This window comes from Arvicola amphibius, chromosome 3 (assembly GCF_903992535.2).
Source record: "Arvicola amphibius chromosome 3, mArvAmp1.2, whole genome shotgun sequence".
Taxonomy (NCBI): domain Eukaryota; kingdom Metazoa; phylum Chordata; class Mammalia; order Rodentia; family Cricetidae; genus Arvicola; species Arvicola amphibius.
Genome location: NC_052049.1, coordinates 106,305,376 through 106,377,464, shown reverse-complemented (window position 1 = coordinate 106,377,464; position 72,089 = coordinate 106,305,376). Strand labels below are relative to the sequence as shown.

Sequence of the window (72,089 nt, the reverse complement as noted above, 5' to 3'; positions counted from 1 at the left end):
CTCCGGTTTTTTTAAGTGGGCACTTAGTGCTATGAATTTTCCTCTTAGCACTGCTTTCATAGTGTCCCATAAGTTGGAGTATCTTGTGTCTTTATTTTCATTAAATTCAAGGAAGACTTTAATTTCTTTCTTTATTTCTTCCTTGACCCAGGTGTGGTTCAGTAGTTGACTGTTCAGTTTCGATGAGTTTGTAGGCTTTCTGGGGGTAGCATTGTTGTTGAATTCTAATTTTAATCCATAGTGATCTGATAAGATGCAGGTGGGTATTAATATGTTTTTGTAACTGTGGAAGTTTGCTTTGTTACCGAGTATGTGGTCAATTTTCGAAAAGGTTCCATGAGCCGCAGAGAAGAAGGTATATTCTTTCCTGTTTGGGTGGAATGTTCTATAGATGTCTGTTAAGTCCATTTGGTTCATTACCTCTATTAAGTTTCTTAATTCTCTGTTAGGTTTCTGTCGGATTGACCTGTCCATTGGTGAGAGAGGAGTGTTGAAGTCTCCCACTATCAGTGTGTTTGGTTTGATTGCTGCCTTGAGTTCTAGTAATGTTTCTTTTACATAAGTGGATGCTTTTGTATTAGGGGCATAGATATTCAGGATTGAGACTTCATTCTGATAGATTTTTCCTGTAATGAGTATAAAGTGTCCCTTTCTATCTCTTCTGATTGATTTTAGTTTGAAGTCAACTTTGTTAGAAATTAGTATGGCCACACTCGCTTATTTCTTAGGTCCATTTGCTTGATAAACCTTTTCCCAACCCTTTACTCTGAGTAGATGTCTGTCTTTGTGGTTGAGGTGTGTTTCTTGTAAACAGCAGAATGTTGGATCCTGTTTTCGTATCCAATCTCTTAGCCTGTGCCTTTTTATAGGTGAATTGAGTCCATTGATATTAAGTGATATTAATGACCAGTGGATGTTAACTCTGGTTGTCATTTTTTATTTGGTAGTAGAGATTGTGTGTTTCCTTTCTTTGAGATGTGCTGGTGAAGGGTCCCTAGATGTCTGAGTTATTTTGGGCAATGCTGGACTCCTTTGTTTGTGAATTTCCTTCTATTACTTTCTGTAAGGCTGGATTTGTGGCTACGTATTGTTTAAATTTGTTTTTATCCTGGAATATTTTGATTTCTCCATTTATAGTGAATGAAAGCTTGGCTGGGTATAGTAATCTGGGCTTGCATCCATGATCTCTTAGTTTCTGCAAAACATCTATCCAGGACCTTCTGGCTTTCATGGTTTCCATAGAGAAGTCAGGTGTTAGTCTGATAGGTTAACCTTTATATGTTACTTGACCTTTTTCCTTTGCAGCTCTTAATATTCTTTCTTTATTCTGTATGTTTTGTGTTTTGATTATAATATGGCGAGGGGATGATTTTTTTTTTGATCCAGTCTATTTGGTGTTCTGTAAGCTTCTTGAACTTTAATAGGAATAACTTTCTTTAGTTTTGGGTAGTTTTCTTCTATAATTTTATTAAATATATTTTCTGGAGCGTTGAGCTGTAATTTTTCTTCTTCTTCCATGCCTATTATTCTTAGGTTTGGTCTTTTTATTGTGTCCCAGATTTCCTGAATGTTTTGTGATGAGAATTTGTTGGATTTGCTGTTTACTTTGATCAGTTCATTTATTTTCTCTATGGTATCTTCAGAATCTGAGATTCTTTCTTCTATCTCTTGTATTCTGTTGGTTATGCTTGTTTCTGTAATCTCGGTTCGTTTACATAGATTTTCCATATTCAGCTGGCCCTCAGGTTGTGTTTTCTTCCTTGCCTCCATTTCAGTTTTCAAGTCTTGCACTGTTTCCATTATCTGTTTGATTGTTTTTTCTTGGTTTCCTAGGATATCATTTACGGATTTACTCAATTCTTCAAACTTTTTGTTATTCTTCTCGTCCATTTCCTTAAGGGAGTTTTTCACCTCCTGTTTAAGGGACTCTATTACTTTCATAAAGTCAATTTTTTCTACTTCTTCTTGATTAGTGTGTTCAAGTCCTCCTGTTATAAGTTCGCTGGGTTCTGGTGCTTTCATGTTGTTTTTCAAATTGTTGAAGGAATTCTTGCATTGGCGCCTGCCCATTTCTTCCTCTGAATAATCCTCTTTGGGTCTTCTTCTGGAAGTTTAATTCACCCCAATGAATTCAATTCACTTACCCCAATGAATGATTGATCTTCTGGTAGACAGTCAGGTCTCCTTGCTGGCCAAGGGGCTAACTGACAAAGGGCCTACCTTGCTGCAGGCAGGCTATTGAAACAGGGGACCTCCCGCTGGCCTGGGTGCACTCAATTCCAAGTCCCGGGCGCCCAAACAGGCTAAGCTGTGGGATTTTGTGGCCCCAAAGATGGGAGGATGAAGCGGGGGGGGGGGGGGGGGTGGCGGCGAGGGTTCTGGGTGCAAGCTGGGAAGGGACAGGAAGAGAGTGGCAGTATCGGGGAGAATAACCCCTGCAGGAAGAGCAGGAATTGTGTGTGTGGGGGGGGGGTTGGGGAATGTCGGTGGTCCCTCTCCGGGCAGCTGCCGCGGTTCAGGCACTAACTCACCCCAATGAATGATGGATCCTCTGGCAGACAGTCAGGTCTCCTTGCAGGCCAAGCAGCTCACTGACAAAGGGCCTACCTTGCTGCAGGCAGACTAATGAAGCCTATTTTGGTTTTTTTGAACAAGGTTTCTTTGTGTATCCCTGGCTGTCCTGGAAATCAATTCATAGACCAGACTGCCCTCAAACTGCCTCACCTGTTTCACCTCCCAGACTGTTGGAATTAAAGGTCTGTGCCGCCACCACCAGATTTGTACTACATTTTAAAGCTTGACTTTTTATGATAATTTTCTTGAGTTATTTATATACAATGTGGAGCTGTTAAAAATATTTCCCATTCTGTAGCCTGATGATTATACTGAGTGAGGTAACATGGACTTCAAAATACATAATGGTGTGTATTCAGTAATATGACAGTTTTTTGTTGTCAAACCTCAATAAAAGTCTATAATCTATATGAAAATAAAGGTTATGAAACAGGATTGAACCAACTTTAGAAAGGGACATAGAATAGATAATTATGGATGGATGAGAGAGTACTGGAACAGGAGGGCCAAATGAGTAGCGGGAGTCAGAAAGGAGGAGGGGAATATGGAGGGATAAAGAAGAAGAACACTTAAAACTAATGACCATTTGGGGTGTGTGTGTGTGTGTGTGTGTGTGTGTGTGTGAGCATGAAGTTAGTCTAAACAGAATCACCATATAACAGGGAAGTAGAGCCACTATTGTACATCTCTCATCAAATACGATTCCATTTCCTGGAACGGGTTATATCTAATTGAGTTATTGGCCAATGAGGTTCTAAGGGGACTACTAAATAGGGAACAAATTCAGTCTCAGGGCTTGACAAGGTGCAAAGACTGAAGAGACCTTGAAACAGCCAGGTCTCATTCAGCGTCTCCATAAATTCTCTTCTCTTAGGCCTCAGGAAGCCCTGAAGGAAAAAAGATTTTTAAGAAAAAGAAGAAATAGGACAACATCAATGGAACAAGTTCTTCCCAATACAGTAGTAACAATGCACATATGAGCATGCAAAGGGCCTTAATGCGTTTGCATCAGCTGGGGTCTCAACACTAAGAGAAGTAGACACAAGTCCCCATTCCCAGGTCAGAATCTATCTACAATTGATGACAACTCACAAGTGAGAAATTAGGTTTTTCCAACAGAATATCACTGGATTTACGAGCATTCTTTGATTTTTGTGGAGTTTTCTTTGTTGTTTTGTTTTTATTTTATTTATTTTTTATTTTCTCTCTTAGAATGTATCCTAATCAGTTTTTCCTCTCTTCTCTCCTCCCAGTTCCCTGCCCTACACATTTCCTGTCCCCTAGATCCTATCCCCCTCCTTTCCCTTCATAAAATGGAAATCCCAAATCATCCAGCCATGGAATATCAAGTTATATTAAAACTAGGCAGATCTTCTCATATTCAGACTTAAGCTGGCAACCTGGTAAGAGGAAAAGGGTCCCCAAAGCAGTCCAGAGAGTCAGAGACAGTCCCCACTCCCACTGTTGGTAGTCCCATAGCAACACAATGCTAACACAACCATAACATATATGCAAAGGATGTATGTCAGACCCATGCAGAATTCCTAGTTGATTCAGTTTCTGTGATTCCCTATGAGTGCTCAGTAGATGATTCTGTGGGCTCTTTTCTTCAGTTGCCCTTGACTCCTTTGGCTCCTATAATCCTGCTTTTCCTTCTAACACACCCTGGAAATGAGTCAGGGAAAGAAACATCTTTATCTCTGAACCCAGGACCAAAGAAACATGCTCTGTTTCTGAAACTAGTGTCAAAGAAACACACTTTGGGGGCTGGAGAGATGGCTCAATGGTTAAGAAGACTGGCTGTTTTTCCAGAGGTCCTCAGTTCAATTCCCAGCAACCACATTGTGGCTCACTACCATCTATTTTGGGATCTGATGCCCTCTTCTGGCATACTACATAGAGTTGTACATGGAGACAGAGCACAATAAACTGGTGTAGGAGGTCCTTCTGTCTGTGTGTTGCTTTTCTTGTTTAATATATAAAGAAGCTGTCTCGGCCTGTTGATAGGGAAGAACTTAGGTAGGCAGAATAGACAGAACTGAATTCTGGGAGAAAGAAGGGCAGAGTCAGGGGACGCCATGGAGCTGCTGCCACCAGAGTTAGATGTGCTGAAACTTTGCTGGTAGGCCACAACCTCGTGGTGATACAGAGATAAATAGAGATGGGTTAAATTAAGATGTAAGAGTTAGCCAATAAGAAGCTAGAGCTAATGAGTCAAGCAGTGATTTAATTAACACAGTTTCTGTGTTATTATTTTGGTTCTGGGCTGCAAAGATGAACAAGAGGCTCCCTCCCTCCAACAATAAACTTTAAAAAAAAAGAAAAAAAAAAGGAAAAAGACACACACTTTGTCCCTAGAATCAGAGCCAGTGAATGAAATATGTATGCCCTGGTTCTAAGATTAGAGTAAAAAAGCTAAAGAGGACTGATGAAATTAACACAGTTTGGCCATAAAGTCAGAACCATATCTCCCCTGAACAACTAAACTAACCAGTTCCTGAGCAGGGGAAAAACTAACCAATCCCTCTTCTCCCTGGGAAAACTCTGTCCCTAACAAGCCCTATATAAGCCTCTCTTTCAGTTCAGATGGAGGTGGTAGTTTATTCCTCCCTGACAGAGGCAGACACTCTCTTGGACTCCTCCTTTCCAAATAAATCTCTTTCTCAAAAGAGTCTTAGGTGACTACATTCATTCATTCACTGGCACAGACTAGAAGAACCTGGCTGAGATGTACCTTAGGGGACTGAGCTGAAAAACCTTGTTGAGATGATCCCCTAGGGGGCCTGGGTAAGGCAAAGCAAAACAGAACCTTGCTAGGATGCTCATTAAGGTTGGCAGAGCAAGGCTTGGCAGTAAAAAGTAACAACTTTCCACCTGAGCTGGAGTATACTGCTACATTAATGTAAGGGCTTACCCTTAGCAGTGCATTAGCAAAAGGAGAAACATCTAGGGCCAGAGAAGAAGCAGATAGCTCTGCTAGGGTGTTCTCTTAAGGAAATAGAGCGGAACTCAGCTGTAGTGGCTCTCCAGGAGAAGAGTAGGATCACTATATCCTGCAGAGTGATCAGCCCCCACAGCTCCCCAGATTCAGGTAATCTGGCTTCCGGATAGTCAGGTTCTTTCCTTCATGACTGTGCTGTCTTATTGCAGCTCCAGCCTCCAGAGCTTCACTTTTGGGGTTCTTGGTAGCCTGGCTTCCCAATAGTCAGGACGTCTGTCCTCCAGGGCTGAGCTGTTATATTGCAGCTCCAGCCTCTAGCATCCAGAGTTGTCCTAATGCAGCTCTACAGCCCTTCAGAGCCATCCTATTGCGGTTCTAAGAATAGTCTGGCTTCCTGATAAGTCATGATATCTCTGCAACACTACAACTGCAACACATTCCCCTAAATCTTCATAGCAATTTTATTAGTAATAACTCAAAACTGGAATCAATCTCCATGTACCTCAACCAAAGAATGGATAAATAAGTTGTGGTACATTTATGTAATGGAGTATTACTCAGTTGATATAAAAAATAGCATTGTAAAATCTGTAGGACATTGAATGGAACTAGAAAAGATCATCTTGAATGAGATAGGCCAGACCCAGAAAGACAAACATGGCATGTATTCATGAGAAAGTAGATATTAGCTGTAAATAAAGGATAACCATGCTGCAATCCACAAACCATGAGAGAATAACTAAAAAGAAGGGTTCAAATTGGGCGACCAAATGGATATCCCTGGAAAGGGCAAATACAAGAGTTTCATGGTTTGACTGGGAGCAGGTGGGGTTGACATTAGAAGGTTTAGTTAGGGGGTGTAGAGGGAGAAAGTAGAAAAGAGGACAGGAATTGGGGACATTTCATGGGCTAGGTAGAAACCTAATGCAATGGAAGCTTCCATGGAACCTGCCCTGTGGGAAGTTCAAGACATTTCTCCCTACATCCAGTCCTAGGGAGCTGTGCATCCATATAGACTAGGGTCCCAAAAAGCCAAAACATGCCATAAAAACAAGTCCCAGTGCCCTTATCAATGGCTTCTCAGTCATCCCCCACTGTCAGCCACAATCAGAGAGTCCAGTTTGATAATATGCTCATTCAGACTCGGTCTAGCTGGATTTGGTGAGCTCCCATTAGAACAGACAAACTGCCTCAGTTGGTGGACCAACCCATCGCCGTCCTGACTTCTTTGCTCATCTTCTCCCTCCTTCTACCTTGCAACTGGACCTTGGGAGCTCAGTCCATTGCTCTGATGAGGGTCTCTGTCTCTACTCCATCCATTGCCGGACGAAGATTCTATGGTGATATTCGAGATAATCATCAGTGTGATAGTGGGTCAAAGACAATTTGGGCACCCTCTCCTCTGCTGTCCAATGACCTACCCCTGGGGACATCCCCGTGAACATGTGGGATCCGCTCTAGAGCCAAGTCTCTTGCCAAGCATTAAATGGATCCCTTAATGTAGGTATATTCTTCCCTGCTCCTATATCCGCCTTTCCTCCATTTCCACCCTCCCATTGCCCCAAGCTCTTGCCAGTCCTTCCCTTTTCTCTTTCCTCTCTCCCTCTTCCCTTCCGCCAACCTTATCCCCACCCCTGCTTCCACCCCCATGCTCACAGCTTTTGCCTGGCAACCTCGTTTGCTTCCAATTTCCAGAAGAATCTATATATGTTTTTCTTTGGGTTCACCTTGTTATTTGGCTTCTCTGGGCTTGTGAACTATATAGGCTTAATGACCTTGGTTTATGGCTAGAGTCCACAAATGAGTGAGTACATACCATATTCATTCACCTTTTGGGTCTGGGTTATCTCACTCAAGATAGTGTTTTCTATTAATATCCATTTGCATGCAAAATTCAAATTTTTTGTTGTTTTTTAATGCTGAGTAGTACTCTAATGCATATATATTCCACACTATTTTTATCCATTCTTCCATTGATGAGCATTTAGGTTGTTTGCAGGTTCTGGCTATTACAAATAATGCTGCTATGAACATAGTTGAGCAAATGCTTTTGTAGTATTCCTAGGAGTAGTATTGTTGGATCCTGGGGTAGGTTGATCCCAAATTTCCTGAGAAACCGCAATACTGATTTCCAAAATGGTTGCACAAATTTGCATTCCCACCAGCAATGGATGAGTGTTCCCCTTACTCTGCATCCTCTCCAGCAAAGGTTATGATTGGTCTTTTTGATTTTAGCCATTCTGAGAGGTGTAAGATGGTATTTCAAAGTTGTTTTGATTTGCATTTCCCTGATCACTAAGCAAGTTGAACATGACCTTAAGTGTCTCTTGGCCATTTGAACTTCTTTTGTTGAGAATTCTCTGTTCGGTTCAGTGCCCCATTTTTTAATTGGGTTAATTAGCATTTTAAAGTCTAGTTTTTTGAGTTCTTTATATATTTTGGAGATCAGACCTTTGTCTGTTGTGGGGTTGGTGAAGATCTTCTCCCAGTCAGTAGGTTGCCTTTTTGTCTTAGTGACAGTGTCCTTTGCTTTACAGAAGCTTCTCAGTTTCAGGAGGTCCCATTTATTCAATGTTGCCCTTATTGTCTGTGCTACTAGGATTATATGTAGGAAGTGGTCTCCTGTGCCCATGTGTTGCAGTCTACTTCCCACTTTCTCTTCTATCTGGTTCAGTGTGGTCAGATTTATATTGAGGTCTTTAATCCATTTGGACTTGAGTTTTGTGCATGGTTATAGATATGGATCTATTTTTACTCTTCTACAAGTTGAAATCCAGTTATGAGCGCACCATGTTATATAGTGAATTTACCAAATAATCAACCACTTTGGAAAACAGTTTAAAATTAAGAGCCAAAACAGAATCACATGATTTAGATATTACACTTGGACATATGCCCAAAAGACTTTAATTCCTAATCTGATAAACTTAGAAGCCTAGGTGCTTTATTGCTATATTCTCAGTAGCTAGCAAAAGTAGCTAGTATTTATGATGTCCATCAGTCAGTAACTGTATAATAAAAATAAGGTTCACATAGATAATTGAATTTTAATCAGAAATGAAGAAAAATGAAACTAATATGTAAGCAAGTAGATGGTACTCATCATATTACTGAGTGAAATAATCCTGGACCATATGATGATAATGGTAATATTATAGAGATTTTAGTGGGTACATAAGAAAAGCTGGGATGAAGAATCCCAGCTAATCAAAACCAAGAATACATGAAGAAACAACATAGAAACCTTCTACCTTATTTGTTACTTATGAAACAAAAGTTTATGAACCTTTACATGAAAAATCAAGCACAAGCGGATAAATGCCAATGCCAGAGGCACTGGTTTGTTATATAAAATTCCAATGCTGATATGAAATTCTCCCCTAGAAATTGTTGGCCAGGAAGGGTCTATAGGCCTCAAACAATAAAGATTACATCCATGGCTAAACTCCAATGGCTTAAGGCTCTGAACAGTTTTTAGAATACAGATAAACTCTCCTAGGACAGAACTGAAAGATTCTTTTTTTTTACATAAATTAATAGAAATGGTTTAATTTATTTTTTTTATTTTTTATTTTTTAGCACATAGTATTTTTTTATTAAAAATTTCTGCCTCCTCCCCGCCTCCTATTTACCTCCCCCTCATTCCTCCACTCCCCCTCCCTCTTCTGTCCAAAGAGCAGTAAGGGTTCCCTGCCCTGTGGGAAGTCCAAGTTACTCCCCCCTTCATCCAGGTCCAGGAAGGTGAGCATCCAAACAGGCTAGCCCCCCCGCCCCCCCAAGCCAGTATGCGTAGTAGGATCCAAATCCAGTGTCGTTGTCCCTGGCTTCTCAGCAGCCCTCATTGTCTGCCATGTTCAGGGAGTCCGGTTTTATCCCATGCTTTTTCAGTCCCAGTCCAGCTGGGCTTGGTAAGCTCCGAATAGATCAGCCCCACCATCTCAGTGGATGGGAGCACCCCTCACGGTCCTGACTTGCTCATGTTCTCCCTCCTTCTGCTCCTCATTTGGGCATTGGGAGCTCAGTCCGGTGCACCAATGTGTGGCTCTGTCTCTATCTCCATCCATCATCAGATGAAGGTTCCCTCACGGTCGTGACTTTCTTTCTCATGTTCTCCCTCCTTCTGCTCCTCGTCAGGACCTTGGGAGCTCAGACCGGTGCACCAATGTGGGGCTCTGTCTCTCCATCTATTGCCAGGTCAAGGTTCTATAGTGGTATGTAAGATATTCATCAGTATGGCTATAGGATCTGGCCTTTTCTGGCTCCCTCTCCTCAGCTACCCACGGAACTAGCTGGGGGCATCTCCATGGATACCTGGGAACCCCTCTAGAGTCAAGTCTCTTAACAACCCTAAGATGGCTCCCTTAATTAGGATATATGCTTCCCTGCTCCCATATCCACCCAATGCTAATTAACCCATTTAAAAAATGGGGCTCTGAACTGAACAGAGAATTCTCAACAGAAGAAGTTCAAATGGCCAAAAGACACTTAAGGTCATGCTCAACCTTCTTAGCTATCAGGGAAATGCAAATCAAAACAACTTTGAGATACCATCTTACACCTGTCAGATTGGCTAAAATCAAAAACACCAATGATAGCCTTTGCTGGAGAGGTTGTGGTTGTAAGGGGTACACTTATCCATTGCTGGTGGGAATGCACACTTGTGCAACCACTTTGGAAATCAGTGTGGCGGTTTCTCAGGAAATTTGGGATCAACCTACCCCAGGACCCAGCAATTCCACTCTTGGGAATTTACCCAAGAGATGCCCAATCACACTACAAAAGCATTTGTTCAACTATGTTCATAGCAGCATTATTTGTAATAGCCAGAACCTGGAAACAACCTAGATGCCCTTCAGTGGAAGAATGGATGAGGAAACTGTGGAATATATACATATTAGAATACTACTCAGTGATAAAAAACAATGACATCTTGAATTTTGCATGCAAATGGATGGAAATAGAAAACACTATCCTCAGTGAGGTAACCCAGACCCAAAAAGATGAACATGGGATGTACTCACTCATAATCGATTTCTAGCCATAAATAAATGACATTGAGCCTACAATTCATGATCCTTGAGAAGATAATAAGAAGGTGAACCCAAAGAAAACATATAGTTATCCTCCTGAATATTGGAAGTAGACAAGATTGCCAGGCAAAAATTGGGAACTTGGGGGTTGGGTGGGATGGGGGCAAGGGGAGATGGGGAGAGAAAAGCATGAAGGGGAGGATGGGGAGAGCTTGGGGGAATGGGAAAGATTCTTTTCTCCTGGTTAATTTTTATAGTACTGGAAATATAGGCAAATAATCTAGAAAAATTACTGTACAGGGCATAAGCATAGTGATGAACATTTGTTTGCTAAGTGGACAATTTCCAAACTTTCTCCTAAAAATTTGGGCTGCCATTGACTTTGATCAAAACTGGGGTCCCTTTACTGGGAAGGGCCAATAATTCATAGACACATGGCCTTCAAAGTGCTGAGAGCAAGTAAATTTTGGGTGCTCAAGTGATGAGAGAATATGCATGTTTACCCCCATCTCCAAGGCTCAGGAAACATAAAGGAATAGCCGGATGGTGTGTAAGAGGTAATTTAATACTATTTGTGGGACAACATGGCCATGGCACTTATGAACTAACAATGCCTGCAGATGTCTACACAGTCTTATATGACTGAGTCCTTAAACCCTCAGTTGTAGATTACAGATAGTCTCATGGGGCTCTGTTTCACCCACATGAGCTGCACAAGAAAATATCATTGTCTTCAGTATTTTAGAGACCAGTGAATTATGTATGTTCCAGTGTATAAAGTCACATTTATGCTCACATGTAACCCAGCTTTAGTAGAGTGGGTCACAAAAAAATCCAGAAGCCAAACAAAAATATATGAATATTGATGGATATTTTGCAAAAGGAAAGGAGAGGGAGACTGGGGATGTATTAAAGGATATATAGGAGGGTGGAGAAATAGTGTGATCAGAATATGTTATATACATATATAAAATTGTCAAATATAAAGTAATAAATGTACTGAACAACAAATTATATGGAGTATTCATGGTAGACACTAACCAAGGGAAAGACAAGTAGTAGAATAGAGGTTGTCATAGACTTGAGGGAAAGAACACTTGGGAGTTGAATATTTAACAGAGACAAAATTGAAAGATTGCCATATGTAGCTATGTAGTAGTATAGTGTTATTAAGATGTTCAATATCAATGAAAAATATACTAAATGGTTAAAATGATATTTTACATAAAAAGTAAATATAATTCAAATATAAGGATTTGCATCTACATTCCCAGAACTAGTGTAGGATTCCCGGTTGAGCACTGAATAAAACATTGAAATACTGGGAAAAGCTCTTCAGAATAACAAAAAAAAAATAAATAAGTGGTGAAAATTACAAAAGTACAATCAAGTTATATCCATACCATTAAAGAAATAGTTTTTTTTTTTTTTTAAAAGAACCATTCAAAACAGTAGGCCTGCTACTGGAACAGAGAATAAACAAAATGAAAAAAAAGAGGCTAAGAAATATCTCAAGAGAAAATACTCATACTTACATATAGATCTCGTTTAAAAATGGAAATAGAATAAATGACATGAATGTACAGAGAAGGGCTAGAAAGAGAGGAGGTGGCAGTTGTGGGAGAGAATTTATAGAGAAAAATAAGATAAATGAGTATTTGAGGGATGGTATGGAAGCCCAATAGAGTAGAAACTTACACACACAGACACACACACACACACACACACACACACACATATATATATATATATATATATATGCATATACATATACATACATATGTACACACACACATAATATTGAGAGGTCTCAAAAGGTGTGGATAGTGACTAAGCTATATTAGAAAAGATATGTACACTGATGTCACAGAGACATATAGACCTGATGGTTACCAGATATTAATAAACTGATAAAATGTTATATCTCTTAATCTGTATATGTTTCTGAATGTAGCTATAGATCCATCTTTCTGTATATTTATAATGAATTAAATGTCTGGGACTGCCTGTTGCCCAAATAATTCATAGGCTTTGTGATTTCAAGTTAAAGATGGTGGCATCTTGATCTGGTCAACTTAATTATCCTTTTTTCATTAAGCAAGTAAGGAACATTCAATAGCTACTGAGATTTATATGTTTTAGAAGGGAGCTCATACATTTCAAAGGGAACAGATCAATGTAAGCTAAAATTATTAACTTTTTTGCAAGGAATAACTATAAAGCTTGCAATCCTAATAGAGACTTGTGCAGGAATTTAAGTGAGAGTGAGAGGACATACCTTTGGGGCTTAGTGTGCACCATCTGAAAACAGCAGCATTCACTAGGGATCAGTTATAGTTGGATCAGAAGGGAAAACTATTGAAGATAGTACTTGTAGAACAGTAATACAGCTTTCTGCGAATATCTAAATGAACCACAAATGGTTAAGGTTTCAGTGAAAATGCTCCATTCAAATGTGTATGCCAATGGGGTCACATTTAGATACTCTTTGAATGAATGGGATCCAACCTATGTTATCCTCTCAAATTTAATCCTGTCTCAGTTGAATGAACTGCAGCCAAACAGTCCAGCCAATAACCAGGGAGCAAGCATTAGTTTAAAAAAATGAAACGACAAACTACAGAATGGAAAAAGATCTTCACTCACCTCATAGCAGACAGAGGTCTAATCTCCAAAATATAAAAAGAACTCCAGAAATTGGTCATGGAAAGAACAAATAATCCAATAAAAAATGGAGTACAGACCTAAACAGAGAATTCTCAACAGAGGAATCTAAAATGGCTGACAGATACTTAAGGAAATGTTCACCATTCTTAGTCACCAGAGAAATGCAAATCAAAACAACTCTGCGAGTCCATCTTACACCTGTAAGAATGGCCAAGGTCAAAACGCTGATGACAGCTTATGTTGGAGAGGATGTGGGGCAAAGGGAACACTCCTACATTGCTGCTTGGAATGCAAGTTTGTACAGTCCCTTTGGATGTCAGTGTGGCAATTTCTCAGAAAATTAGGAAACAACATTCCTCAAGACCCAGTAATACTACTTTTGGGTATATATCCAAAGGATGCTCAATCATGCTAAAAGGACTTATGCTCAACTATGTTAATAGCAGCATTTTTTTTTTGTCATAGACAGAACCTGGAAACAACCTATATGCCCCTCTACTTAAGAAATAAATAAGGAAAATGTGGTACATTTATACAATGGAGTACTATACATCAGAAAAAATAATGACATCTTGAATTTTGCAGGCAAAAGGAAGGAGCTAGAAAACATCATTTTGAGTGAGGTATTCCAGACCCAGAAAGACAATTATCACATGCACTTACTTGTAAGTGGTTTTTAAACATAAAGCAAAGAAAACCAGCCCAGACATCACAATCTCAGAGCACCTAGACAACGATAAAGACCCTAAGAGAGACATACATAGATCTGATCTATGTGAAAAAGACAAGCTCTCCTGAGTAAATTATGAGCATGGAGAATTTGGGAGAGGTTTGAAGGGGAGGTGAGAGGCAGGAAGGGGAGCACAAAAAAATGTAGAGCTCAATAAAAATCAATGAAATAAAGGAGAACATGAGAGAATCCTGATGAGGTATAGAATGATTGACAAAAGACAAGCCATCTGTCAATCTGTTTCATCATTGTGCATAAGTTACCTCCTGGTAGAGGACAATTTTAAGTTTCACAGTTTTATTGATTCTTCAGAAACAAAGAAAAATGTCTTTCAGCTTATAACATACAAAGTTTTGTTTGTATATCCAAATTGATATTCTTTTTTGCATATTTTGAGCTCCATAAATTTGTAAAATATCCTGTTTGTGTGTATTTTTAAGTGTAATTTTTTTTATTCTTTGTAAAATACACACACATTTTGTAATTATCTATTGTTTCAAATATTGAAAGATTTATTTTTGAATACTTAGTGATTTTATATTTGTTAAAAGCACCTTATGGTTTTCCATATGAATATTACACATAATGCCATTTAATGAATAACTTGATGCTAAGATTATTAATCTTCAAAATTGGCATGGTATATATTCATTGTAAAGAGTAAATGTGATTTAAGATGTGGTTCATATAACTCATTGATCATATTTCTTCCATACATTCTCAGTTCTCATTTTTTCATTTTTCAATTGATTTTATTGAGATATATACATTTATATGTTTTTCTCTCCTCCCCTTGCTTCCTATCTGCCCTTCAACATTCTCCCATGTTCCCCACATTCCCAATTTATAGAGATCTTGTTTTTTTCTATTTTCCATGTAGATTAGATCCATGTATATGTCTCTTAGTGTCCTCATTGTTGTCTAAGTACTCTGGAATTGTGAACTGTAGGCTGGTTTTCTTTGCTTTATGTCTAAAAACGACTTATGTGTGAGTGGGTGTCCAGAGAGATGCCCCCAGCTAGTTCCTTGGGCAGCTGAGGAGAGGGAGCTGAAAAAGGCCAGATCCTATAACCATACTGATGAATATCTTGCATATCACCATAGAACCTTCACCTGGCGATGGATGGAGATAAAGACAGAGCCCCACATTGGACCACCGGACTGAGCTCCCAAGATCCTGATGAGGAGCAGAAGGAGAGAAAACATGAGAAAGAAAGTCAGAACTGTGAGGGGTGCGTTCACCCACTGAGACGGCGGGACAGAACTAACGGGAGATCATCAGTTCTCATTTTTTAACTCTTCACCCCTGTGTTTATTAGGCTTCTTTGTTCCCCTATATTTCTATCATATGTACATATATATTTGCATGTATTCATATAAAATATAATAAGAGTAAGGAGGAAAACATGGTTCTTGTCTTACGAAAACTGGATTAATTTACATTTCTGTGCCTGTATATGTATGTGTACATATACATACATACATGTATATGTATATATATATGATATATATAATCAATAAAACAAAAGAAAAAGATATATTATTTCCAGGGACTTAGTTTGTAAGTATGGGAGTGTTTGAAGTAATGAAAGGGAACCATTAAAGTGCTGCAGTTATATTTCATTTATTTCATCAAAATTGTATAAAATATTTATTTACTTTAATATTTTATGTAATATAATCACATTATGTTTCCATTTTACCTTTCCTGTCTTCAAACTTTTCCATGGACACAACTTTGCTCTTCTAAAATTCATGGCATTTATTTCCATAGTTATTGTTGCAAATTTCACACACACACAACCTCTTCATCCAAATAATGCTACTTTTGTTTATGAGTTCATGGTTGATCACTTGATATTGGAAGGCTAATTGAAGTAGGTTTATTCTGTGAAAAGAGACTATTTGTCTGTTTGTAGATCTCCCAGCATTCTTTGTCTTCAGACTTTTATCAGCATTTGAATACCCTTCATAATTTCCCCTTCCATATTAGCATGTCTACTGTAATCATTCTGTTTTAGAAATTCATTATTTTTGCTTTTTAAGACAGGACTTTTCTGTAGCTTTGGGGCCTGTCCTGGAACTAGCTCTCATAGACCATTCTGACTTCAAACTCACAGAGATGGGCCTGCCTTTGCCTCCCAAGCGCTGGAATTAAACACATGTGCCACCACTGCCTGGTTAAAAATACATTTTTTAAAATATAATCTTTGAGGTTTCTGGTAGCGCAGCACTAGAGGTGACTACAACTTTCAGATACATAATTTAAAAAGTCAAAAGCCAGACCTCTGGGCAATTATCACTTAAATGCAGAAAGCAAGAGATTGAAAACTCCAAACTCAGATTTCCCTGCACATAATTGAGGAGGCAAAAGTCTATCTTCTTAATTATATTAGGGGAATGAAGTTTCTCTATAAATAATGGAAAGGATGATTGTAATTGTGGGTCCCTCAGGGAATTAAAATTAAGATCCAAGGTGTAATATAATTTCCTCAGCTCTGTCTTTGATTTAAGAGGAGTCTGTGCATTTTTCAGTCATGTTTATAAGCACACACACACTATGTAGTTAAAGGGTCTCTTCTCTGCTTCCAGAAAAGACACAAATCCTTGATCACAAATAATGTTCTGTAATTCAGAAATTGGTCCAAGAAAATTAAGTATTATATATACCTTCTTTGAATTGAAAGATCTGAAGCTTTGGAAACTGAAATTTATCATCCAGATAGACAGGGAAATGGGAAAATAAGACTACTCTTTAGATTGGACTGAAAATTGAGTTCTGAATCCAGGTATACTAATAGCTCTCTTTTTTTCCTCTGTCTTTCTCTTTAAATGAATATTAGTATTTTTATTTTTATTTTATTAAAGAATTTTTTTCATATATTATATTCTGATAACTATTTCCTGTTATTCAACTCTCCTGTGGTCCTGCTCTTCTCCTCCTAATATCCAAATCTACCCCTTTATGTCTCTTAATATATGATGAATTTCAGCAAGTGTCTCTCTTTTCCTGTGCAAAATGAGACTGAAGTGAAACCAGCAGTAGAAAGTATTCAAAGGGATTGGGGAGTGTTAGAAGGCATTGGACACTGGACTTGCAGTATCTCTGCTGAGGTTCTCCTAAATGGTCAGAACTCAAGCCTTTCAGATGCTCTCCATGACTCTCTCATGCTTTTATTTTTAGATTAGCTATGTGTTTTTTATTCATACCACAGCAGCCAGCACTGCACTGTCTAGTCATCTGTTTCCAATTTTAACTTCGTAGGGATGGCTCTAGTGAAAGAAGATATTAGATATTGAGATTGAAGTCTTTTTATTGTATTCTCCTTTATCTTGTGACTTTTTCAAAAATCATAATATAATTCACCACCAGTTTCTTCTGAGTTAGGATAATTTGTTTGTGACTATACCAGTGGATTCTCTATGTATAGTACAGGATGGAAAAGCATTTCCAGCATATACATAGTGAATGGAACAGACCCATGACTAGTTTGGATCATCCTCTAACACAGGTCTACTTTCTGTATCCACAGATTCTCTTACAGAAAAATGGACTCAGCCAATGTGTCCGTGGTGACTGAATTCATTCTGCTAGGATTAACAGACCGGCCTGAACTCCAAATGCCCTTGTTTTTTCTGTTCCTAGCAATGTATTTGGTCACTGTATTTGGAAATTTGTGTTTGATAGCTCTAACTGTGCTGAACTCTCACCTCCACACTCCTATGTATTTTTTTCTCTTTAACTTGTCCTTTATAGACCTCTGCTACTGTTCTGTGTTCACTCCCCAAATGTTGATGAACTTTATAGTATGGGAGAATGTCATTTCTTACATGGAATGTATGACCCAAGTCTATTTCTTTTGCTTCTTTATTATTTCTGAGTGTTATGTGCTGCCTTCAATGGCCTATGATCGCTACATGGCCATCTGTCATCCACTGATGTATAATGTTGTAATGTCTCCTAAATTATGTTTTAACCTTATGCTTGTATCCTACTTTATTGCATTTTCTAATGCTGTAGCTCACACTACATCCATGCTGAGACTGAATTTCTGTGATGCCAACACCATCAACCATTATTTCTGTGATATTCCTCCTTTGCTCCAGCTGTCCTGCACGAGCACATATGTTAATGAACTTGTCATTTTTGTTTTTGGCACCATCAACATCATTGTTTATTCTTTAACTATCTTTATCTCCTATGGGTTCATCCTTTCCAGCATCATCCACATCCGTTCCTCTGAGGGCAGGTCCAAAGCCTTCAGCACCTGCAGCTCCCACATCCTTGCTGTTTCTCTGTTCTCTGTTTCAGGTGCACTTGCATATTTCAAACCCTCGTCAGCGGTGTTTATGAATGAAGGAAAAATCTATTCGGTTTTTTATACAAATGTGGTTCCCATGATGAACCCATTAATCTACAGCCTGAGAAACAAAGATATTAAAGTTGCCCTTAAAAAAACCTTAAAAAACAGGAATTTTTGATTAAACAGGGTTGTCTTTAACCCTCTTGTTTTCTGCACAGACGTAGTTTCAATTATGTATATTAGTTCGGCAGAAGACTTTAGCTCTTTTATTTTTTCATAGAAAATATTCTACTTTTTATTTTTATTTATATATTTTTATTTGGTTTTGTTGTTGTTGATTTAGTTTTTGAACAGGAAAAATCCTTGGTGTAATTATGAATCTTCATATGTTCCACTTTTATCATAAAATGAAATATGATTCTTCTATACTTAACTTTAATATTTCCAGATTTTGTCTTCTTCATTATTGTCATTTCCACCATTTTTATTGTTTATTGTTTAAAAGTATTGCAATTGAGGTGAATTACATATTGCTCTCATTCATTATAAACAAATTTTTTCCTTTCTACATTAAAACAAATCTTCAAAACATCAAAGGAAGTGATGGTAGGATGGAAATTTCCACTGTGTGTAGTTTTTTCATTTTCAATGTGCAGTTTAAACATCTGATTCTTTTTTCTTCTGTACATCTTCCATTGGAAAGCAACATAACTCTTTTAACTTCCAATGTGATCGATATGATTTTTCAGTAGTCAATAGTTTAATGAAACAGTAGGAATACCCAATGATCACAAGTTTCAAGCATGTTATTAATCTATATACCTTTTTTATATGTGTGTTGTCATCATTTATGAAACATGAACATAAGATTATATTTCAGATTTGAATCTTTACTATGGTTTGTCAGTGGGAGAAACATTTGTCTCTAGATGCTGTAGTGGTAACTTTATTTTGCATTATTCTTTTTTATTTTTTTTTTCTGTTTCTTTGAGTTTTTTATTTGCCTCATTGTTTTGCAGTGGGAGTTTTATACATCTATAAAATTAAAAGGAGAATAAATTGAATGTTTTAAGTGCCTAGTAATTCAGGAAAAGAAGATCTAGGATAGAAAGGTTGCCAACAAGTCATTAAATGAGGAAAAAAGAAGACAGACCGTGAGTACATACATGCCTTTTTATGGAAAGCCTCACTGAGGGATTCTGAAACATACTATCATCTTAATCTTAAAACTTTCTTCTGTAGATCATTGTTAATATTTCCCTTATTTTATTAATCTCACATTATTTTAACACCCACAATGACTGTCTATTAATATTGTTTTGAATAATAAAGAATGTTTTATTGGGAACTGAAGATAGGCTACATTTATTGAGTCCAAGTAGAGTGAGGACAGCTAAGTCAAGGAATAAAGAGCAACTGGTCATTGAGACACCAGTTAGAAAGAAGGATTCAGACACTTCAGGGCAGGAAATGGAAACCTCTTTCTATAGTTTCTTTTATCTCTTCTGGAACTTCCTAGAAATATTGTGGGAACAGAAACTTCTCTGTGGATAGGTTAAATAACTTAAGCTAACTGACATTTAAAAAATTAAACCCAAAGTAAGATTAGTTGACAAATAAATCATTCCATTGTAGTTGACTTGCATATGGGATTACCACATGGAATTTCTCTGCAAGATGCACAAACTATCACCAAACTGAACTATGTTTGGCATGGTAATTTCATCAAGAACAAAGGAGTTATTAAAATATAATTCTTTAAATAACAGGCTTTTTCTCTTCTGTGAATGAACGTGACTAGGAAAGTGTTTATAGACAGGAGTCATTTTAAATTATTCAACAAAAATATTTTTAAAAGCAGTATCTATGGAAAGACTTTCAGTTATAGATAGAGGCTGCCCTACATAGTATATGGGAGGAGAGTGGTATCCTATGTATTTTTAAAAACAATTATCTCACTGATTAAGAGGAATGATTGCATTGTACATATCAATATGGTATTAGGAACAGTAGTGAAACATATCCATAGTCCAAATGCCTATGACATCAGGCATAGATGACGTTTACACTCCTACAGAATAGATATTTGCCACCATTTGTTGCAATGAGGTGTCCCAGGACAATTCAAGACAAAACAAACAGCATTCTAACAAAGACTGTGTGTTTTCTCCTTTTTCTTTGTACTCATATAGGCAATATGGAGACAAAGAGGCCTCACTTTGGTCCTAAAGCTGTAAGGAAGCCAGGAAAATATTTCAGCATAGTCAGATTACAAGTTCATAAAATAGAGTAATGATTCAAATATATGTGCATCCATACCTGATGGAGCAAGAACTCAGTAGGTCAAGGAATATATGGGAAATTGAAATGCTGAGGAAATATGTTAATGCTGAGTGCTTGCTTAATGTGCATTAATCATTGGGGTAAAACATGATTACCATAAATAGATAAATAAATAAACAAACAAATAAATTAATAAAAAGTAAATGCCCCAAGGAGGAAAAATAAGGAGCATACTAGCCATTGTTTATTTACATAAGTATGTGACCATTATAAACTGCCCATTTTATAAAAATTTTGCTGTAGGACTTACTTTACATAGCCATATATAAAATTTATACACTCATGTATATATCCTGATTTGCACCACCAAATGTTCTTAAAAAAGCATTGATAAGAGTGTTATTTATCTGCTCAGGTAACAAATTAGAGCAAACATGAAAAATAAAGGCCCAAGTGATTTTGTTTAATGGTAATAGAACAAAATGAATCTCGTGGAAGGGAACCTATAGATGTGATATAAAATTGTAGGGGAATCTAGACTTGTCTAGGGCAGAGACAGCCTGTTCACCACACCTAAATAGGAGTTTTCACTTACATTTATTAAAGGAGGGAAGGCCAGGTTCTGCCTAGTTGTATAGATTTGTGAAGTGCAATAAAGTTATTCCATATTAATAATGTAGAGGGAGAATATATAAATTCCACTTATAGAGTATCATTTTAACATATTTTGTTATCTATGTAAAGCTGCCTCTCAAATTAAATTCTTTTTTTTTTTTTTTGGTTTTTCGAGACAGGGTTTCCCTGTAGTTTCTAGAGCCTGTCCTGGAACTAGCTCTTGTAGACCAGGCTGGCCTTGAACTCAGAGATCCGCCCGCCTCTGCCTCCCGAGTGCTGGGATTAAAGGCGTGCGCCACCACTGCCCGGCTTCAAATTAAATTCTTTAAATTGTTCTTAGAAGAACTATTATGATTACAGACTGGGGTCAAACCCATCGCTTCACATTTGCTAGTGAGTACTTTACCACAGAGTTATATTCCCAGCACATTAATTTCCACTTCCACTTGCTAACAATAAAAGTTTCATATGCCACTTAATAATTCCATGAACCAAAAATGTCCCAAAGAATAAACTACTAAAGATTTACTGTTACATTCATAATTGAAGACCTGAATGACTTTTACAATGAAAATTGTATAACATTGTTAAGAGGAGTTGATGTATAAATACACAAGAACATTTTTCTCACAGATTAGCCATAACCCTCCTCCCATTCCCTCAACTTGCCCCCCCACCACCACACTTCCATCCACTCCACAGAGAGGGTAAGGCACATCGCTTTGGGGAAGGTCCAAGACCCTCCCTACTATGTATAGGCCAAAGAATATAGGTTCCCCCAAAAGTCAGTACAAGCAGTATGGATAAATCTTGTCAGTTGTTCCTCTGTCTTCCCCAGCCATGCAACTGTCAATCACATTCAAAGGGACTAGTATTGAACTAGAGTTGGTAAGTAACCATTAGCTTATGTAGACTGGTTCAGTGGGTATACCCATCATGACCTTGACAATTTGCTCATATTCTCAAACCTCCCACTCTTCAAATAGACTGGGAGCTCAGTCCAGTGCTCTGATGAGGGAATCTGCTCTGTTTTCATCAGTTTCTAGATGAAGTTTCTATGGTGATTGTTGGTGAAGGCTGCTTGTTTGCTCAGGCTGCCCAGACATGAAATAATCACACAGAAAGTATATTATTTGCAATAATGTTTGGCCAATATCTTAAGCATATTTCTAGATAGCTCTTATATCTTTGATACCATTTCTATTGTTTTATATTTTACCATGAGGCTCATGGCCTAACAGTAAGATTACAGCTGCCAGTGTATATTTATTTCCTCTGGCAGATCCATGGCTTCTCACTGACTCTGCCTTCTTTCTTTCAGCATTTAGTTAGTTTTTTCCACCTAGATCTGTTCAGCCCTGTTATAGGCACAAAGCAGTTTCTTTATTAATCATTGGTAATCACAGCATACAGAGGGGACTCACATATCCCCTCCCCTTTTCTGTTTAAATAAAAAGGAAGGTTTTAACTTTAACATAGCAAAATTACACACAACAAGATATTTATCAAACAAGAATTACAATTACATTTATATCTACTTCATCTTTTATCATAACTTAAAAACTATAATTATCTATTCTTCAACTCCATCAGAGACCGCAGAAAGGTATATTACCTCAGTAAACAGGAAATGCCTTGTAAACAACTTCCAAAACTCTAGAATTGACAGAGATATATCACTGCCTAGACAGTCACCAAAAGTTTTTCTGTATCATTGAGTATCCAGTCTTCAGCCCTCAGGCACATAATACCTGGCAGATTTTCCCATGAAGCAGGAACTATCAAAGAAAATTCTGCCTATATTGAGGTTTGTTAGTAACTTTTTTCTGTGTCCTGCAGAATGTCTGTCAGACTATTTCATGATAGAGGAACCTGAAAAGATCATCTCACCTTTAGGCAAGTTCAGCAGTCATTTTTCTGAGTCCTGCAAGTCCAGTCAAACATTTCAGGCAAAAGCAGTTTCTTGCCCCAATGGCTATCAAACTACTTAAGGAGCCTCTTCAATGCCCATCATCCTCTTGCAGTAAACTTTTGCTACCTGGAGCACAGGTGTCTCATTATCATAAAAAGTCCCAACTTATTAAAATATTTTAAATGCCATATTCTGTAGTCTTTGAAAGATCTAAAGAATAAATATCCATCTGAAACACATCTCTGTACTTCTAAAAACCTAATTAACATGACTATAAGCTTGATTGTTATAGATGACTATATATTAATCTGTATTTCTCAATTATACATTATATTTTAAAGAAACTACAAAATCATGATACCTTAATGAAGTATAGAAATATACATATAACAAGATTAACCTAAAATTTATATCAATAAGCCAAGATCCATACCAATCCATATCTCTATAGCATATCCTTCTTTAAATATAAACAAACATTTTTAAACAATATTTGGGAATTTGGGCATGGTTTTCTCCAAACTGCTTTTTGCTTTCTGTTGGGAGAAGTAATATTAGTGGGTATTCATAGCAACCTTTGCAGGGAGCTTTGTCCATCAAACTGCATTAGTCTGGAAGGATTTCACAGTTTCTCATCATCTGTGGAAGCAAGAGAATAACCTCTTTTCCAAAGCAACAAATCCTTAGACCCAAATTCTGAAATCATGATACTTTTAAAATATATATGCTGGTTTAGCTTAGCATCCATACAATGAAATGTCTCTCTATACTTAACTCATTCACAATCAAAAAAAATTAAAGAAAACACAATAATATACACAATCCAGATTCTTTGTATATATCCCATCTTTACATGGCTTACTTTTCTTTACACCATTTATTCTATGACTGTCTGTACTCTAAAATTAGGCACAAAGTGGGTCTATGTTGCCAATAAACAAGTTGTAAAAGTCTGGTAACAGACCACACTTAAATGCTCTATATCTGGATCTCCCAAAAGAACAGGAAGATGCTGGCCATTTCAAAACTTTGTGTATTTTTTTCTTCTGCTACAACTGAATTAATAAGACCTCTCTTAAATGAGCTGCAGCACACCACCAACAAACAAAGAAGAGAAGCTGTGCTAAACTCTATTTTTGGGTCTAGAAATACTTTTTAAGCTTTCTCAGATTTTATGTGGCTACAGTAGACTATGTTTGCATAGATAATAGAAATGGGTTAAATTTAAGAATAAGAGCTAGCTAGTAATACAGCTAAGTTATTGACCAAATAGTATTGCAATTAGTATAGTTTCTCTGTGATTATTTCTGTCTATTCCAGGAACTAAGGTCCAACCTCCTTCTACAAAATGGTGTACACTGTCTGGTGTATGGATCCACAAAAGACCTAAAAGTGTTACTTTTTTGAAAGAGGACTTCTAGACCCACAAAAATCAGATCCAAACACAGCTTCTTGGTTTCTGCATATTGTCAGATAGACTCTCTTTGCGGGAGGGGAGCATATGTGCGGCTCCTTTAAGAAAAAGCTTTCTGACTCAGCATTAGGAACAAATACTGTGGCTCCTTCAAGAGACAGCTTCGATGTTCATGCTGGTTGCATAAATGGCCATGGCTCTCTCAGAGCATGCTGCAAGTTGTTTGGTAGTTGCATGAACCAACTAATTCCCAGATTTGAGGTGGTGAACACGATTCCCAGAAGGAGGTCCCAAAACTGACTGTGAACTACCTTCACCATGTTAAAAGGCTGTAAGATGTAGAGCCAGCATCTAGGGCTGTCATAACCATACTGCTTACAATTTTAAGATGTTATTTGTCAGAAAAGAATTTCAGAAACACAATAAGCCCGATTCAGATATAAAAGACCTCTAAACAAGGCATAGTGTGTTTAAAAAATGTACATCAGCTTGGGAGAGAGAGGAAAAAGAATATAGACAATTATAAATAAAAGTAAATGGTTTTTTAAAAAGTAATAATGTCTTTAAAGAAACTGTAACAGTAATATAAAATAGTACAGAGAGCCATAGATTAAGGAAATAAAGACAATAAAATAAATAAAAAGTAATCAAGTAATAAAAATAAGCCACATAAAGGTAGAAAATACACAAAAATCCAGATTATGTATATTATTGTGTTTTCTTTGAATTTTGGCCTGTAAAAAGGCATTAGAGTGTGGGGGATGCTAAACTAAACCAATAAATTTATTTTAAAGATATCTTGACTTCAAAATTTGAGTCTAAGAATATGTGATTTTGAAAAAGAGGCTCTTATTTTGTTTCCACCAAAGATGAAAACCTGTGGATTTTTTTCAGGCTAATGTGACTTGATAAAACAAGAACACCCCAGAAGATATTCATGAACCCTAAAAATACCTCTCCCAAAAATAGCAGGAATCAGTTTGGAGAAAATAACATCCAAATTCCAAAAAGGATTGTTTATGAATGCATATATTCATTTAAAGTGGAATATGATATAGAGATGAATACTTTGCATTGGCATGGATCTTGGTCTATTGATACAAATTTAAGGTCATTATAGTTACATTGTAATATGTATATTTCTATCCTTGTTGAAGGTATTATATTTGTACAGCTCAAAATGTAATATATAATTAAAAATAACAGATTAATAGATAGTTATAATAATCAAACTTGTAGCCATGTTAGTTATGGATATATATATATATATATATATATATATATATTTCAGTAAGATAGAAAATATTCAATACTTCAAAGACATACATATTATAGCATTTAAAATATTTTAAGAACTTAGACTTTTCTTGGCAGTGAGACATGTCTGCTTCTGGCAGCACCAATTACTTCAAGAGGATGATGGGCATAGAAGAGGATTTATGGCATTTGCTGACCATGTGGGCAAGAAACTGCTTTTGCCTGGATGCCTATAAACTGGACATGCAGGACTCACAGAAAAATGACTGCTCTACTTTCTAAAAGACAGAATGGTCCTTCAAGGATCCTGCTTTACAGAAGAAACTACCAAACATTCTGCAGGACAGAGAAGAAAGGGCCTGACCAAGTGACAATACAGGCAAAACAGTCTTTCAAATTTTCTGCTTCATGGATAATTCTGCCAAACATCTTGGGCTGGTAGGCTGAAGATGGATGACCCAATGTTGCAGAAGAACTTTGGGTGATTATTCAGACAGCAAGATGCCTCTGTCAGTTCTAGAGTTTCAGAAATTTCTTATAATGCATTTCCTGTTTACTTAGGTAATATTATATTTTACTGGGGTCTTGATGGAGTTGATGACTGAATACTTATAATTCTACTTTATTTATGAGAAAAGATAAAGTAGATATAAATATTGTAATTATAATTCTTGTCTGATACCTCTTTTGTTATATGTATTTTTACTATATTAAATATAAAACTTTCCTTTTTATTTAGACAGAAAAAGGGAGATGATGTGGGATTCCCCTAAGGGTACTGTGAATATGCTTTATTACCTTTGGTGATATAGAAGATGCCTTGGCCTATTACAGGGCAGCGTAAAGCTAAGCGGAAAATCAGAATAGAGATATATTGAGAGAGTAGGTGGGGTTAGAGAGAAGTCATGTAGCTTCTGATGGAGCAGAATGCTAGAACCTTTTAAGTAAGTCAAAGCCTCAGGACAATACATAGATGATACAGAATGGGTTAATATAAGATATAAGAGCTAGTTAGAAATATGGATAAGCTATTTGCTAAATAATATCGTAATTAATATAGTTTCTTTGTTTGGGTCTGGAAGGCTGGGAAACAAAAGTTCATCCTCCATCTACAGAATTCTTTGGAAAATAATCTTCACCATCTCAGAATCAAGAATCTCATTGTGCCTTCCTAATAATACCAAGAACTGGAAAGTTTGAGATTTATTAGACACACCTGATCCCATGGATGAAATGCTTACATTCCATATGCAGAGCCTGAGGCCATTAATGGCAAGAGTTTATTTAATAAGTCTAAAGAAATTATAATGTTATGGTATAATGGGACAAATGTAAGACATTAGGACCTTCCCTTTGGAGAAAGTATGACCAGAATAGACCTATACAGTAAGATTCAGATACAAAGAGATGCAATTAGGGAACAACTTATTGATTATCCCCATGAAGGATGAAAATTGCTCTTAAATTGTAGAATAGTGTTTGATTCCCAAAAGAGTAAGGGCCTCTAACCCCTCAGCATCTTGAAGAAAGTTTGTTTGGTAATATTGTCATTCTTCTTATCTCTGGTAAGAGAAATTGTGGCTCTTACATTTAATGTATGGTGGGTTCCTATTCACAAGGTCAATGTTAGTTTTTTGAACCCCTGATCCAAGCCACACCCCAACCCACATACCCCCTTTCTCCCATTTAGTTCAATATGCAGCTCTAGAGTATAAAATGTGTATTCTTTTCTTAGTAAATACTGCTGTGAGTCATCTCAAATCACTATATCCTGACTTTCACCCCCTCAATGCCTGCACACACACACACACACACTTTGGGACCTGAATCCTCCCAATTTCTTTGCCATCAAAGCTGGTCTTCAGCATTTTGTTTTCATAAGTGGTATTTCTAGTAGAATCTACATATCTCTGATCTAACTCATTCTCTAGACACAAGTACATAGAAATCTCATCTGGTACCCTAAGATTCTGATCTATGCGTCTAGCAGTCTGAAACCTACAAAACTACTCACCCAAACCAATCTTTCCTTTTTCTATGCCTGTGCACATGTGTGTGTGGGGGGCGGTGGGGTACATATGTTATAGAGCTGGACACTGGGTAAAAAATTATCATGGTAAATTGTAACTTGCATTGAGAGCAGACTTTAAAAACAAGATGGACTGCCATTGTCTCAAATTAGCACTGATAATCTACTGTCCCCAAATATTCCCTTTGACTGAGTCAAAGATAGAGGAAAAGCAACAAACACCTAAGTGTCCTAAAAGTGGTTGGCATCTGAAAACTTGCAGACTCTCAATTTTTCTACCAGGATTTCTTTTCTTTATCTCATGATATAAAAATGCCTATAGTGGGAAAGGGACACTGAAAGCCCTTTGAAAATGGTATCTTGCTTATATCTAGATGAAGAACTCCATAATAATTTCAGAAAGGCCTCTTCCGGAAATCCTGTCATATGTTCTAAACACCCAAGTTGATAATGCTTTTCTATCTTTCAGATACTTTGGTCTTTTACTTAGCAGTGTCACCCAAGAGGGTGCTGTGCTCTGCATAGGACTCTCTAAGAGGAACTCCAGTTTGCCACCTCAACAATGCTTCCCTAGTTACTTCTGAAGGTTGTTATAAGTTCCATATTTGGTGACATTTTGCTGTCCACCTGCTGTCTGCTAATTGTTCCTTTACTTTCACCTGATGCAAGCTTACTAAACACACTCACTTAGAATTTACAGTACAACTATTATAGATAATTGCTCAGGAAAGAAAGAATGTCTCCTATCAATCAACCTTACTTGCGAGGCAGTGATTATTTAGTTTAGAGATTACCCAATGTCTAGATGGAGTGGCTAGTGAGCTCCTGAGCTCTTCTCTCTATATCTGCAAATGCTGGGTATAGAGGTAGCTCTGCCATATCCATCTTATTATATCAACTCTGAGGATTGAAACTCAGGTCCTCAGACTTATACATGAACAGTTCACCCAAACAGTTATCCCCACCCAAAATCTTTTTTTCTTGAGATAATTTTCTCAAGTGTTTTATCACAGTGGCAGAATAAAAGGAAAGAACACCGATAGACATACTCCTTTAACACTAGTTGTTCTTCTCTATCAACTGTGTTAAACCTGGCTATAAGCTTCATAAAATAGGCTAAGTCAGAAGACTCATAGCTATCTCACATGTGTTTACTTATTGAGTAGAAGAAACACATTTATCCTAGAATCAATTAAACCAAGGTAATTATGAAATAGAAATAAAAATATATAGCTATTATGACATGTGCTCATTTTTACATGTACTAAGTTTTGACATGTAGCAAAATAGAAAAAAGGAATCTATCCTATATATCTGAGCAGTTCTAAAATGGGAAATGTATAGTTTTTGTTGCTCTGTTATAAGAACTGGCATTGAAATGATGCTGCTTTTCTGTTTTTATACTAATTCCTATTTCTTTGAGTAGAAAAGATAGTTCTTTGGTTCCAACAATCATGTAAGAACAAAGGTGAGTGGATAACAAGAATGCTGATTATTCAATTAAGCATTGCTTAGGATCTATGCTAAAGTACAAAGTTGAGATTCCATGTCCCTTATTTTACTGTAATTTCTCTGGAAACCTTCAAGTGTTTTTCTGTATTTGACTAAAATAAAAGCTGCTATGAAGAAAACATGATGGGAGACAATAGTAACTTTTCACTGAAGAAATGATGGGAAAAGATCTGAACCAGTAGGATTTGGAATAGGTAAGCAAGAATGTGGGCATGCCCTTTATTCTTAGGACAAAAAAGAAAAGGCTTAAGATAAAACCCAGGGACTCTAATGCATGTACTGGCTTTGGAGGGGCCTAGCCTGTTTTGATGCTCACCTTCCTAGACCTGGATGGAGGGGGGAGGACCTTGTACTTCCCACAGGGCAGGAAACCCTTACTGCTCTTCAGACTGGAGAGGGAGGGGGAGGGGGAGTGAGGGAAGAGGGAGAGAAATGGGAGGCTAGGAGGAGAGAGGGAGGAGGCAGAAATTTACAAAAAAAAAATCCAGGGACTCAGTGGTAGATAGGAAATGCTCATTTAATGCATGGTATTCTCAAAAGCCAAAGACAGCAGGAGTCACAGACACTTTCAGGAGACTATTGGCAGCTTGCACAAGCATGGGGATGGAGGATCCTGTGAGGAGGGGAAAAAAGAGTCGGAACTATTGGACATGGGAGGAGAGGAAGGCTCTATTTTGTTAGCCTTCTTCAATTATTCTCTTTGACCTTGATTTAACTTCAAGCAAGGTGCCAATTCTATACCTTTTCGTGTTCTGATTCTATTTTTGTCTATTCTGTCCACAGCAACACAACAACCAGTATATAGTAAGCATCCAGGAGTACTTGTTACATGCCAGGACTAGTTTTATTCAATTAAATATCCACATCTATGTTCTTTTCCTCTGCTTATGTTGTACCTCTTTCTGTCTGCTTATCTTGTACCTACCGCCAAGTATATGTCATCCTAATCCTGGAAAGGAAGGATTAGTAGAGGAAACAGACAATGTTCTGAGATAACATGGTAGTGGCAACTATGGGAACTCTCTAGTATTCACCCTCTGCTACACATACAGGCAGAGCTCTTGGCACACCTCTGGAAAAAGAGGAGAGTGGGGCCTGTATCCTACCTGCATTGTCATGGAGCCAGGCCACAGCCTTTCTTTCTAGAAGCTCCCACTCACACTTCAAGTCCTCGCCATTGGCGTGTAGCCAGAGGACAGCCAGTACTGTGGCCCATGTTGAAGGGTCCCTATCCTGCAAAACAGATAGAACCTTCTGTGATGTTCCAGGCAGGGCAGCAATCTACTCGGGAGGAAGCAGAAAGATTTATTATCTTCTTCCTCATCACTCCCTAATATGTTGCTACATGGAATTTTGGGCCCATCTTTACCAAGCAGCCTGAAGGAGCCTCAGGCCAACTTTTAATTAGCATGTAGAAAAGAACAGAAGTTGTAATTCAATGTAACCATCATCACATTCTTCATGACACCACAAGATACTCAGTACACAGACGATCAGACTGTACAATATAATAAAATTTTATATTTGACTTCTTTTAAGGTGTTTTGTTTGTTAATTTTTCTTTGTGTCCACACATGCTAAAATAAATACCCCCAAATATAAAACCAAACAACACAACAACAACAGACTGCTTTAATGAAAACACAATAGCACATTTCAAAACATAAATGTAAGCAATACAAAAGTGAAAGTAGCTTTCCTAAATTAGTTCTGTAGTAATGATGGATATTGGAATGCAGGCCCACTATTAGTCACCAGTCATATATCTAAGAGAGACAAGGCATCTTGCTCAGGATTCTATGCAAAACTAACTCTGATTTTTAAAATGTAGTTCTTGAATCTTTACAGCTGAGGATAAATGACTTATGAAAATCCATAATCATAGCCCAAGAATGAAGCTCATCTTGAGCAATCTTGATCTATTGCTTTACATTGCCTATGGTCATATGACACCTCTGGGTTCAATGTGTAACTATTCTCAAGTCCGTTGGCCTGCCTACTATTCATATAATTGATGATTAAGAAACAAAAACAATTCTTGACTTTTATTATATATCATATAATTTTCATTAGATTTTCTTCACGAAAACTTAAATATCATGAGTAGAGATTTAAGGGATTGTGAATTTCTTATAAATCATAATTTTTTCTCTCATATCATCAACAAATTGATAAAGAATATTTTATAGCTTCATTAACATCATCATTGAAAATATAGATGAGTTAACATTCAGAGCTTAGTTGGTTCAAATTTATGTTAATATTTTGTCATCAATTTGATATATAATAGTAATACTTTTAAGTAAACTATATCTGATCAGAGGATCTGTCATTTTAAACTTTTAAATTTCTGAATGAAATTTAGCTAACACCAGGAGATATTTGCTCAAATTTACTATTCTCATTTTTTTCTTTTTGCTTAATTCAATTCATGACCACTTATATTCTAGAGGTATGTTCTGCTGGTGACCAACGTCTCCAGCTAGTAGTGAATCTTATTTTTAAAAATTAAAAGGTTAAAATGTATTATCATTTTGTCAAGCAGTGAATGTGAAACAATTTTGATGAAATATTTTTACTCTAAGTATTTATGTCAGTTTGCATTTATAGCATAGATACTTCTGTTAACTAAAAAAATTGTATCACATTTGTATAGCCAGGCAAAACTAGAAGATACAGTACAAGTAGATAACTAAAGAATATGTGAAATGTATTTAATTATGTCTCACATTCTAATAATGCAGAAGAGCATTTATTCTTCATTATTACTTAAATGTTTTATTGAAGAGGATTTTTTCAAATAGTATTAGACGACCCAAAAAGTAACCTAAAATTCTGAATGATGTTTATTCCTTATTTAGCCTATTTAAGAACATTAAAAAAATCAAAAACAATATGAGTACTGTTATTGGAGTCTCTGCAGACAGGGTAGCCTAGCATGGAATCTAGGTCTGCAATGACTAGTGCAAAGTATTCATGTTCTTAATGTTTATTTCTTCATCTATACATATCTATATAAATAGAACATGCCTAAACAAACAGAATCAGGAAAAATAAGTATATTAATACTAAGAATACTAAGTGCTTAAAAAACTATCTGGTACCGTGTAAAGATAAAATGAGTATTTTTACAAACATATCTAAGAGAATATGATTAACACAGAAGATCCCTTTGGCATCCATGTGTCTGATCATACCTTACAATAGTTAGGCCATTAATTTCATGTTGTTTATACTCTGGCTTAAATGGAAATAATTTCACCTTCTATATAATACACATTAACTTCACATTTGCATTATCTATATTCTTATTTCTTAGCTTGGCCCTTGTTTATTTCAATTTCTATCATGATCCTACCATCATGAAACACACACACAGATACCACTTTGTATCTCACCTTGGCTGGGTTTGCAGCCTTGATGTCTTCCAAACTAGTGCCCAGGATCTTGGTCAGATCCTCATCCAGCTCCCAGGAGCCATTGGCGTTTTGGAGTGAAATCAACTGCATAGCAAAATTTTCTCCAAAACCTTTTGTGAAAAAAAATGAAAGAGATATCATAGGAAATTATAGAGTTCCTGTGATCACAGGCCAACCGAGAAAGTCTTCTGAGATCAGAGATTGTAATGACACTTTTGCAGGATATCCATTGTCTAATCTGTGATGGGTGGCTAGTTGATCAGGGTACTGAAGACAACAGCAGCAGAGTCTTCAGGGGTCAGGCCCTGATGACAGGTGGACTGTATAGGCAGACATTGCTAAGGGTACTCAAAAAATTAGAGCTCACTCAATTACAGTAGATTAGGAGGCATCAAGTATAGTATCAATATGGTAAATTACAGTAGGTTAGAAGGAATCAAGGTATTATAGACTAATGAAGCTTGATTATTTCTGGCAAATATATGTAAAGATCATATCTTGCCTCCTGTCTGATGCCTCTAATAATTCACTCCATAGGCAGAGAAAGCTCCAAGATGAAGAGGATGGAAGGTTAGTTTGTGAAAGCCAGAAGTCAGAGACTTAATCTGAGGCCCATTTTACCTTTATTGTCATTTTGAAAGTTGGCTTTCTTGACATAAGAGTCTGATGTTTTCATCATGCTTATGGATGCTAATTTTCTCTTATAAGGATTTGAAGATTCAACGTCATAAAATCCAGCACCTGTGACAAACATGGCTGAGAAAACTGTTCCTCTATGTCCTCTCTCAAACTCTAGACTATGTCTTTATGGCCTCTCAAAATGCTCACCAACAAATATGCGTGATTCATCTTCCACAGTTCTTTCACATAGCACAGATCTGGAGGCAAATTCTAAGTTGGAAACTGAATTATCCAAAGGCTCTTCGTAGTCTGTGTTGTGCAGCAAGAAAAGACATAAAAAAATGTGAGTATTCCAGACTTGTAACATTTAGTCAACATCAGCTTCCCCTAACAGTGATGTTTCATTAGAGTGTGGCCTTCTCCAATATGGAGACATATCGGAGCCATCATTCTACTTCCTATTGACTTTTCTAAAACCTCTGGCATGTGCTGAACAATCACAGCTGTGTCTTACCTGCAATACTGAAGGATTCTTCCAGATAATCCTCAATTTGAAAAGATCTTATACTGTCTCACAAAGCTATTTTATGTCTGTCCATTTCAAATGAAGCTCAACCCTAAGCACCCAGGTTCAGAAGTTTAGCTTGGCAATTGTCCAAGAGTAAAATAAATCCTTCTCTTACACCTGGGTTTTCTTCTGCATGTCCCGACTACTGTCAACCATCAAGTAATAAAATCACCTCCTGCCAGTAACCAAAGTACACAAACGTCATGCCACAGGCTCCCAATGCACTCTAAGCTCTTTCATAAATTTGAGAATTCTCATCACCCATGTAAGTAGCCTATGCAGCATCTTAAAAGAAAGATGTTGCCTTCCTCAGACCCAGTACCTATGGCTCTAACACAGATCTCCCATGCCCTCAAGTCATGGGTATTATTCAGAATTGTTTATGTATAAAAATGTTTTAATTTTATTTTGAAATACAGCACCCATATTTCTAATCTTTTAACTGGGGGTTTCCTTTATAAAATTACTTTTTGACAAAACCTTCTAAGTCCCCGATTCTTATATTTTTTTCAAATATATCACCCTCATTCAAACTTTAACTTTTACTCAACCTCAACTTCAATCAAGCAAATCATCTCCCTCTTCACTATCTTCAATCCTAGCCACAACTTCTAATCATCAGAGCTATAGCAAAATCCCACTTTAGAAATCAATTCATCCCTTAACCCAATTTATTCTTAAAGTTGACGACACCTGCTGTAAATTATTTGGAAAGCAAAATACTCTAATTAGTGTTTATATATATATACTGAAAAAGGCACCAAATACCACTTTACCCTATGCTATCTCAGCCACTGACTAGACATCAAGAACAGAAGTTAGATTCAAATTAAAAGATTTGTTAAGCCAATGTTTATAGATGCGCTTGAATTGTAGTATGTCCTGATCATCTTCTGTACATCTGTAATAAATCTCTGCCCCAGATAGACAGAATCTACTTCTCTTGAAAATTTAAAGTAAGTCATAAATTGTAGGTATGGAAGGAAGAAGAAAACATAACAAATTTAAGAAATGCAATTAAATTCAAATTTTTTATATTGTGAAACTTATTATCATTTATATTATGGGCTTGGATATTTAAGAACTATTATAAAAGAGTTTACATTGGGATAAAACTTACCCAAATCACATCCATATCCAGGCAAATCTTGAAGCATCATTGGCCAAGGAATCACTCTGTGAGCCAGAGGCCCCTGCACTGGCTGATTGAGCTCCTTGTTTACGGCAATGAAAGCCGTGAAGGAGCTGAGGACCCCAGACTGAATGCTGATGCTCACCACATCCTCCTTCTCTCCTTCTGAAGTCTCATGGGAGCCCAAGTCCTTCCTCTGAATCAAGGACTTTGCAGCCAACCGATGAATGGTGAAACTGAAAGAAGATACTGGAGAAAATTAAAGAAAAGCAACTTCAAATGAAGTGCCAAGGACTTTTTAAAGCTAGTGATTGCACCTGAAAAGGAATGTGGAGACAAAGAGTTTAGAGGAATGAATCAGGAAGAGAAGAGCTTAGAGGAAGCACCAGAGCACAGTGACAGAAATATCTGAACCATTAAGAATGGCAGAGGAAAAAGAAAGGGAGTGTAGTGACTGAATAAGAATGGCCTCCTTAGACTCAGGTGTTTGAATGCTTGGCCAATAGGGAGTGGCACTAATGGGAGATGTGGTCTTATTCTTGCAGGTGTATCCTTGGAGGAAGTGTGTCACTGTGGAGGTAGACTTTAAAGTCTCAGATGATTGAGGCCATGTAAGTAGCCTCTGCAATATTTTGATTCAGTGTGGCATTCCTTTCTTCCTGCCTCAGATCAAGTGGTGGAACTCTCAGTTCTTTCTCCAACACCATGTCAGCCTGCATGCCACCTTGCCATGACAATAATGGTCTAATCCCTTTTACCATAAGCCAGTCCCAATTAAATATTTTCCCTTATGAGAGTTGTTGTCCCTTCACAACAATAGAAAACCTAACCAAATCAGTGAGAGAAAGAAAAAGAAGATAAGGGAGAGGTGGGGAAGTGTGGAGATGGAGAAGCAAAGCTGAATTCTTACCTTTTATTTGCCTTGGGTTGTAGGGAAAATGTGACCCTGTTTTCAAGACTCCTACCCTGGAGGGTATACTTGAGGCATGCTTCTCCTGAGCTCTCCACTTGCTACAAAGAAGAGGAGAGCCAGAGTAGCAAAACAGACACACAACAAGGAAAATGGTGAGCATGAGGGAAGCTCCTGAGCTCAAGGCAATGTTACACTAAGAACCATGGAGGACAAGAAAACATATAGTGGGCATGAAGGAGAGGATGGGAGCCTCGGTACCTGGCAAGTGACATCTTGTTGAAATCCCAAACAAGCATCTGTGGTAATAAAACTGCCGATGCAGCGTTTCATTAAGTAAGTGAATGAACAAGAATATGTACTCACAGGCATAGTCCCAGTCAATTGGGCATAGATGATTAACCTCTGACCCCTAAAGATGACAGTCTTCTCTGGTGAAAGCACGTTAGCTGACAGACCAGGAGGCAATTTCCAGCTCAGAGAAATGTCACCCACTGATGAGTTTAGAGCAAACTTCAGAGACCCAAGAGCCTGTTGGAGGAGAAAAGAGCCAGAATTATATACAAGAAAGATAATAATGGCAGTCATCCATTGAGTATTTATCAGGACCTAGGATGCAAAGTATGTCTTATCTAGTCACCAATGCTAAGAGAAAAATGCAATTCTCTCTTTGATTATATGTCTGCAAAAGTTATACTTGAGAGATGTAAAATGCAGGCGTGAATGAGGGCAATAGTTAAGGAAGGAGACTTCTTCAAATATGAGTTAGAGAAGGGATATGAACAACATGGAAAGTTTTGCTGAGAAATATGATCAGAGAAGTCTTGCATTTTTGTATACTAGTAATCGAATGTGAACGCATTATGCCTTCGAGTCTATCACATACACATCAACGCACACAGAGATATACACACACACACAAACACATATACAAACACACCTGTCTTTTCTTTTGAGCCTTTTGCATGGATAATGAATTTCTACCTGATCTGTTGAGAACACAGACTAGTCTCAGACAGAGCCATCAAAGCTTTTACCTTCTTTCTAGTTTGGAAAACAAAAGTCATAACTTCTTTATCTATCTGCTCTCTGGATTTCCAGCTACTACTGTCTGATGCCAGTCTTCAGGTATGAGAGTAGAACCCTCTTTAACAAAGTATCAAGTAGCTCATTAAGTATGTGTGGCCTGGGACTCACGACAGTGTGTCCTCCAGGAGAGTGGATCATGTGACTTTGCAGCTGTCTCCCTTTGTTTCCTATACACACTCTGTACATTCAACTCTAGACACTCAGCCTACTCTCACCTTGGTCTGCATCCTGTCCTTGCCTGTGATAAACTCTGCAGTGCCACCTGACACCTGGGCAATGCTTTTGATTAAACTGGTGGAGGCTCCTTCTCCAATACCAAATGAGAAGCATCTGCAACAGTGACATGAAGAACATTAGACACAGATTTTCCATAACAGAATTATCAGTTAACATGTACTGGTAAAAATGTCATGAAGAAATAAGTTACTTACCTCAAAGTCAGTGCAATACTATTTTTTTTTTAGAAATCAGATTCTATTTCTATGGACTTTAATAAAAACTTAAGTGATATTAACAAGTTTTTTATAACAAAAGGCTTATTTCCATTTGTTAATGATTTGGGGATTGGGACATTTGAAATATTTGTTCTAAGTTCTATTTTTTCTTCACCTATGAATTTCCTCTGGTAAAGTCAAGTTAATACATGAAAATATAAATATTTTTCAAATCTGAATAGTCAGGCAAATGCACTGACACCTTGGCTGATATATTCAGTATTTGTGGATTTTTCATTAATTAATCAATTAATCAGCCTTAAATCCTGTGACATGGGACATTAGAAATAGTGTTTTTCATATGTAAGTTTGAGGACCAAAGTTTATACTTCGGTTTTATTCCTTCTTAATAACCTATGAAGCAGTCGCTATAGGTCTTTAGAATTTTTAAATTGATTGATAAAACAAACTGATTGGTGGAGTTTCCAGAACTTACACTGGCAGATGAGCTGTATATATATATATACAAAATATATAAACTCTTAGATTGTGACAATGTAGAACTCATACAAGGATGAAGATAAAACACTGAGTTCTACTCACAGAAATACTTGACTAGGTTATTCAAGCCAGATAAAACTAGAGACTTATAAACAGTAATTTTAGTAATTCTTGTAAAGAAAGACAACTACTAAGACAATAGGCTGCAATGACTACTGAGAAATATGAAGCTAGAAGCCAATACCTGGATATGGTGTTTGGAAATGAGAAATAAGCCTGTATAATCTGTCTCCTTACCATTTGAATCATGTGGCAAGAACAGATGGCTGAGCACCTAAGGTGTTTTAGAGAAAGTAGAAAAGTTGTAGATTTTTAAGTTTTGTCAGTGACAGATGTCCCTGAAAACACCTGAGAATATTTCACAAACAAATATAGAAATATTAACATCTGGTAGAGATGTTGAGAAATGGTCCAGCCATAAAATTTATCAAGCTTTATCTGCATTCGAGCTTTTGGCTCCTAGTCTAGGCACACATTGAAATCAAAGAATATGACCTATCAGGCAAAAGATTCCATCTAAATACTAATAGTCCAAAAGCACCTACAAAGTTCAGTATGTCTGAATAGCACATTGGCCATTTCTAATGAACAATTAAGTAAGAAAATTTTCATAAAATAGTAAAATGGCAGTGTTTATACCAAAACCTCATAATATAATTTAAAATTCATTGGAGGGCCGGGCGGTGGTGGCGCACGCCTTTAATCCCAGCACTCGGGAGGCAGAGGCAGGCAGATCTCTGTGAGTTCGAGGCCAGCCTGGTCTACAAGAGCTAGTTCCAGGACAGGCTCTAAAAAAAGCTGCAGAGAAACGCTGTCTCGAAAAACCAAAAAATAAATAAATAAATAAATAAATAAAAAATAAATAAATGAATAAATAAAATTCATTGGATTATGGCACCCAAACATTTGGTGAGAATATCCACTTAAAGACTAAAAAAAGTTTTGTTTTTTTCTTTTTAACGGTTTCAAGACCCACAAAAGCAGGAGTCATTTGGAGCTTCTTGGAAGCCACACATTTTCAGATAGGCTCTGTTTGCTGGCAGTAAACAGAGGTACAGCTCCTTAAATAGAAGTCTTCTGGACTTAACCTTAGCAGCCAAATCTGCCTGGTTTGTGTTGGTAGTACAAATGGCTCTGGTTCTTTCAAGAGTTCCTGCGATGGAGAACTTTAATAGGGTTTGTGAGTAGCATGTTAAAAATTGCTTACTAGTGACATAGACCCACTGTATCCCTGGAGTTAGGTCAATGAACATGGTTCGCAGAATATACCTCTCATACCTCTGCCATATTGGATGGAGTGGAGCCAGCAGGCAAAGTTACAGCCTTAGTCCTAGCCATGCTAGCTTAGAATATAAGAAACAAACAAACATAAACAAAACAAAACAAAAAACCATAACTCTCCTGGTCAGTAAATGATTACAGATACATACTAAGACAGATTCAGACAAAAAAAAGACCTCTGTATGTGTCACAGTGTTGGATTAGAAGAGAGATAAGAAAGAACAATGACAGTACAGACAGTCATTGATTAAAAAATAAAAATAATAAGGTATATATTAAAAATAGAGTAAAAATAAGCCATGTAAAGACAGAATAACATTGCTTTTTCTTTGGATTTCTTGACCTTTAATAAGTGAACTGCTGAAAAAAACTTGATTCTGTGGACTGCTAAGCTAAACCAATATATAGATTATAAAGGTATAATGTCTTCCAAATTTGAGTCTAAGGATATGCTACTTTGGAAAAGAGATTCTGTTTCTGTTTCCAGAGAGGATGAGAACCTATGGATTCCATCCATGTTAATCTGGTTTGATGAAACAAGACCCTCCAAAATTGTAAGAGAGACAGTCTACATGTCTGAAGAAGGCTTTACCTTGGAACTCTGGATTACTAAATAAAACCCCAATGCCAGGAAGTGGAAAGCCACTTATGAGTTGTTGGTCAACGAGATGCAGAAAATAATACAGAGTCTAGCCATTGTTCATGGTTGCCAACCTAAAAGAAATGCGAAAGAAGTAATGCTGAAGCAACTACAACCTTAGTTGTATGATATAGAGAAATCAAGAAATACTATAAAGGCTGCTGGGAGTTGAAGCATGATTAATAAAACCTCAGAAATAGATATTGGGGTTCAACCTGAACACCAGAAAAGAAAAGTAGTCAGACACTGGCTCTTACTGAGACCTCAGTCCAAAATTAGTTAGTCTTGCCTCCAGGAAATCTCAGGAGGAGACCGAGACTGTGAGCTGTCTCTTCCTGTTTTATAATCCTCTCTAGTTCTGGGATTAAGGGTGTGCACCACTACTACCTGGTTTCTTTGACAAACTTGCATGGATACTGGGACAAAAAGTGTGTGTTATTGTGGCTACTGGAATTATAGGTGTGTATCATTGCTGCCTGGTCTGTAAAGCTGGCCAGTATGACTGGTATACTTTTATGATCTTCAGGGAAGCTTTATTTATTAAAATACAAATGAAATGCCACTATAGGGAGAGAAAAGACAACAATGGTTTGAACCATTTTTTGAGCCATACAAAATATAATACCATCTGCCAGGGACAGTGTACTCACTGCTGCAATACTTGCATGACCATTATTGGAGTGACATCCTAAGAATCAGTGAAAGACATATTCATTGCCCTCAGTCGTATACCCAAGGTTAAACCAACCAAAATTCAATGGTCGGTTCTAATTCAGTGGTCATAGAGATGGCACTGATTAAATAAAATTGGTCATGCTATAAAACAAAAAGACAAATCTACAAGAAGAACAGGTAGGGAAGGGAAGATTGATGGAGATGGGGGGAAATAGGAAAGAATGGGAGGAGATAGTAACCAGAATGTATATGTACATATAAAAAGCTGACAAAGAACCAATATAAAGAGCAAAATCTTTTGAAAGGAAAGTGTAAACCATCAGAATAACTTGAATAAAGAAAAAACTTAACAGAACACATACAAAAGTCATACTCCTAAAGAAAAACTTCAGAGACTTGAAATTAAGATGGAAATTACTTGAGTCATGGATGGTAGCCCATGGCTCAATCCCAAAACCCTAGAGGCAGAGGCAGGCAGAATAACACCCAGTGAGACCAGCCTGAGCTAGAAAAGGAGTTCCTGACCATTCAGAACTGGACACAGAATCCTATCTTAGAAAACAAAGAAGAGGAAACAGTCTTGATAGTGAAAATGTAGGCTATAGAATAAGAAAATAGTTATCAGTACATTCATATTCAAAATATAAAAACAAATAGATCTCAGTAAAAACAGGAAATATTCTAGAGAAGACAAAAACAGAAGTATAGAGATTTGAAGGAATATCAAAAGAGGCCTCTCTATTGCCTATTAAATATTAAAAGTAGTATGAAGTAGATTTGTCAGGAAAATAAAACATTAAACCCAGAGACACTCTGGTCCCATGCACAAAACTGGCTAAATTTTAAGAAAGTAAATACCCAAATTATATGGAAAGAAAGTTACTGGAAATCATTTGTAAAGTTGATGAGAGTTAAATTACTACTGCCATTCCACAGAAATTGGACAACTCTGTCTACTTAAAGAACAGTACCTTTGGGTATGTTCATGTGACTGTGCTTTGCATCCTGCAGTGTTGGGGTCCGGTATTACTTGAAAATACATGGCAACATGCACCTTTAGCTTACTCATATCCTTCCATATAAATCAAATCACCAGTAGATGCCTTGGGATGTATAATGCAATCACTACAGAGCCCAAAGAAAGTCAATCATTATGAACATCAATCTAATATACACTGAGCTACTTCAAGGAAAAACATACACTTGTGCAACTTGACTATGGTTCTATGGAAACTAAGTGTACATCTAAACAAGGCTGTGAAATGAAAAATAAAAGTGAGATATATGGAAAGTCACACATACCACAAAACTCAGTATAATACCAAATCAGGAAGATTTCACATAATTCACAAAAGTTATTCTTGAGCTAGGTTTAAATTAGTGAGTGATGGAAAGAGAGCAAGAGACTGATAACTATCTAGTGCTGGACCTGTGATATGTGAGCAGAGTGCACACTTTGACAGTTCATCTACCCAGATAACAATGATTTAAGTAACTTTCTATTTTAAACTGTCAGTACCTGTGTAATGAAAACATAATTCAATATATCCTTCAGAGCTTTGGAAAAGGTAGAATGACCTAGTGGAGTCAATGTTACATGGAAAACTATTTTTTTAAAAAAATTTATAGAAATTAAACAGCAGCTAGTTAACTGGAAAATCCTTGAGTCACTCTGTTCTTTTAGAAACGTGAGACCCCATGATAACATGTGGAAGAAGCCCTATGTGATGCTGCTTAGGGTCCAAGCAGAACAGTAGAAACCATACTCCCCCATACCTGTGCTTCTTGCTGTTTAACTTAACTTCTTTAATGACACTAAATGTGTCAATAACTTCTCCATCTGTGAAGACAAAGAGCTGAAAAAAAAAAAGAAAAAAGAAAAAACCCAGATGTATTTTTCAAGGTTGTGTCGAGTTTATTAAAGGGAACAACTTTGGTCCTCATGGCCCACAACTTTTTCCAGTCTTTATAACTTCTTCACACAGGGCTGGGGAACCTAGTGCTCCACTGTCACTTGCTCAATGCTGCCACAGAGACTCTTAAGTGGGAAGAGTTTCATACCTTGGGAAGTTTCACATCCTCCCATGCAACCCGCACCTTAAATGTCTATGGTACCACAAATAAGGGTTGGCTCCCTGTCCCATAGAATAGAGAAAAAATGCTGTCTCTGGTCTTTTTTTACTTCACACAATAGTAGATAACTTAAATTTACACACTATTTACACATTTTTATTGAGAGAACTGGAAATCAGGTTAGTGGATAATTTCACAATTTTTCCCTATTAGCTTCATTCCAAAGCTCACCTGTAAAGGATGTCCAAGGATGGAGGGAGCTTTGTAAATATCACAGAGTGGTCTCAGGATTTCAGTGCCCCCTAGGTCTGCTTCTATATCCTTCACTCTTTTCATTGCCTCCTTCATTGTTTCCTGAGTGTACTTCACACTCTCCCTTAGAGAAACAAGCATGTCTAGTCACATGGCTATAGTGCACATTCCTATTGCAAAATCACTATCACAAAATATTGTTCCTATTTCAGGACTACTCTGTCAGATTAAAAGTGCAGATCCTCCTTTAGAGTACATTCTTTCACATTCCATGGTTTTCACAGAAACTTACGGGAAGAATTTTTCATAGAAGGATCCAAATCCATAGATGTTGAAATAACAACCCATAGGCAAACTCTTCAGCAACAGCAGCAGAGTTTCCTGAGGGTGAGAGAAGATGAGGAGATGGAGTGAGAGAAAGCACTACCAAACATCCAGACCCAAGTCTGGTACCTAATGATACAAAAAGACATCACGTTATGTCACCTTTTATTTTAAGGCTGGCATCAGAATGGCCATGCTTGCTACTGCTCAGATGGAGAATAGACTTACAGCTATAAATTGACCATACACATGCCCTTCCCAACCATCCTCACTTGGCACTGCTGAACAATGAAGAATCTGGCTTTACCTTGGCAGCCTCTATGCGTAACTGAGAATCCATCTGGTTGTTCATAGCCAATCCCATACTTCCTGAGCGGTCCATGAGGAACACAAATTCTCCACAGGCCTTTGAGGCCTCCACTTCTGGGATATCTGGATAGAAACTCACCATTGCAGAAGGAGCTCCCATCAAACTATCTGTATATAAATGAGAAGAACCCTGTAAGTTACAAGGTAACACAGGTGTTCTAGAGTTCTCAAGAACCAATTGTCAATTCAATAGAGAACTGAGAAGCTCCAATAAAAAAAAAAAAAAAAAAAAAAAAAAAAAAAAAAAAAAAAAAAAAAAAAAAAAAACTCTTGTTTACTCTTCTTGTGCTGTGTGGTGGACAGGAGTAAATGTGTGTTGTCAGCATAAAAGAGAAGGAAGCAGAACAGAAGTGAGAGGAAGGAAAACATGGTAGGAGTTAACAGACAAAAAACCTCGGCAGTATCAGTATGTGCAAATTCTAGGCACCTTAACAATTGAATAGGGTACATTAGTTTAACACCTTCCATCAATAGATAAAGATACAGCCAGGATTCCTAATACAGGTAAATCTCTTCAAATCTTATTACTAGGAAAGTCATCACATGGGTCACTGATTACATCTTATGTTCCCTGAAAGCCTGCAAACTTAATTACAGAAAAGAGATGAGAAAATTTTCATCAAACCAAGGAGATGTCTCAGAAAGGAAGAAAGTGAGAACTCAGTTATCACATATTATGTTATAGCTTCATGAGTTTCTGAAAAGTTTCTTCCTGACTGAAGACCAAGTTTGAGTTTTAAATTTCAAAATACTCCAAAAGAAGATCAGGAAACCAACAACTAAAACAGAGTATAGAGGTACAGGGAAATTAGGAAGTTACAAGAAAGCCAGGGAATCTGGGATTCCCCTCAGCAACCTCAGAGAGGAGTGGCCAAATATTGAGAGGAAAAGAAAAAGCTCCTATATGTGGTTCAGCATGAAGTCACCGTTGTCAAATATTGATAATGCTATATTGGTGGGGGTTGAGTATGTAAACCCAGCATCTTGGTAAAGTTCATATGGTGCATATTGATACACTGGCATAAATCCAAGCCCAGTTGTCACACTGTAAACACAATGGCACCCCAAGGAGCTTCCATATATCAAACCTAGAAATTTAAAGTTGCAGCAACCTTCTTGGTCATGTGAGGATTCCTGCAAACCAGTGTAGAATGGGCTGGAAAAGTCAAGGGAACAGAACACTCATGTGACTGTGCCAGGTTTAATAAAAGTTAAGTGTGTTTCAATAGCCTGCCAGCAGCAAGGTAGGCCTTCTGTCTGCGAGATTCCCTGACCAGCAAGGGCCCTGATCCTGTACCAGAAGATCCATCTGAGAGCATTTGAAGGAAGAGATGGGCAGGCACCAATGCAAGAATTCCTCCAACAATGTGAAAAACAACATGAAAACACCAGAACCCAGCAAAATTATAACAGGAGGACTTGAACACTCTAATCCAGAAGAAGTAGAAAAAAATTGACATTATGAAAGTGATAGAGTCCCTTAAACAGGATGTGAAAAACTCCTTTAAAGAAATGGATGAGAAGAATAACAAAAAGTTTGAAGAATTGAGTAAATCCATAAAATATACCTTAGAAAACCAAGAAAAAACAATCAAACAGATAATGGAAACAGTTCAAGACTTGAAAACTGAATGGAGGCAATGAAGAAAACAAAAACCAAGGGCCGGCTGGATATGGAAAATCTAGGTAAATGAATAGAGACTGCAGAAACAAGCATAACCAACAGAATACAAGAGATAGAAGAATCTCAGATGCTGAAAACATCATAGAGAAAATAAATGCACTGATCAAAGAAAACAGCAAATCCAAAAAATTCTCATCACAAAACATTCAGGAAATCTGGGACACAATAAAAAGACCAAACCTAAGAATAATAGGCGTAGAAGAAGGAGAAGAATTACGGCTCAATGGTCCAGAAAATATATTCAACAAAATTATAGAAGAAAACTTTCCCAACCTATAGAAAGATATTCCTATGAAAGTTCAAAAAGCATACAGAACACTGAATAGACTGGATCAAAAAAAATCCCCTTGCCATATAATAATCAAAACACAAAAGATACAGAATAAAGAAAGAATATTAAGAGCTGCAAAGGAAAAAGGTCAAGTAACTTATAAAGGTAAACGTATCAGACTTACACCTGACTTCTCTATGGAAACCATGAAAGCCAGAAGGTCCTGGATAGATGTACTGCAGAAACTAAGAGACCATGGATGCAAGCCCAGAATACTATACCTAGCCAAGCTTTCATTCACTATCAATGGAGAAAACAAGATATTCCAGGATAAAAACAAATTTAAACAATACGTAGCCACAAATACAGCCTTACAGAAAGTAATAGAAGGAAAATCACAAACTAAGGAGTCCAACAATTCTCAGAATAACTCAGACATCTAGTGACCATTCACCAGCACAACTCAAAGAAGGGAAATACACAAACTCTACTACCAAAAATAAATAAATAAATAAATAAATAAATAAATAATAACGTCTTAATAACCACTGGTCATTAATATCACTTAATATCAACGGACTTAATTCACCTATAAAAAGACACAGGCTAAGAGATTGGATATGAAAAAAGGATCCAACATTCTGCTGTTTACAAGAAACATACCTCAACCACAAAGACAGATATCTACTGAGAGTAAAGGGTTGGAAAAAGGTTTTTCAACTAAATGGACCTAAGAAACAAGCAGGTGTGGTCATACTAATTTCTAACAAAGTTGACTTCAAACTAAAATCAATCAGAAGAGATGGAGAGGGACATTTTATACTCATAACAGGAACAGTTCATCAGGACGAAGTCTCAATCTTGAATATCTATGCCCCTAATATAAAAGCACCCACTTATGTAAATGAAACATTACTAGAACTCAAGGCAGATATCAAACCACACACACTAATATTGGGAGACTTCAACACTCCTCTCTCACTTATGGACAGGTCAGTCAGACAGAAACCTAACAGAGAAATAAGAGAATTAATGGAATTAATGGATCAAATGGATTTAACAGACATCTAAAGAACGTTCCACCCAAATAGGAAAGAATATACATTCTTCTCTGCAGCTCATGGAACCTTCTTGAAAATTGACCACATACCCGGTAACAAAACAAACTTCCAGAGATACAAAAAATTATTAGTAACCACCTGTGTCTTATTGGATCACCATGGAATAAAGTTAGAGTTTAACAATAATTCTATCCCCAGAAAGCCTCCAAACTCTTGAAAGCTGAACAGTCAACTACTGAACCACCCCTGGGTCATGGAAGTAATAAACAAAGAAATTAAAGTCTTCCTTCAATTCAATGAAAATAAAGACACAATGTATCCAAACTTATGGGACACTATGAAAGCAATACTAAGAGTAAAGTTCATAGCTTTAAGCGACCACATTTAAAAAACGGAGAAAGCTCACATTAGAGACTTAACAGCACAGCTGAAAGCTCTAGAAAAAAAAAGAAGCAGACTCACCTGTGAGGAGTAGAAGACTGGAAATAATCAAGCTGAAAGTTGAAATCAACAAAATAGAAACACAGAAAACAATCCAAAGAATCAATGAAACAAAGAGCTGGTTCTTTGAGAAAGTCAACAAGATTGACAAACCTTTATCCAAACTAATCAAAAGGCAGAGAGAGAACATGCAAATTAACAAGATCAGAAATGAAAAGGGGGACATAACAAAAGATACTGAGGAAATTCATAGAATCATTAGGTCTTACTACACTAGCTTATAGGCCACAAAGTTGGAAAATTCAAAAGAAATGGACATGTTTTTAGGTAAGTACCATTTATCAAAATTAAATCAAGAGCAGTGAACAATTCAAATAGACCTATAAGTTGTGAGGAAATAGAAGGTGTCATAAAAAAAAACTCCCAACAAAAGAAAAAAAAAAAAAAAACAAAACCCAGGACCTGATGGTTTTAATGCAGAATTTTATCAGAATTTCCAGGAAGAGCTGATACCAATACACCTTATTGTGTTTCTGTGTTTCACATAATAGAATCAGAAGAGTTATTGCCAAACTCTTCTTATGAAGCAACAGTCACCCTGATTCCAAAACCACACAAAGACCCAACCAAGAAAGAGAACTACAGACCAATCTCACTCATGAACATCAATGCAAAAATTCTCAATAAAATTCTGGCAAACAGAATCCAAAAACACATTAAAAAATTATACATTACAAGCAATTAGGCTTCATCCCTGAGATGAAGGGCTGGTTCAACATACAAAAATCTATCAATGTAATCCATCATATAAATAAACTGAAAGAAAAAAACATATGATCATTTCATTAGATACAGAAAAAGCATTTGACAAAATTCAACATCCCTTTATGATAAAGGTTTTAGAGAGGGTAGGGATACAAGGATCATACCTAAATATAATAAAAGCAATATATAGCAAGCCAACAGCTAATATCAAATTAAATGGAGAGAAACTCAAAGCCATTCCACTAAAATCAGGAACACGACAAGGCTGTCCACTCTCTCCATATCTCTTCAATATAGTTCTGGAAGTTCTAGCAATATCAATAAGACAACATAAGGAGATAAAGGGGATTTGAATTGGAAAGGAAGAAGTGAAACTTTTGTTATTTGCTGATGATATGATAGTGTACATTAGTGACCCCCAAACCTTGACCAAAGAACTCCTACAGCCGATAAATAACTTCAGTGAAGTGGCAGGTTACAAGACCAACTCAAAAAAATCAGTTGCCCTTCTATACACAAAGGATAGAGAAACAGAAAGGGAATTCAGAGAAACTTCACCTTTTATGATAGCTACAAATAGCATAAAGTATCTTGGGGTAACTCTAACCAAGGAAGTGAAAGGTCTATTTGACAAGAACTTTAAGGCATTGAAGAAAGAAATTGAAGAGGAAACCAGAAAAAGGAAAGGCATCTCATGCTCTTGGATTGGGAGGATCAACATAGTAAAAATGGCAATTCTACCAAAGACAATCTATAAATTCAATGCAATCCCCATTAAAATCCCATCAAAATTCTTCACAAACCTTGAGAGAACAATAATCAACTTTATATGGAAAAACAAAAAACCCAGGATAGCCAAAACAATCTTATATAATAAAGGAACTGCATTATTATCCCTGACTTCAAACTTTATTACAGAGATACAGTATTGAAAACAGCTTGGTACTGGCATAAAAACAGATAAGTCGACCAATGGAATTGAATAGAAAACCCGGATATTAACCCACAAGCCTCTAAACACCTGATTTTCGATAAAGGAGCTAAAAGTATACAATGGAAGAAAGAAAGCATCTTCAACAAATGGTGCTGGCATAACTGGATGTCAACATGTAGAAGAAGGAAAATAGATCCATATCTATCACCATGTACAAAACTAAAGTCCAAATGGATTAAAGACCTCAATATCAGTCTGAACACACCAAACCTGATAGAAAAAAAAGTGGGAAGTAGTCTACAACAGATGGGCACAGGAGACCACTTCCTACATATAACCCCCGTAGCACAGACAATAAGGGCAACATTGAATAAATGGGACCTCCTAAAACTGAGAAGCTTCTGTAAAGCAAAGGACACTCCCATTAAGACAAAAAGGCAACCTACTGATTGGGAGAAGATCTTCATCAACCCTGCAGCAGATAAAGGTTGGATCTCCAATATATAAAGAACTCAAGAAACTGGACTTTAAAATGCTAATTAACCCAATTAAAATGGGGCACTGAACTGAACAAAGAATTCTCAACTGAAGAAGTTCCAATGGCCAAAAGACACTTAAGGTCATGCTCAACCTCCTTAGCGATCAGGGAAATGCAAATCAAAACAACTTTGAGATACCATCTTACACCTGTCAGAGTAGCTAAAAACAAAAACACCAATGATAGCCTTTGCTGGAGAGGATGTGGAGTAAGGGGAACACTCATCCATTGCTGGTGGGAATACAAACTTGTGCAACCACTTTGGAAATCAGTGTGGCAGTTTCTTAGGAAATTTGGGATCAGCCTATCCCAGGATCCAGTAATACCACTCCTGGGAATATATCCAAGAGATGCCCTATCACACTACAAAAGCATTTGTTCAACTATGTTCATAACAGCATTATTTGTAATAGCCAGATCCTAGAAACAACCTAGATGCCCTTCAATGGAAGAATGGATAAAGAAAATACACATTAGAGTACTACTCAGCGGTAAAAAACAATTACATTTTGAATTTTGCATGCAAATGGATGGAAATTGAAAACACTATCCTCAGTGAGGTAACCCAGACCCAAAAAGATGAATATGGTATGTACTCACTCATAAGTGGACTTTAGCAATAAATAAAGGGCATTGAGCCAATAATTCATGATCCTAGAGAAGCTAAATAGGAAGGTGAACCCAAAGAAAAACATGTAGTTATCCTTCTGGATATTGGAAGTAGACAAGATTGCCAGGCAAAAATTGAGAGCTTGGGTGTGAGGGTGAGATGGGGGTAAGAGGAGATGGGGAGAGAGAAGTGAGAAGGGGAGGATGGGGAGAGCTTGGGGGAATGGGACAGTTGGGATGGAGGAAGGGTGGATATGGGAACAGGGAAGTATATATCTTAATTAAGGGAGCCATTTTAGGGTTGGAAAGAGACTGGACTCTAGAGGGGTCCCCAGGTGTCCAAGGAGATGTCCCCAGCTTGTTCCTTGACCAACTGAGGAGAGGGCACCTGAACTGGTCCTATACTATAGCCACACTGATGAATATCTTGCATATCACCATAGAACCTTCATCTGGCAATGGATGGAGATAGAGACAGAGACTCATATTGGAGCACTGGACTGAGCTCCCAAGGTCCAAATGAGGAGCAGCAGGAGAGAAAACATGAGCAAGGAAATCATGTCTGTGTGGGGTGTGCCCATCCACTGTGAAGGTGGGGTTGATCTAATGGGAACTCACCAAGGTCAGCTGGACTCTGACTGATGTAGCATGTGATCAAACTGGACTCTCTGAACATGACTGACAAGGAGGGTTGACTGAGAAGCCAAGGACAATGGCACTGGGTTTTGATTCTACTGCATGTACTGGCTCTGTGGGAACCTAATCTGTTTGGATCCTCACCTTCCTAGATCTGGAGGGAGAGGGGAGGTCCTTGGACTTCCCACAGGGCAGGGAACCCTGACTGCTCTTTGGACTGGAGAGGGAGGGGAAGGGGAGAGAAATGGGAGGAGGGGAGGAGGTGAAAAATTGTAATAATAATAATAATAAAGTAAAAAAAAAGTTAAGTGCACTCATAAGGAAAGTTTTAAGTGACAATCACTAGATGTAGATAAGAAACAGAGCCTACTGGCAAGCTACATGTAGTGTTTAAGAAAAGTTTCAGGAAGCTGCAACAAGATAGTTTGTGGTGGATACTTGTGATTTTTTTTCATAGTTTAAACTCTACAGGACACAGAGAGCCTAAAATCAATTTTGTTTTGGCCACTCCTATTAATCCTAATTAAAACTGAAAGAACTGGCATGAAGGTTACATCCAGTTGTGATGAATTAATAACACATATTTATTGAAAGTGAAATTATTGTCCATGTAAGAAAGATTATTATTTGTATATTGCCTAGATTATAGTCAAGTTACTTTCTTAATCAATCCATTATTTTATAAAGTTATTAGGAACTATAACTTCTTTTTCTTTCTTATTATTTGGAGACCTTCTATCTAAATTCTTTGTTAATGTACATTATTATAGTAAGTAACATTTAACTCATCAAGTACCTGATGACACAAATAGTGACTACATTATATTTTCATCATTTATTAATATTGGATACCATTATATTATCAATCAATATTATCTGCATATCATATAGACATTTAGATTTATTTCAGAAGAATGTGTAATATTAGAATTGTCAAAATAAGTATTCATTTTACTATTTGTATTTGAATCCCAAGTGCTTTCAGAACATTTGAAACTAATTGGTTTGTTTCAACACTATCTCACAATGTAAGCTCATGCTCATCACACAATGTAAAAATGAGGCTTTATCAGATTTGAACAGCCCTGATCCTATGAAAGAAATAGTAACTATATTATTTTTTATTTGCCATTTTTGTAAGATCAGTCATTGTCACATTGTGATAATGTGCTGAATAATTTGTTATCAATAATTTTGTCATACTTTCTCTCTAATTATCTAGTAATCCATGTAAATTAGCCTATAGTATATGATCCCCTGATTACTTATTAAGAGCCTTCATTTTTCCATGTGGAAATGAAAAGGCAATACTTCAATGGCCATATACTGATCCCAGAAAGTGTTAGAAAATCAAGGCTAATTGGTAGTTACATGTTAGAAATGGACCATCGTGGGGGACAGAAAATACCTGGCTTCATGTCCTGCATCCCCATCTCCACAGCTACACTGGGGCTGTGCACTTCATTGTAGTAAATCAGGAGTTCCACATCCCGGTCAAACTTGTGTCCTTTAGCCAAGGAAACCTAAGTAGCAAACCAGTAGATTACTGCCACCAATTGCTTCCAGAGATAACATCAGAGTTCAGGGTTGCAGATTCTTCCATGAGGATACAATCAGTAGTACATGAAAGACTATTTGAAAAATGCTCTACATTTTGTCCAGAGTAGGAAAAGTAGATACTGTGTCTCTCCAAGTATGGCCAGAAAAAGCAAGGGAGATGTGGGAAGAATGAATGACGACCAAGTCAACAATGAAGAAGAGGGCACTGACAATAGTGTTCTCTTTCTGTTCACCTGAGCAGACGTCTTGTCATCAGCCAGGTACTGCATAGGACTCAAGGAGCAGTTGGACTGGACCCTCTCAATGCCATGCTGGGAAGTGATGGTGGCAACCATGCTGAGCGTGTAGGGCAGGTCCTCCAAAGGGACTATGGGGGTCTTTATATTCAAGAAACTATTTGCAGATTGTTCTACAAAAAATATTAATTTTATTTTCCATGTCAACAATTTCCAGCACAATCATAATTTGGAGTATATCTTAAGCCCTTGAAATACTGGTGTTCAAAGGCAGAAATGACTTACCAGAGAGCTGGTATCTTGGATTTAGGATTGCTGGGAGCACATAGCGCAGGGCCCCGTCTGTCTCCAGAGGCAGCTCCTGCACATACCTCAGGGTCGCTGCCACCTTAGCCCCAGGCTGGAGGTTCCCCACATTGCAAGAAAAGACATCCCTGGTGTAGTCGTCCTCTTCCAATAAGTAAGCTTGGTGACCCTGAGAGAGGGCATCCTCATAGATGCTATGGGCCTAGAGCAGGAGTGGAAAAGGTTGAAATAAAATCGTATAAATTCAAGAAAATAAAGACTTTTCTGAAGATGTGTCATGGATTGTTATGAACCTTATAATTATTGTGGTAGCTTCTACTTGATTCTGTCTGCCTTATTGATTTTAGGCAAAGAGTAATTAGAAGTGAATGAAAGAACAGTCAACATCAGCACTTATGAATTTTTTATAAAGATAAAAAGTCGAATGCAATTTGAAGTGAGAGGAGAAGAGATAATGTATGTTGTGGTCCAAGCATTATCCAGTGAGAATACATGTGACAATCTCTAGGCTAACAGCCAAAGTGCAAAGCTTTGGGGATCTGCCTTTTGAATAACCGATGCCATTTCTGCAAAACCATTGTGAAGCCATAACATTTCTTTTTTTCATGGAGAGATTCATCCCAAATAACCCCAAGTAAAATTAATCAATTATTGACCATAACCTCCTCATGTGGTACTACACTGGATGATTTTTCATTTGGCTATGTAATCTTGATATACATAATACATACAGGGTGCCTTGAGTTTTTGAAAAGGCCCCAGAGAAAGAAAATTCTTATCACTCAAGCACCAGCAGCAAGAAAGCTTCTACTTGGCCTGGAGGCTGGAACTGCCAGGCTGTTTTACACTATCACAGTTTCCCTTTAATCTAGCCACTTTAGGTGTTATCTGTAGAGATAAGATTCCATTCCGTTTAATCAGCAACATCTGGTTAAAGGATCAATATGGACCAAGCACCCCCCCCCCTTACCTTAGTTGCCATGGCTGCCACAAACACTGTGTTCCCAGCCTCTACAGGAATGAAAGTGCTTAGAAAGGGCAACACGTGCTTTTTCCTTTTTCTACATTTATCAATTACAAATTTCTAGCTTAACTAACCAAAAAATGTATTTAACTCACAAATTCCTTTCTCCCTCTTAGAAATACTAGCCCATTTCTTCATATACTTTCAACAGATATGCTCAAGTGCTTCATAGCCATGCCCCCTCTGAGACCTAAGCAAGGTAACAGGACCCTGCTTTGGCAGCCTATTCTCATGTTTAGGCCTTTGGAATGCATGTCTGATGTCCTTGTTATTGCCACCAAGTTCTTAATTATGCCTGTGTGAGTATATAAACCAAAAACCTTGTGGGATAGTAAGAACTTTGGGAGAACATCCAGAGAACACTGATAGAGAGAGATCCTAGAGAAAGCATTGGAGGGAACTTTTTTCAAAGAATAAAGAGACATGAGAGGAAAATGTGTTTGAGCTGATTTGTCCACTCTCAGGTCTCTTTTCATCAGTTTTTGCTTTCTATAGTGTTCCTTCTGGGTCCTGAGAGATTTAGGGGTATGACATCACACATAAATCTTGATAAATTTACTCATCCTTCCAACCTTCATTTTCTCTTGCAATTCGGCCACAATTTTCTTCCCATCCACCGAGGCTTCAAAGCTGTAGACAGCAGAGTCTTCATCCATGGGGAACACAAAGATTGCCTCCAAGGGGACTTTCTCCTCATTCTCATAATTTAAGGTTGCAGAGACACTAGCCACAAAGTCATTGATAGACAGGGTTACTGAGATGCTCTTCAGTGGCACTGGGGAAGATACAAATGTATAGGAGATCAGCAAACTTAACTAGAATGGCACCATAGATGAGTTGTGCTGAGTCCAGTGACCTCACCACTAAGAGTCGTAAGTCAGGCTTACCTGGCTCCTTGTTTCCAGTGATTAGACCACAGTTCTGCTCCATGGTGACTGCACGTTTCTGTGGAAACGACACATCATTAAGAGATTCGAGATAGGGTTACAATATCAATAACTACAGCTTCTGTGCTTCTCTCTAGCAGGAACAGCTTCAAATTCTTAGTGTGGGGCTAAGGATACATGGTGAAAAGGAGGGGAGATGCTGGAGGTAACACTCCTGATTAATGCTGCTCAGGTGGGGAGGCTATAAGTGTCCACTGAACAGGAAATCTCTGGAACACCTTAAAGTGCCACAAACACCATTCTATATTTACCAACAGTGTCAAATAAACTGACCACAGGACTTGGATAGGTACCATAATTTAATTCCAGTCTTCTTCACTGAAATTCAGCCATTTTAAAGGTTTATTTACTTTTGTGGTTTTTTTTTTTTTTTTTTTTTTTTTTTTTGGTTTCTCGAGACAGGGTTTCTCTGTGGCTTTGGAGCCTGTCCTGGAACTAGCTCTTGTAGACCAGGCTGGTCTCGAACTCACAGAGATCCGCCTGCCTCTGCCTCCCGAGTGCTGGGATTAAAGGCGTGCACCACCACCGCCCGGCTCTTTTGTGTTGTATATATGAATATATGCCTGCATGTCTGTGCATCAAATGCAGGAAGATAAGCTTATACATGTTATACAAAGCAGGGGACAGAAGAGGACAGTGAACCTAATGGGACTGGATTTACAGATGGTTATAAGCTGCTATTTAGGAAATGAAATTTGCACTTTGGTCCTCCAGAATAGAAGGCACAGTTCATAAAGACTGAGCTGACTCTTCAGCCCCTATTGCCAGTTCTTCCCAAGCATACCTTTGAGACTCAAATAGCACCCAATATTATATTCCTCTTATTTAATCACTGTTCTTTAATACTTAGTATTGAAAATACCCACTGTTTTATTTTTTATATTTATTTTCAACACATTTCCACATGACTCACTACTGGTCCAATGCAGACTGATTGTGATTTCCTTAATTCTAAATAAACATCTATGTCATCTTGTCTGACAGACCCCCCACCCAAGATCTTTCACATTGCAACCAATGCTCAGAGAACAGAGAGAAGGGTCAGAAAGTTTCTAAGAGCCCAATGTCACAGAAGAGTATCATAAGTCAGTGCCCTCCATCCATGACAGGATCATTGTAGTCATGAACTCAAAGTAGGTGTTGTTACCTGCATAAGACATGAACCATCAAAACAGTCAATATTTTAGCACAGATCTGGGAGTGGCACATACAGTCCAATCCCTACTTGAGGAGCTTTGTGTGTGATATTTTCTTGTAGTGAGACAATCACTTATTTTTCCTTTAGGAAATTGGTTCCTGGTAGGTTGCCCATACTCCAAATGATGACCCAGAACTTCTGTACATATTGACAACACAATTGGATTCAATAGGTTAATTAAATATAATAATATGCTTTTGGGAGAGAGACTTTTTAACTGGTTGGGACAAACTGGAAGTTAAGACTCAAGGGGATATAATCAAAATATATTGCACACACCTATAACATTTTCAAAAGATAATTTGAAAATATTATATATTTTAAAAGATATTCTCACATATAAAGATGATATATGTACAATATGTTTCTTTTAAAACTGACTACTCTAAATATATTTCATGAATTATATATTTGTACACATGTCACAGGTAATATGAAGACAAAGAGATAGATTGATTTTTACCAAGTTATGATTTACATGATTATTTTATCCACAGAGCATAAAGATTGGGCTAAATCCAATCATGGTTCCAAATAATCCTGGAAGCTGTTCTGGGCCTTTCTAAACCAGATCATTTGCTAACTTGTCTCTCATATTGTGACCAGAGTGTTCAACACCAACAAGAGTGGTTTTCACTGGAAATCCATCCTAAGGCAAAGAAGGGCCCAGCTGGAAGCACACATAGTGTTTGTTCAATTCCCTAGAAGCCCAGCCTTCACTTTCAGACCAGGCTGGAAAACCCTCTTGAAGGATCAGCTTGAAGGTTTGGGAGGGCTGTTTCTAGGTCCTTCAGGCTGATCCTAAGGACCATTTACAACTCTCAGACTTGGGCTATAGTTCAGTGAAAAAGAACCTGCAAACTTGTGAAAAATCCTAAGTTCCCTATTTAACCGTAGACCAGGCTGAAGGCAGGGGACACGTCCGTCATCTCCCTGGAAACCATCCCTCTGATATGAGTGATGTTTTCTATACAACTTAAATTAATCACGCAAATCTATCAAAGAATGAGCTATGTTTCTACACTTGTTATTTTGAACTATGGGAAGAGTCTGACAGCATTAGAACAGCTCAGATGTGGGCAGCAGCACAGAGGTAGCAGCTAAGCAAGAAAAAGGAAGGACAGCAAGCCCTGGGAAGGATCTTCCCTGGGGACCAGTAGAGGAGCCTAGAACAAAAAGAAAACAGTTTCTACCGACAACAACAGAAAGTATAGAGCAGGAGACTCACCCACGAGTAGCTCAGTAGAAGAATGGACCCTTTCTGGAAGAAGAGATCTCAGGAGTCTGAGAGAGGAGAGAGGATGACCAGGGTACCCTACAAAGAAATGGTGATTTCCTGATTCGAACCTGAGAAGAAATTTATCTTAGTGAGTGTTTCACCGTCTCCCTGACCCCTCCTGAGTCTGCAAATTGAGGCAAGTTTTCAAAGCTGTGAGGAAAAGACTGGTTCCAGAGGTGACTAAATTTACAACCTTAAACTGGATGCAGCTATAAAGCAAAGAGCCCTGACAGATAAATCCTTCTCTTAATTGCAGGCAGAGAGCAGCAAAAGTCAGCCGGCCACACCCTGCTGTTTACTGCTTCAGGAAGAGTAAGAATCTGGGCTTCAAGCCCAGAAAGGATACTGCAGTGTGGCTTGTAGAGCCTCAATAAAAACAGTTATTTAATATGTAGACTCTCTATCTAAGATCTTCAGTTCCAGATATTTTTAAAAAGGCTTAAGTTCCATCTCTCAGATCTGAATAGAGAAGGGTTTTTATGCTGCAATGGATTAGGTGGGTGGAGAATGAAAGCTGCATTTCCTTAGAAAAAGCATACCTAAAACTGAGAAAAGAAAAGCAAAACCAAGAAGAAACAAGAAAGACCTATTTTGTGAGACAGAGGAAGAGTGGGAAGAAGAAGAAGAAGGTGGGGCGATATGAACCTGAAAAAGAGGTCATTTTTGTACTATTAATCTAGAGAAATCTTGAGTCATCATAGGCCAGGATGAGTTTCTACTGCTACCACCCCCAGACCCCAGGACTTCCAGCTAAAAGGCATTGACAATTCTTTGTGGGGTAGGCTAAAACAAAAGGCTCTTACCCTTCAGATGCAGCAGGTAGGGTTCTCCCCAGAGAGCGGAGCAGAGTCTGCACCCACTTCTTCAAGTCCCTTCAGCTCACAGCAGCTATAAAAGAAAGTGAAAGCAGCTGGAGTCAAACTTTCAGGATGACCTGCCCCCTTCTGGGGATCAGCGATAAAGTTTCAATTGTGTGATAAAGGGACAAACTGTAAATTCTCAATCAAGTATTGAATGTCTGCTTGTTGTTTGATGAAATCATTTTTTTTAATTAAGAGCAATTGCTCAGTTTTCCCACTGTTTTGTCTACACAGAGAAACAATTTAGGGACAATCAAATGTGGGGGTTTTGTTTTTTGAGGTTGAATGTTGCAGCTGTATTATCTAAAACTGATATACACTGTACAGCTGTAAGGACATGGAAAACTTTAAGAAGCTTTACTTGATTAGGATCTGGTTAAGACACATGCCCTTTGCAAGATCATAGGAGTCAGCAGGTAAAAAAGCAACTGTCCCTAGCAGCTAGCCACCTGACAACACCCAGCTTTGTGGTCTAGACAGGAGCAGAAAATAACTGCTTGGGGGAGGCGAGGGGGCATGCACAGAAGCAGAAGTCGCTGCTTAAAGGAGGAAGAGGATATACAGAAGTAGTCCATACCCTGTACTCAGCAAAACAAACCCCCTTGACTCTGAGTAAACCTGGCTTGCAGTTTTTGCCTACATAATGTCAACCCAACATGATGGGGGGGGGGGTCTTTTCCCTACTGTGCTGCATTGAGTAATGGTCCATCCCCCAGCTGACTGGAGAGCATGCTAAATAAACCTTGCTTTTGCATTCTGGACTTGTTGATTGGATTCTGGTGGTGGTTTCTCTGGGGGGTCTCAGCTTGGGAACAACACAGTTTTGTAACAAGCTTGATCAATAAGAGCATCCTGGCTGCTACATCTGATGAACAGAAAACTTATGGGTATCATATATAATATTGGCTTTGGTCAATAGGCTATACCTGGAGATAAGACTTACATGTCTGCTTACAAATATTTTTGTCTTAAATTGTGTGTTCTTGAATCTATAAAATGAGTATAAATTCATCATTATCTCCTGGATGGTTTTAAGGTATAATAGGTCAACGTGGATATGAAACTTATGAATTTATATGCAAATGTATAATAAATCACAGTATCACACAGATTCTCTTTTATGAATAATGAAAAAAATTAATACTTTGAACTAATTGTGAAAGACATGAATCTGTTTAGCAGTCTTATTCTGTGTTGTTCCCCCTCCACACTGTAACTGGTCTCTGTTGTTTGCAGTATATGGGCAGCAATGTCAGATGCTGACAAAGCTGGCAGAGCTCATTCTCTGGTCTGGTGGAGTTAAAGCCTTGGATCTGAAGTTGGCAGCCGAGCAGATGTGAAAGTTTGCGTGGAACCTAGTTTATCAGGCAGCACATCTAGGATGCTGGCTGTTGTAGGACAATTATATAAGGAAGGACTACATAACAGTTTATAGGCTTTTACTGTTATTAAAGCATCAATGAATTTTATTGAAATATTTGCTTATGTCATGTTTAAATAGAAAAGAAAGTTGATACCTTATAAAATATTCAGTAAGTTAAATAATTAAGGATTTTATAAAGAAATATTAGTTCATTCTTTGGCAGCATATCTGGCAGTGAAACTGAATGGAACAGAACAGTGCTCTAGATTTTTAAAAAATAAATATGGAAATTTATTTATTTTGCATTCCCGCCAGTTTCCCCTCCCTCAACTCCTCCTATTAGTCCCTCTCCACCCCTCCTTAACCCTCCCGCCCCATCCCATCCCTCAATCCACTTCACCTGTTTCTGTTTAGGAAATGGGAGATCTCCCATGGATTGTGGCAAATTAGGTCGGTATGATAAGTAATCAGGCTAGCTCAAGAGTAACAGGAATACTTTAATGTGTTAAAGAGGGGAAATTTACACAATAAGAATGGGAGTTCCAAAATTCGATAGGTCCAGTGGGCACCGCCAAGAGAGCAAGCACCTGCATCCCTAGGTTTTTCTACCTGGACTCTAGGTGGCCACAACCTCTCTAGATGTGATTGGTTGAAACTATCAGTTGATAGCTTCCCCATCAATGGATATGAACATAAAATGGCATATCAAGTTTCAAGAACATTAAGTACCTCCCTGTTGCCAGAGTCTTTTCTGTGCCCTGGCCCAATCTTGCAGCTACTTATGAACTTATCATTCCAAGGTTTAGTATTAATTATAATTGTTTGACTGGTGGCTCAGACTTATTTTTAGGTATGTCTTACATTTAAAATACTTTGTTTCTATTAATCTGTGTATAGCCACATTACCTGTGGCTTACTGTACATGTTCTGACATCTTTCTTCTCAGATGGCTGCTGGAGTTTCTGCCCTTCTTTTTTTCTGTATTCAGTTTGGCTTTCCTGCCTAGCTATATTCTGACCTGCCATAGGCCAAAGTACTTTATTCATCAATCAATAGAGGCAACACATATTCGCAGCATTCAGAAGTACATTACACATCACCTCCCAACATATTAAGGATGGGCAAGGCAATGCAGTATGAGGAGTAGGTTCCCAGCAGCCAGTAAAACAGTAAGACAGACCCTGTTGCCACTTTAGGAATTCTACAAGAGGATCAAACTGAACTGTTGTGGAGTATCATTTAAAGGTGCATTGCCTTTGATTATACCCAGGAATATCACTTTAACTGTGAAAAGGTATGTTACATTTGTTTCTGCTAGCTTTGATGATATAAAAATGTACTGCATTTGTTTGTGCTGTATTTGTTTAATTATGAAAAGCTGTTTTACCTTGACTCCCTCTGGCAACTCATTGGGCTGATAAAGAGTTGAAGGACAATAGATGGGCAGAGAAAGGATAGGCAGACCTGAGAGGCAGAGAAAATAAATAGGAGATGGAATCTAGGTTGGAGAAAAGAGAAGAGAGGAGAAGGAGACAGAGACTCTGGGGATTCTGAAACCCAGCCAGCCAGCCAAACAGACATTGAGACAGCAGGAAAAAAAGACCTACATAAGGAAAAGAGGGAAAAAGCCCTGAGGCAAAACATAGACAAAGAGAAATAGGACAATTTAAATTATAAAAACTGTCTAGAAATAAGCTAAGCTAAGTCCAGGCATGTATTAAATAATAATTCGCTGAGTCTTGATGTGGGAGTTGCCTGTGTGGTTGACCGAAAGAAAAAGCCTGCTATACTACACAACTGTAGCATACATGCAATGATTAGGTCAGTCCCATGAAGGCTCTTGTAATTTCAGATTCTATGAGCCCTTGTGTGCTCAGGTTGTTCGATTTTGTGATTTTTCTTGTGGTGTTCTTGAGCTCTCTGTCTCCTACAATTCTTTCTCCCTCTCTTCTGCAGGATTCCTGAGCTATGCGTGTCTGGCTGTGATTCTGCATCTGTTTACATCAGTTGCTGGATAAAGCCTCTCTCATGACAGATGGGATATGCAGAATATCATTAGGCATCATTAAATTGACTTTTTTTTTCTCCAATCATATTTGATTCTATCTTAGGTCTCTGTTGTCATTCAGCCTCTGAATCTTGATACTTCAGACACTGTCATGGGTGGGCTTACTCTCCTGGCAAGGGTCCGGGGCTAAACTGGTCGTTGGTTGGCCACTCCCTTAATCTCTAAGCCTCCCTTACTCCAGCACATCTCTTAGGCAGTACAGAGTGTAGGTCAAAGGTTATATGACTGGGCTGTTTTTTTACTCCCTCCACTCGACATCTTGCCTGGTCACAGGAGGTTGTCAGATCAGTCTACCAATCCTCTATTGATAGGACTCTTATCTGGGCCCTTTCTTGCAGATTCCTAAAAGAGTCCCTTGTGCCAGGGATTTTTCCAAACGCTTAATAGCCTCTTTCAATACTCTCCCCCTCCTGCTACCCAACCTGATGGCTCTGTGTTCCCATCTTAGCCTGACCCCAGTCTTTAACAGTATGGCTTGGTTATTAGCATAGAAGTCATGGTTCTAAAAAAAACCTCTAAGATAACCAGACTGTCCAATGGATTCAAATATGTTCAATATCTTCAAATATATGAATACAGGAATGATAGTGTAAAGCAGATCTTTAGGTGAATTTATAGTCTGTGATTTTCCTTTACACCCACTGATTGACAAGCTCTCATTCTGTTCTCGCCATGATCAATGAAGATGTTGCTCTATGTTGCTATTGTAAACTCCTCTTCCTTCTCCTCTGCATTCACATAATTAGGTTACTGAATATGCATACTACCCAAATCTATGTCAGGGCATGTTGCAGTAGCATTTCATTTGTATTTTAATAAATACAACTTGTCTGGAGATCAGAAGAGTAAAAAGCCACATTGGACAGCCTTACAGACCAGGCATCAATGACACACACCTTTAATCCCAGTAGCCACATCAGTTTGATATAGTAACCAGGTGGTAGTGGTGCACATCCTTAATCCCAGAACTAGAGAGGATTATAAAACCGGAGAAGACAGCTCTCAGTCTCATTCTTCCTCAGGTTTCCTGGAGAAAGGATCACCATTTTTGGACTAAGGATGAGGTAAGAGTCAGTGGCTGCTTGATTTTCTGGTCTTAAGGTTGAATCTCAATATATGTATCTATAAGTTTTTATTATTCAAGACACTAAACATTGTTTATTGTCCTTTGAAAAGCTCAGCCTTAACAATTTTATGAGTCACACAGGAAGAGATGCAGCTTAGGCTATGGTTTTATTTCATGATTTGTACATAACTCTTGATAATGTCAGTAAATGTCCAATTTATTCACTTATATGTTAAAATAGCACATATTTTCATTTTAATATTTAAAAATTAAACACCATGAACAAGGTTTAGTGTCATGCCACAGTAGCCTAAATAATTGAGTGTTATTCTCTCATCATCAGAAGCCCCTATGCAATATCTGTGACTACTTCAAGCACCATCTGTGATTCCTCCCGACTCAAAGATGACCCCTTGGACCGTTCCTGTTTTTTTCTCCCTTTTGTTTCCCCAGTATTTTAAAATACAGAAAACTCTTTCAAGAACTAGCTAGATCTAGAAGAAACTAATCATATGTAATTTATTTTGACCTCTCAGAACATAGACAATAATCTTCTTTAAACATCTTTTTTTTTGAGACAGGCTCCATGGTTAGAGCAATTTCAATATGGAAATAGAGTATATCTCTCAATGTAGCTGTCTTCTTGGTCACCTAGGGGAACAATGTATGTAGTGCTTATTTTGGGGACTAGTCTTGTAGATACTAAAGGTAAATTACCTTTGTATAAGTCTTCAATTTGTGAATAATTTTTATGGATCATAAATCTTCAAAGTTTATTGATCATTAGTCCATAAAATTTCTTTAACTTTCACATTTTTTAAATGAAAATCTTTTACTTATCTGTCTAGCTAACCTCCCACTAAATGGTCTTACTCTAATTTTTTTCTTTTATGTATAATCCACTTAGTTTAACTTGTGTAAACAGTAAACTCATGGGTTTGTGGTCATACACTGGAACTTGAGAAACTTTCCAATAGCCATAGTGTTATGGAAAACTGACTTACTTTCCCTAGAAGCTCTTATCTGTTAACGGGTCCTCAGATAGGAGTCAGGGATCATGATCCCCTCCCCCATTCTCTTGAATGTTCACTCATTTGACCTCCTGCAGACACTGTGCAGGTATAGCTGCTGTGAGTTAAGGAATACAGAGGTCTTGTCATACCTAGAAATACTTTTGCCCCAGTCTTCCCTGATATCGACCTCTCAAAATATTTTTGATGGTCCCTGAGCTTTGGGGGAAAGACATTGTGATATAGAGATTCTATTTGTGCAGGAGAACTTTATGGACATTTATTCTCTACACTTGAACAGTTGTAAGTTTCTGTGTCAACCACCTTCCACTACACAAGGAAGCATCTCTAATGAAGTCTGAGAACTACAGCTAATCTATAGGTACAGAGTTAGGAATTAAATGACATTTTAATATTTGGTCTATTTAACAAAATAATAGCAGAGGGGTTCACTGTTGGGGCCTGTGATATTTCCAAACATTTGGTCTAAGACAGATTTGCAGAACCAAGAATGTGTTTTCCCCTGTGGAACAGGCCTTACGTTCAACCAAAAAGTAGTTGGTTACCCCTTATAACATTCTTTTAACCATAGCATTGTGAATATCTTGCTTGGTCAGGTATTATCATAGTTCATGGCTGGATAAGTCTACTTATGGACATTCTCCCAATGCTGTTGAGTTTTATGCCAACTTGACTCAGGCTAAAATGATATAGGAAATGGGTACCTCAAATGAGAAAATTCCTTCACCACATTTTCTTTTGGGTAAATCCAGTGTACATTTCCTTGTTGGTTGATATCTAAGGGTGTGGCTCACTATGGTTATCATGTTATTGGTGAGTTGGTTGTGGTGATATTTCATTTATATTTTAATAAATAAAGATTACCTAAAGTGCAGAGAGTAAAACAGCTCCACTGGTTGTCCTTGTAGACCAGGCAGTATTGATACACACCTCTAATCCCAGTAACCACACTAGTTTGCCTTAGAAACCAGGCAGTAGTGCTGCAGGCCTTTAATCCCAGCACTAGAGAGGAATGTAAGATTGGAGGAGACAGCTCTTGTCACAGTCTCATTCTGAGATTCCTGGAGACAGGGTTGCCATTTCTGACTGAGGTAGAAGTAAGAGCCAATGGCTGGCTGTTTTGTTTTTCCGATGTTCAGGGTGAACCCTAATTTCTGTCTCTGGGTTTTTATTAATTGTGCTGCAGTTGGTGATTTTGGGAACTATAAGAATACAACAAATAATAGGAAGAAACTCTGAGTAAGTCATAGAGAGGAAGTCTGTAAGTAGTCTTTGTCCATGGCTTCTTTCTAGTTCCTATCTCTAAGTTCCTGTCCAGAATTTCTACCCTGACTTCTCCATATGGTAGAGTTGTAAGCTGAAATTTGAAATAAGCTTTTGATCATGGTGTTTAGCACAAGAATGGAAACCCTAACTAAGGCACTCCATAAGCTACCTCAACAGTATATCCTGATATTATGAAACCTTGCCTGTAGGACTAAGGCTTACTAGTCAGTAATTGACTTTATTTCTTCACATTCTGGGACCAAAGTATGTGTTATGTACAGCAATATAGTCTTACCGTCAAGTTCTGGTGGGCAACAAAGAGTAGTGGCAATTGTCTGTATTTTTGGAGGGGAAGTTAAAGTACAGTTTTACAACATTTCTTGTATTCAATTTGGTATTTTTACAGTAACCTTGGTTTTTGGTATCATCTCTAAGAAGGGTCACTAAATCAAATATTGTGATAATTTTCTGTTTTGCTTCTCACAGTATCTTTTAGACTATAACTCTTAAATTTAGTTCTGGGGTTTATCTTTTTTTTTTTTTTTTTTTTTTTTTTTGTTTTTTCGAGACAGGGTTTCTCTGTGGCTTTGGAGCCTGTCCTGGAACTAGCTCTTGTAGACCAGGCTGGTCTCAAACTCACAGAGATCCGCCTGCCTCTGCCTCCCGAGTGCTGGGATTAAAGGCGTGCGCCACCACCGCCCGGCTCTGGGGTTTATCTTGAACTATTTGGGGATTATACAAAAAAGGCTTCCATAGTATTTCAAGTAATTATCTAATGAATTGATCTTTCTATCATTTGATGACAAAAATATCTTTATCTATTGGCATGTGAATAAACCCTTACAGCATTCTAAAATTACAAAAAAGTAAGTTAAGTTCTAGGTGACATGTTATAGTCCATTAATCTGTGTACCTCTGTTAATGGCAACACTACCATCTGAACACTGTAACACTGAGTTGTTTCAAGTGGAGAAATGTGATACTTTAAAGTTCATTTCTGTTATACAAGTTTCTTCTGATTACTCTGGGCCCCACACTTATTTATGGGGATTTTATGTTTCAAGCTCAATAACTGAAAAAGTAGAGTTGAGTTTTGATAGCTATTGGACTGAATTTAAAGCTCAATTAAGAAAATATTGCAAATTTTATGAGGTTTAATCGTTTGATTCATTAAACTGGGATGTTTCTGTTTATGTAAATCTTAATCTCTATCAGGAATGCTTAACAATTCTTAGTGTGATGTTTTACCCTGCTTTAAATTATTCACAAATAAAATTAATCACTTTTCATAATTTTTAAATGTGTCACATCATTGTTAAGTTTTCATATTGAAGTTACTGACACAATAATCCTAATTAGTTTTCAATGAATTCATTGAACAACAAAAAATGTCCAAACAGGCTTATTTCTGATATGCAATTATTTGGGAGTGGGGAGTGTGAGGGAATGATTAGATTTCACAAGTTCAGGTATATGGAGGGAGAAATTCTGGTAATCCTAGAGCCCATAATGCTTTGGACATATTTTGTAATGCTTCAGATCTTTTTTTATATTAGACTATATTTTCTGCTTTAGAAAATAGCAATTCAATGAGATCTTTTTTCTTATTTGTGGAAACAGATATACATTTGATTCAATGTCTTTTAATATTTTTATATTTTATGTACCTGATGTTTTTCAATTTAGTGAATTGCAAAATATTTTTGAAAGTGTGATCATTACCATCAACAATTTTATCCAATATTAAAATATAAAAATATAACTTCTACTTCTCTAATGTATGAGGTATATGTATATGTTCACCTTCAATTCAGACATTTTCAATAATATATTAACAGTGTATGTGTTTTATAGTGAGCTAAATGGTATTCACACAGATATTTTTTCTGTGCTCATTTACTACCGTATAGTTTATTTCACAAATCACATTGTTTATTCTTAACTCTCCAATTCCGAAAACTAGCTACTAAGTTTTCTTGGTGCATTCAGTTTCTGGTTATAGTGAATTCAGAATTTTCATCCTGTATCATTATGAAAAGAAAAGAAACTCCAAAAGTAATTTATTATGCATTCTGAAATACTTACAAAACTTTATGCTGTGTTTTTATCCCAAATTTCTGTTTATTTCCAGATTTACTTATATAAATATGTTCTTCTCCAGACCTCCCACTGAGATCCTTTTAGTAAACAGATATGAAAAGAGTAACATCTAATAACAATGACTAATGATTATTTCCCCAAGATTTAAATAATAAGAAAAACATTGACCTGGCTTCAAATATTTTGAAAATAACTTTTTAGTTTTAAAGTCAGTGTCATATATACTTCTTGCAGACACACCCCCTAAGGCTTGGCATCTAGCATCAATATAAAGATCACCACTATTTCAAAACAGAGAGAATGGCACACCAGGGAGAATGGCACGGGGGAATAGAACAGGAGATATTAATTGCTTTTAGCTCACTCCCTTAACACTAAATAGCTGACACTAATCATAAGAAATCTTGAGAGAATATACATACATATATATATATATATATTTATGAGACATCTAATTTATCATATCTATCTTAATATCATTCTAATAGGTTGTTTGTGAATTTAGGACATGAATCATGACACTTGATTCATAACATGTGAATTACTTAGAATTTGAATTCTGCGTACTATTCCACTAAGTACACAGAGTGAAGAGGCTTTATTTCAAACAATCATTACCTACTTCAGAACTATTTCATGTGAAGGTCACTGGCATTATAGCTCACACAGAACTGGGAGAGAAGTTTCCAAGTAGAGCAAAGGTGAGCACATGATTTAAGTTTCTCCTAGCACTGTTTGACATTCATATGTGACAGATTCTGAGATCCCGTCTCTAGACAGTATAGGACAGTAGATCAAAATGTTTGTGCATATTTTGAGGAGACATATCATAAAGGAGGAAAAATATTTCTGTTTAAATCTAACATTTTTCCAGGTTTTGATGTTAACCCCAAATCTATCTAATTGGCTGCCCTATGTCCTCTGATAAAACAATAAATGCAATTTCCCTTTGTGCTTCTGGTGAGGTAGATACAAGGCGTAACTAACTTTAATATAGGCATCCAATTTGCCTGGATTTTTAAAATTATCATGCTCTAAATGTACCTCCTAATTAGAACAAGGCACCAAGAACTCTTATATCCCTTTCTGTTCTCCTGTATACAATCTTTGATTGCATCAATAAGACATTAAAATTCTTCTTATGCTTTGATGATTTTTATAGAACCATACATTTTGAATAGGAAGACTGTTCTTTTATCACTTAACTTTGATTTTTAGCAACCAGGCTTCTACCTCCCTCTCCCCTTCTAGTCTGAGGAGCAGGGGCTCTGTGTTCTGTGTCTCTCAACTTAACACCAAAAACATTATTTCTGTTTGTTACTTTAGAATGGTTTTTACTGTAAATTCACACTGACATCTAAACAATATCTTCTTGAAGCAACATCATCCTATAAGTATTCATTAATATTTTCTATAAATTTGAAAGTTTTGCATATTATTATCAACTAACTTCTTGATAATTTTTTTCAAGATAAGCTTCTAACTTCAGGAAAAATTTTAAATGTTCCCTGAGATCACACAACTATGAACTATTTTCTCTGTATTTATATATAAATGATAACTGTATAATGCACAGAGAATAATTATGAATTTATCAAATATTTTTGTTAAAATTATATAAGACTATTTAAATAATTTCAATGAATCAGTTAAAAAACAATAAAAATTTTAATGTCTAGCTATAGTTTAGTGATTTTATGGTTGTTGTAGTTGTATGGCATTGCTAATTTCTTCTAAAAGAAATCAATTTTGTTTTATTCTTTAATGGCAATTTTACAGTTGGAATCAACAGATATAAAACTGGAATACATTGTACATAAAAAATGAAGGCAGAAACTAAAATAAAATAACTGAATTATTCTACTTAAATATTGTTAAGTATTTCAGTAAAATCCTCATAAAACATACAAATATGATTCCCATAAAAAGAAAGGCAGAGAGACAGGAGAATAGGTCAATGTAAAAATCTTAATAAAGTTGGAATATTAAATAATAAAGATATTCTGTGTAATGCAGTTCCTGTTGTTAACAATTAGGCATCTGAACAATCCAAACTTAAAAGGTCTAATGTCAAACATTTTGAATACACATAGACAAAGAAAATATACAAGGAACCTTTAGGAGATGTCCCTTGTTGCCTTGAAAATTGTAGTGTGATGAGTGTTGGAATGTGTACAATGTTAAAAGAATTAATCTATATTAAATATGTACAGTTTGTTGTATGTTATACCTACTTTAGTAACACTATAATATGAGCTAAGTGGGAGACTCACCTATCTGTAAGGGATATCATGTAGACCACTGGTTCTCAACCTGAGGATCCCAACCTCTTGGGCAAAATCCTGTCTCCAAAAATATTTACATTATGATTCATAATGGTAGCAAAATTACAGTTATAAAGTATCAATGAAAATAATTTTATAATGGGGTCACCACAACATGAGGAACTGTATTAGAGTGTTGTAGCATTAGGAAAGTTGAGAACCACTGATATAAATGGAGTCTAAGAAAACTGATACAAGGGAAAGAGTGTTTGGAATTTTCCACCATGTTCAAAGGCATCCAGACATGAAGGTATTGCTAGAGAAGAAAGCAATAGAATTTACAAGATTATGTCCCACTTGAGGGCAATTAGTCAGTGAGGATCATCCAGACACCCATGGCTTTAGTCAAGTCTACAATGGCATACTAAGACAAAATAGAGCTTGTATGATAGGAACTAATGTTTTCAGGCACATCCTTGTTAGAGGCAATGAACAGAGAAAACAAGTCAGTTGGCCAGTGAAAACAGTCAGACTTCAGAAGCATATGTTTTAATATGCTTTATGATGGCATGGAAAAATATTACATGTATAGTGATTAGTATATATTGAGAAGAACTATATTTAGCTCAAGTTCAGAGAGGTTTGGAAGGTCGAGCTTTAGAAGCCTCTTCTGACCTGGTGCTTAGTTGCTGACCGTGTTTTCTGAGTTTTTTCGGAGGGAAGACACAAAAGAATGGTTAGAGATGATGTGTTTACCTTCCATCCTTCCCTCCTAAGACAGAAAGTGCTTTTCTTTATTTTATACATTTTATTTAGGGTTATAAATACTCTCTAGGATTGTTTTAACAAATGATTGAAGACAACAGTTCTGTTAACTGTGTAATGGGAAGTGCTCCAATACTGAAAAACACCTGAGTATTTGGTATAAATAAAGCAGTACATGGCAGGTAGACAAGAGATGGGAATCTTGCTTAGGTGGGAATCAAGCAGTCTGTGAGGGGATCTTTCTTTTTCAGTACTCTCATCTGTTTTAAACTTTTTACATATATATTATAATGTAGCATATTATAAACTATGCTTTTTTAATGTAATTCAGTGTTTCCAATATATTCATTGAACTACCCAACCATCATTTTGTTCTCCTGTAGAACATTTTCATCTCTATTCTAAATAAAGCTTTGTAACTAAGGGCAGTCATCTCAGTACCTCCTTTCCCATCTTATAATACCTAAAGACATTAAGGTGCTTTGTTTGGTATGACTGGCCTGTTCACTGTACTTTCTATAAATGGTTACTAATAATCTGTTGCCTACCATTTTTGGTTATCTTCACTTAGGGTTTAGGGTCTCTGAGGACATGATCCACTCAAGTATTTTAAGTCTCTTTATTACAAAATAGTGTTTCATTCCATGGAAAAGCATACCTTATCTGATAATTCATCAGAGGAAAAACATTTGGGGGGGTTAAAAAATGAAAATTTGATTATAAATTTTATGAAAATTTCAACCTTATGAAAATATGATTAAATTCCTTTTAATCACTCATGTACAAATTTTTGTGTAAATGAGTGTTTTCTATTCTTGTGGTATATCACCTGACTAAAATTTCTGGACTTCATGATAAATCCATAGTTTTTATTTTGCAGTATTTGGCAGTGTATACTATTTTAAAACATCCTTGAGGATTCCCAAATATAAAAGGATTCTGATTCTTTTATATGACGTAATACTTAGAGTTTTCTTTGAAATAGTTCTGATATGTGAGAAACATTATTTCACTGTAACTTTGATTTGAATTTCCTTAATAGTTAATGCTAAAGTACACTGTTTCCATGTGCATTTCCAATGTAAGAATGACTGTTCCCATCTTCTGACCATTATAATTGCATCATTTGACCTTTTATTTGTTAAACTGCATTAGTTTTTGTATATACTATCTAGAATTTGTTCCTTGGATATTTTCTTAAAATCTCTTTCACGTTATATGCCATGCTTTCAGACAGTATATAATGTTAACTTTACTAATTTTTTTATTGCGTTATACAATTCAGTATATTCTCTGAACTTTACTAATTCTATATGACAGCCTTTGATTTTAACACCTTATCTAGGAAAGATTAACCATTTCAAATTTGTTAAATTTTGGTTGTATTTTTCCTCCATGATTTAGCTGCTATACTTACTTCCAGTGGCCCATTTCAAATTAATTTGATTGAATTGTATGAGAGAGCACTACATATTAATAACAAATACCTGTTTAATAATTCTATGCCTTGTAATAAAAAAGCATTTCCATGTTGACTTATCATAAAACCCTTATTCCAAAAGTTTGTAAACATAAGCTTCTTTCTGGGATTTTGAATTCATTCCATTAATTGGCACATCTCTACTATTGCAAAAATACACTATGCAGAATATTACAAGGTTGTAGTGAGACTCAAAAGGTGTAAGCTCAAGTTTTTATTCTCCCATTTCAAACTGATTCTGATTTTCTTGAGTCAGAATCTTCATGGGGTACAATGATTCATGTGCAAGACAAATAAAAAAAGAAGTTATAGATATCACTAGGTTAAGAGATTGATTTGGAAAATATATTCACTGCAACAAAGATGTTCATTGACTCACAAGCAAGGAAACATTTTTCTTTGTGTCTTTAATTCCTTTTCATAGAACTTTGCAATTCTAAGTGCAATGTATTATATTTTTATATAATGTGCATTTATACAAATTATAATTTTAATTGAATTACTAATGAATTTAATGGTTATTGAGTTTCCCTTGGTTCTTTTGTTCTAACACTTGCTGATCATTAAATGCACTTTCAAATTTATGTATGTATTCATTAAAAATTTTATACAGAATATTATATTATTAAGATGTAGAGTAGTCTCATTTCATGCTTACAGTTATAGGAACTTCTTAGTGTCTTTCGGTAGTTAGAAAGTGGTTAGACTTTCTTAGAAAGTC

At 37.1% G+C, this 72,089-nt stretch overlaps 2 protein-coding genes across 5 annotated transcripts; one reads left to right on the top strand and one right to left on the bottom strand.

Moving 5' to 3' along the window:
• The first annotated feature begins 17,491 nt into the window (after positions 1-17,491).
• On the top strand, positions 17,492-18,424 carry LOC119810315 (olfactory receptor 8B3-like). Its single transcript, XM_038323734.1, has one exon. The coding sequence runs from the start codon at positions 17,492-17,494 to the stop codon at positions 18,422-18,424; it is 933 nt and encodes a 310-aa protein (XP_038179662.1).
• An 11,343-nt stretch (positions 18,425-29,767) lies between these two features.
• LOC119810574 (von Willebrand factor A domain-containing protein 5A-like) lies at positions 29,768-58,010 on the bottom strand. 4 transcript variants are annotated; one of them, XM_038324102.1, is made up of 20 exons: positions 57,909-57,981; positions 57,055-57,141; positions 54,569-54,626; positions 54,254-54,456; positions 52,637-52,859; positions 52,349-52,524; positions 51,964-52,078; positions 43,555-43,724; positions 43,216-43,304; positions 42,903-43,047; positions 42,375-42,454; positions 37,223-37,337; positions 36,285-36,449; positions 35,919-36,019; positions 34,997-35,244; positions 33,516-33,617; positions 33,309-33,428; positions 32,667-32,797; positions 30,375-30,501; positions 29,768-29,881 (listed from the first exon to the last, which is right to left on the bottom strand). In XM_038324102.1, the coding sequence occupies exons 3-20, from the start codon at positions 54,609-54,611 to the stop codon at positions 29,802-29,804; spliced, it is 2,433 nt and encodes an 810-aa protein (XP_038180030.1). In that variant the 5' UTR covers positions 54,612-54,626; positions 57,055-57,141; positions 57,909-57,981; the 3' UTR covers positions 29,768-29,801. The 4 variants fall into 4 exon arrangements, with proteins under 4 accessions (XP_038180030.1, XP_038180028.1, XP_038180032.1 ...); XM_038324100.1 differs by lacking the exon at positions 57,055-57,141 and having other exon boundaries at positions 57,909-58,010; XM_038324104.1 differs by lacking the exons at positions 29,768-29,881; positions 30,375-30,501; positions 32,667-32,797; ... (5 more) ...; positions 37,223-37,337; positions 57,055-57,141 and adding an exon at positions 39,627-39,997 and having other exon boundaries at positions 57,909-58,010.
• Between the last annotated feature and the right edge of the window lie 14,079 nt (positions 58,011-72,089).

Excerpts from the sequence above, each read along its gene's own strand:
- LOC119810574 (XM_038324100.1), bottom strand. The coding sequence starts at position 54,611 with ATGGAGCAGAACTGTGGTCTAATCACTGGAAACAAGGAGCCAG. Across the intron at positions 43,048-43,215 it reads TTCTATGAAAAATTCTTCCC|GGAGAGTGTGAAGTACACTC; the intron begins GTAAGTTTCTGT and ends TGTTTCTCTAAG. Across the intron at positions 36,020-36,284 it reads AATTGACTGGGACTATGCCT|CAAGTGGAGAGCTCAGGAGA; the intron begins GTGAGTACATAT and ends TCTTCTTTGTAG.
- LOC119810315 (XM_038323734.1), top strand. The coding sequence starts at position 17,492 with ATGGACTCAGCCAATGTGTCCGTGGTGACTGAATTCATTCTGCTAGGA.